The sequence below is a fragment of the Chelon labrosus genome (assembly GCF_963514085.1).
Source record: "Chelon labrosus genome assembly, chromosome: 24".
Taxonomy (NCBI): Eukaryota; Metazoa; Chordata; class Actinopteri; order Mugiliformes; family Mugilidae; genus Chelon; species Chelon labrosus.
The window spans coordinates 9071662-9131024 of NC_140357.1; the positions used below are offsets into that span (position 1 = coordinate 9071662).

Consider the following 59363-nt stretch of genomic DNA (forward strand, 5'->3'; position numbering starts at 1 on the left):
CGAAATTGCAGTTTATCGAATGACCGCTTGGGGGCGTCAATCCAACGTTACAGCAAAAACAAACACGTTACAGCTGCTTTTTTTGTTGTTTTCTTTTTATATAACTAATTAATTTAAATGTTATGAAGATTTAAAGTTATGCACAATCTTTTATTATGCAACACGTCGGTCTAATAAGGTGCTGCTGGAGTCTTGACCTTTCTGCACTTTGTTTTACTCAATGCAATTTTATCAACAGTGCTTGGATGTCTACTTGCACGGCCAGGTTTCCCAGATGCCATCAAGTGCAATGCTTTCTCAGTTGCAAAATCACCGTCCTGTGATCTCAGATCCTCCAGAATAGGTACTTCAGAACTTCTACCAGGTGTGCGAGTCCAAACTTCCACTCTCAGAGAGATTTCCATTTTGAATTGGGCGCCGTTTAAAGTTAATCAGCTTTTGGAGACACCCTACTTACCTAAGACCCCAACCAGTTGCCTGCCTGGTGTGTTGACAAGCTTCTTTAGTGTGTTACAAATAAATCAGTGTCAAACCAAAAAAACAAATCAATATATTAATCAATACTGTAAGCAGTTCAGCCTCAGATCACTCCTCTTCATTGCTCTGGCTGTGAAAAGATTCCTTCCTAATTCCATAACAATGTAAAGTGTGGGGAACAAAATCCCTTTCTGTGCAACAGTGCATTCAGTGGTGCAGCAAAATCTTCAGTCTGGAGTCTGACCAAGCAAGCTGTTAATCCCCAGAGTTGTTTTTTTGGACAAACTTTCCATCATTTGTATAGTTTTTGTGATATTTTCATTTTCAAGTTGAAGAGGAACTTTTAAATACTCAGGTAAAGACATGTAAGGTCGGAATTTTGCATACTCAATGCAAATGACAGCGTTGTTCATTAGAAATATTAGGACGTATACGAATACCCCTCTTAGTCCAACATGTGCAACAAGACCTCTGAAGATGTCCTGTGATATTGCGCCCAAGGGTTAATGGACTGCCAGACCGCAGGGCTTTTCATGGGAGATCCTCCTCAAAGGTCCAGACTTGGGTATGGACAGAAGAAGTGTGCAGACAGTCTGGGACGGTGGAGCAGGTGGAGCGATATTCCCTCTACTTGTGGATAATGGCCCCTCTGGTGCTCACCAGACGTACGGGAGCTTCAACATCCATCAGCAACCGCTGGCGTTGTTACAGTCTCGTTGAGAAGGTCTCGGGAGAGTTCTTCGCCTGGATCTATCGTGAGAAGTTTCTCGTGTGACAGCTTGGTAGAAAATGATTTGTATCCTAGCTTTCAGTGCTGGGTAAGGATTTTTCTAACCTATCAGCATGCACTAACACCAGCCAGATGCACATGTAGGAGGTAGAACTGCCAAGAAAAAGCAGCTGGCACCTTTCCTACCTCTTCTCAGGGTGTTCAACATTTTGTTTTTCTTGTCCTTCCACTTTAGTTGACATACATTTTTATGGACTGTAATGTTTCCGGAGGTTAAAACCAAGGTTTAGCCTGAATCCTATGTAAGTTGCTGCACTGGAACTGTCTATTTCCTTCATTCCTTGTCCCAGTCGATATGCTCTTTGGTAAACTTCAGGTGCATCCACTGTGGCATCCTTCCAAGGACTACAATCTGCATATGGTAAAGTAACGAAGCGGTTGTTAACCAGCTGCAGTGAAGCCTTTAACTGTTGCTCATCTCCATTTATAGGCGGTTTGTGTAACCGTGGGCTGATGAATAGCTGAAGTTTCTCCAACTTTATTCAAATCGGCCATTCTTGAAAGCAACACCTGCTCTTGAAAGTTAGCCGCAGTGCGCACGGCTGAATTAACCCTAATTTGTTCAGAGTCAGGGACTAATTGATGCAGTATAGTTACAGTTTTTCATCTAACCTCAGTTCGGTTCGCGTTCACAGCACTCCCTTCTCACAAGAAGTCTTGTGATTGGTCCCAGTTTTTGGGTTAACAAAAGGGATTTTGAGAAATCGGGGCATACATTTCTGCATATGTGATGAAAAGACGCTGCCAGACACCTTCGTAACAGTTGCCGATCTGGTTTAAGATCTCGAACCAGAGCCGTCAGACTCTTGAACTCGGCGAAACTGACTGGTCTGAACACACGCATTATGCTGCTCACCAGATGACAAAAACAATACCGACGGACTGATCTGCCCAAATTGTTGGTCTGCTCATTCGTCGGCGCCGGTCTCTGTTCTGTGTAGTGTCTATTTATAGGTGCATCGTCTCCTAAGCGTTTTGCATTGTCTGTATTGTATTATTTGTCTTTGCACTGCCTCTCATCCTTGCACCGTTGGCACTGTTGTCTGCACCATTTATGCTGTTTGCATTGTTTCGTATTGTCTGCATAAGCTTGCACACGCGCACTTTATGCTCAGTCCCTTGTATTGCACTCACTCCTATGTCTTCATGTAGCTCCATGGTCCTGGAGGAACGTCCTCTCATCTCACTATGCACTATGCATATGGTTTAAAAGACAATATTTGGCCTAAATGCTCCGGGTTTGGGAGCAACAACCTAGGTGTGAAAGCGCTTACCGACTTCGAAGAGTCCCTGCAAACCCTCGTTGACTCGCAGACAAACGTGCATTTAACCGAACGGCTCAACACCATTGCGGATATTCGAATCTGTTGCAGTCATAACATCCTACGCCGCTGGATGGGCGATTGTCTCGCTTTGTAATTACTCGCCGGGGCGGATAAAACGATTAAAAACACGCAAAATTGCATCCCCTCTGGGTTGTCAATGGAAAGCGTTACCGGGAAAAATAGCCCAATTAAAGGAAAAGACGCCAAACAGCATTTCAGGAACGGAAGCCAGATTATTGCAGCAGCAACAGTTCTCCCCCAACTTAAAGGATCCGTCAGCACAATGTAGCGTGACCCACAAAGAAGTTGTGAAGCCATCACTTTTGTTTTCTGACGCTGAAGTACTGTTTTTATGTTTTATTGTTTTTTCTTTTGTTGGGGGGCAGCTGTAATTAACTCTGCAGTATATTGTCTTTGCAGCCAATTACCCCGCGTGTTCAAGCTGTAACTGAAAAAAAAAAAAAACATCTGTCAGAGGTGACAACAGCCACCTAATGGAAAAATCTGTAACTTCTGCAGCAGGCCTGCTCTATCAGTGAAAATCAATAGGCCTTTCGCCAAAGAGATCTCAGCTGGATTTTGTTATCTAGGTAGGCTATACATCAAAGTAGCCGGCTACACTAAAGGGATACGGCTAAGTACCATTACTGTCCCTGCTTGTGCGTGCACTTAGAGATAACAGAGCCATGTATTGTTGAGTTCGTGAAGCTTTATTTCAACCAAAAGACATTATAGAAATGAAAAAAAAGACACAAAAGAAAAGCAGAAGGCCATTCATTCAAAGAGTTCATTAATATTGCTTTTTTTATTTTCTAATATAGCCCTGTAAAGATCAGTCAAACATTTCCATTTCTCTGCACGCCAGGTGCATTCAATCGGCGTCAAACAAAGCAAGATTTTGAATAAAAGAGTACAAAAACACTAAATTAAATCTGAGCAGTTCATCTCTCCATGGACACGGGTGTGAAAATGTTGTATTGTAAGCGCTGCGTGCGTGTTCGTCGGGTCCGAATTCAAGGGCTGTCGTCGCTGTCGTAGTATCTGTTCCTCTTGATCTGCTCCTCCACCGTCAGGGCTTCGTTGTCCTCCTCCCACAGAAAGGTGCTGCCGCCCCCTTCCTCCTTCCCCCTCGCGTCTTCTTTCGCCTCCATCCCGAAATCCAAAAGGTCGTCCAGCGCCGACGCCCGGGGCTGCTCCCCGGCCGGCTGGCAGAAGATGTCGGATTTGAAATCGGATAGCAGGCTGGAGCTGCTGGTGCTCAGGCCGGCGAAAATGTCCTCGAGGAAGCTGGACGTGCTAATCTTTGGCTCAGTGGCCTCGTCGCTCGGAAGCGAAGTTCCCTCGGCGGTCTCCGGGAAGAAATGCGTCTCCGGGTGGGAGTCTGTGGCTTCGGTACATTTGGCACCCGCTGGCACAAAAGCATCATCCCTCTGTGCCAGCTGCAGCACTTCACTTGGCATCCATTTCGACTCATCCCAGAGATCGACACGGGAGAAATCTGTGGCGCTGGTCTCGTCTGTCAAAGGGAGCGGCTGATTTTTATTTTCCTGCAGCACATCAAGCCCCGGAATGAGGATTTCGCTGTCAAACAATATCTGGCTGCTGCTGTTATTATTATTGTTGGAGTTTGCATTCAGCGCCTGTCCTGCCGTCGTCTCCTCATCTATTAAAGTGACCTTTACTGCCTCCCCATTGTTCATGCTGTCATTATTTCCTTTATCTATCTCCTCCTGCTCTTCCCTCTCAAACGCTGCACTCTCCACCTGCCTGTCGTGTCCATTTACGACCACTTCCTCCACACTTTCTGCACTTTTCTCCTCATTCCTCTCCGGCGCTTTTGTGCCCTCCCCAGCTCCGCCATCGCCGCCCTCGCTTTGTTCTTCCACTTCCACTCGAGGGTGCACTTCAGAGTCCATTTCGGGACTCACTTCTGCCTCAGAGCCACTGTTTGATTCTTTAGTTTCATGGGAAGCCATCGCCGGTTCCTCGGCTGCTTCAGCGGAGGAGGCCAGAGTCTCGGCTTCTGCTGGAGCCATTTCGGGCTTATTGTTATCTTCCTGGGCCCCGTTTTGTTCTGCAGGAACATCAGTTTGCTTTAATGTTGTCTTCTTAGACTGATTTGGATCGTCTTTTTCCTGAACTGAGCCTTCTTTTGGCGGCCATGATGGCTTAACCAACTTCAACTCCTCTTCGACGGTGAAGGATTTCTTCTGAGAATCTCCTTGGGGAGGCCACACCACAGAAATCTTGCTTGCGGGTCTTTTGTTCTCTTCCCCTGATTTGCCTATATCGTTTTCCTGTGTGACTACTGTGCTCGGAGCGGGGGAAGATCTGGGCTCTGCGACTTTCCTCTCGGGCACTGGCGATTTCGGGGCCGAATTCTGTTGGTTCTTGTTACTCCACAGCTCTTTGTGAGGTTTTTGTCCGAATCCCTCGTCATAATTTCCTTTGGACTTGAACAGTTGCTTGTAGTGTGGCGTGCAGTACATTCGTCCATGGAGAGAGGCGTAGTTGCCAATACTGTTTAAGAGAATGAAAAGAGTTAAAAGAGTGCAGAAGTGGATAAACAACAATTCTGACTCTGTGAAGTCACTCCACCTTAGTTTGCCTCTGCAGTGTTCACAGCGGAAGCAGCTCTTATGATAGTTTTGTTTGTCGGCGATCAGCAACTCCATGGGGTACACCCTCTTCCGACACACCTTGCACAGTTCGGACTCGGGAATTCGTATTTTCTGCAAAGGAGAAAGAACGGGACATTTTTAATTTCAAGCGCCGTGTTCATTTCCTGCAGCGAGCCGCGCGATCCGGTGCAAACTGTCAGCAAAAGTAAAGTTCATTAATTCCAGTTGATGAATGCATCGCATAGGGGAAATCACTTAATGTTTTTTTTGTGGAGGGGGTTATTTGAAAGATTTTTATGGGCTTGAAGTAAAACGCCAACAAGGAAAGAATAGATTTTTGTCCATTAGAAGATCACATAATTGCTAAACAATATCTTATAATTAAGAGCAGTATTGACAAGATACGCTCTTTATGGTGTTGTATATCCTACACAGGCTGTCTATCTATCTATCTGATATACTGTATATACGCTGGGAAATTAAGCATTAGAGGGGAACTACTGTTGTTTTTTACAACCTGGACCTTATTTCTGGCATAAAACACAATCGTTTACTCACCCATATAACTTTTGTGTAATTTGTGTTCCTTCGGGAAACAATTAGATCAGCGTATATCCATATAGTGTGAGTGAATGGGGCACCGAAACGCAGCCTCGAAATAACGCATTTTCTGCCGCGAAACTCGCTCATTTCACCAATATTTTGTTTTCGTACGCTGATGCTATTCCCTGTTGTGTCCGGAGTTAGCTGTTATCATCATCCGGGGTCTGTAGCTTGACCTTCAGACCAAGGATGATGTCTTCTGACCTGGATGATGTCTTCTGACCTGGATGATGTCGTCTATGAGCGCCGTACGCCCCGCGACGATTGGCTGGTTTACCTGTAATTTGCTACTGCAACATGGCTGAATATTTTTCCGATTCTGAGGTTGTGGACGAACCATAGCATAGAGGTTACTTTTCGGTGCCCCAGTCACTCCCACTATATGGATATTCGTGATCTAATTATCTCCCGAAGGAATACAAATGACACCAAAGTTATATGGGTGAGTAAACGATCGTATCTTATGCCAGAAATAAGGTCCAGGTTGTAAAAAACAACGGTAGTTCCCCTTTAAATCATGTTACACATTAAAAGTCTTCACTCAGAAGTAACTTCCTGCAGGAAACAGGAAGTAGACTTGCATCTATTTTGATGTTAGATCAAGCAATTCAAAGGGTCCTATTTAGGTCCCTTGTGGGGAAATTTATAAATAATAATAATAATATAATGCTTGTAGACAACATACTTGCAGTATAGAGGCCAAATTATTATTATTAAATTAGCTATATTTATCATTATATTTTTATAATGATACATTTTTATATAAAAATTGTACATAGTACTACCACTAATGCTACTTATAATAATAATATCTGTATATTTTTTTTATATTTTTTTATTATTAACTTATTATTTATTCAAAAAGGGTGCTAAATATATGGAAAATAAAGTTTCCAGTGATAAAATGAAGAATATTTTGCCTCCTTGAACTTCTTGAATCTGCTTAGGCTGCCACCAGCACCAAACAAATGACAACAAACACATTCTTTATTAGTTGTGTTACGACATAAAAGTTGACAAAATCAAACTGCCATGAGTAAGGGTAGAAAAGGGTAGAAAAAGAGGAAAAAATGCACACAATTAAAATGTCCTCCAACCAATCAAAGCAACCGATTATGTGACATTAAGCAAATAAGGCATTCTCAGTAATTGAATTAATTGCTGTTAATTGTTAGAAAACTTATTTCTGATCAACACAATCAGTTCCCAATGGAGGGGTTCCAGACCAATTTTCCACCACATAAAATAGAAGCTGGGGAAGTTTGTCTGGCTTCCAGGCCGTCAACACGGCTCAGTTCCTTCTTTTGAATCGAAGAAAAATGCACCACACTGTAATTAATTTATTAGTTTAAGAACTGCAATTTATTTTCAAAGCAGGGCTGGTGTTTGAAGGACCGAGAGGGACTTTTGTTGCCACTTCAAAAGCCTGGAAAATGGAATTAAACTCACTTTGGAATAAAAGCACAGAAATGTCTCGCTGGAGACAATCCAAGCAGTTTTCGTCTGCCTCGAAGAATAAAAGCACCCCGGTGCCCGGGCATGAGAAATATTAGTTCAATATGTTAGCGACATTGCCAGTTTCACACATCAGCATGAATAAAGAATATAATGTGCGACCTGTGCATATTAAAAGAAACTAAGAAAGTATAACTGCTCCAGGTTTGACGGTTGAACGTTTCAAATAAAAGAAAACACACAAAAAGAGTCGTCAATAGCAGTGTCAAGGCAATGTTAATGACTCTTTTCTTTCCACACGCTGCAGTCGATGCCTTAAATCAATTGTCACACACAAAGCAACACACCGTCACGCCTGTTTAGTGTCCTCATGCTGCACGGCTCGGTTTACCCGTCACAACGGTCTCCTGCTGGTGCGTTACGACCTGCGACGTCCTCTGCTCTGTGACACTGAACCCCAGGTTCTGGAAGACGCCCTGGCTCTCGGCCCACGACTGCTGGAAGTTTCTCAGCAGCTCCTCGGTGGAGGCCTCGGGGGGCACGGTGACCGTCGGCACCGCGCCCCTCACTACGTCGGCGTAGGACGGAGGGTTGCCGCGGGTCAGCGAGCTCTCCGAGTGCACCTCGCTCCTCGTCTCTTTCGTCACGTTTCCGAAGTCGTCAATGCGGCAGAATTGCTCGGTGACCGACGCGGCGGTTTCGCAGTGACCCACCGTCTCGGGCTCTCTTCTTTCTATGTGCTCTCTGAGCTCTCGGGCCGCTTGAGAACTGTGCTCCCCCGTCTCGAACACGTCCTTTATTGCTTTAACGTTGAACGTGGGGATGTCTTCGGTTCTCGGCGTGTGCGGGTCGGCCTCCGCATCCTCCGTGTCACTGCCCAGCCTCTCCGCTATCACGATGGGCTCTTTCCTGGTGTAAACCTTTGGCTGTGCAGCTTCAAACCTGTTCACAAGCTTTGACAAATCAACTCTCGGGAGGTCTTCTTTTAGAATATCTATGGTGACGGCCTCGGCGGTTTCCTCTGCGTCAGCTCCCAAATGTTCGGGGATTTCGATGGGATCCTTGCGAATGTACATCTTGCTCACCTCCGCCTTCTGCGCCTCCTCAAAGAACGACTTCTTGTCCTTAACCGTCATCATTGAATCCCCCATTTCTGTGACGTCCTGCACCTCCTGCTCGCTTCTCTCAATTGGAGTCTCCCTGTCGCTGCACGAGGACGTCCTCTCTCTTTCGGAGACGAAATACTCCGGCACCGGCATGGGAGGCGGTGGAGTCACGTCGCGGGAAGACTTGGAGGTGCTATCCCTCAGTTTCATCAGCTTCTCCGAGCGGCTCAGGGTGGGAGAAGGCGTGGCCCGGCTGAAGGTGGGCGTGTATGACTTGCGAGGAGGAGGCGGGGGCGTCCCGACTAATTTGTAGGGCGGAGGAGAAGGTGTCACTCTGAGGGGCGAGTCCACCCTCCTTGATTCAATGCTAATAAATGTAGGAGACGGAGTGCGGATGCTTGCTAATGGGGAGGACACTCTCTGCTCCGCCGCTTCACTCAGCTCTTGATGCACTTTGCTCTCGTGAAGAGACTTTTTCTCCTCCGTCACTTTCTTTTCAGTCTTGGACGAGCCGATGCTAATCTTTGAGATCTTCGCCGTCGCCGCGCTGAGAACTTTCTTCTCTGGCTTCGGAGGCACCGGCGGCGGTGGCGGCGGCGCTGCTGCTGCAGCTGCTGGCGGTTCCTCTTTCTCCTCCTTCTCCGCCGCTGCCAAGTTTTTCTCCACAAACGAGAGCTTCGCCTGAACGATATTCCTCACATAGGCCATCATCTCTTTCAGCTTCTTCTTGCTTTGCTGCTTAGCGATTTCACTCAAGTTCCGTCTCTCGTCAGAGCCCATCACCCAGTCGGGGACTTCGCCTATAATCATCCTGACGGGGTTGGAGTCTATTTTGCCTGACATGCCCTCCAGCTCTTTTATTTGCACAAGCAGCTGCCGCATTACACTGCACTTCTCTAAATCTGTGATCTCTTCAGGGTGAGCCTCATTCTTCGGAGCCATTTTCCCCGACACCGACACATCCCTCAGCTCCCCTTTCACCTTCCCAGCCTTTATCTGCGTTTTATTACTCTCCGCCGCTTGCAGCTTCATTTGCTGCTTTTGCACCTGGACCGTCTCCTGCTTCTGACGGCTTTGTTGCACCACGCTCTCCGTCACAACCACCTCCTCGTGCTTGTGAACGTGCTCCGTCTTCATGCTCTGCTGGCTGTGGGAGACAGACACATGGCCTTGTCCTTGATGGGCCGCCGCGGATGTTATCTTAGCCATCTTAGGCATTGAAACGCTAACCGACGGTGACAGCTTTACCTCGGTCTCACTTTTTTGCACCTGCTTTCCTTTCCTCGCATGAGCCTCCGCTTCTGTCTCCTTCGCGGCCGGGGTCGCCTGACTCTTCCTCTCTTTCACTGTCACATCCGTTTTTATCTCAACCCTCGCTGACGTCAGCTGGTGGCCTTCCAGGTTTACTTTTGTTTCGCTCCTCTGCGACACATTGCTTTTCTCTTGCTGCGAAAGCGTCTCACTTCTCATCGCTTCCTTTTGTCCCAGACTCTCACATTTCTCCTCTTTCTTCTCTGTCGGCATCTTAAAGGTTTTCACCTTGAAGCTCGGAGTTACTTTTGGGATTTTAGTCGGGAGAGAGGGGCTCATTTTCCCCTCCTGTGACAGAGGCGCATTAATATTCCTCGCGTCCTCGGCTCTCAATGTGACCGCGGCCTGGCTTTGAAGATTTACATTCTCGTGGACGGCGCTCTGTGTGGCGGTGACAGACCTCGCGCTGGATTTCTTAATAAACTGCTGCTGCTCCGTGACTGAAGCGGTGACCACGTTCGAGCGCGACCGGGCTTCGCTCTCCGAGGCCTCGTGACGGGACTGGGAAGCGGCAGCGGCCTGGCTCTGGTGCGCTATTTCAGCCTTTTTAATGACATCAGTTGAGGCGAGGGTTTTTTCTGAGGAGCGCTCGCTGGAAACATTCTTTTTATCCAAGGACACGTTTGAAGATGCGGAGGCAGATTTCTTATTTACCGCCGAGATCAAGGGTTTGCTCAGAGGGATCTGAGAGGGGGTTTTCTTGGCAGGCGAGTCTTGCGCCAGCATTTCTTTTTTGGAAGCCGTCTTAGCTTCTTCTGCTTTCGCCTTTGTCAGTTCCACGGTTTCGCCTTTCTCGGTTTTGTCTGCTGTGAAAAACTCAGCAGTGGCAGCGGAGGATTGCGTGTTAATCGGAGGAGGAGAAGTGGGAGTTGTGACTTGACTCCTCTCTAGTTCCTCTCTCTCTCTTTGCAGGCGGTACCTTTCCTCCGCGAGCATGAGAGGGGTTTTAAATTTGCGAGCGTAGGGCCTAGGCGCCGGAGCTGCCGCAGGGTCAGGGGGTGGAGGGAGTTTAATGGGAGGCACAAACACTTTTTTAGGCTGCTGGGGGTTTTCTTTTTGCGCCGGTTTCACAACGGGCATGCTTGGTATTTTTGTTGGTGACACCGCTGTTGATTCAGTCTGATTAGTTGTTTCTATCTTTTTAGCTGCTTCCTGTTTCACCTCCTGCACTTTGGCTTCTTCTTTATGGACTGTTGACGCCGCTATTGACACATTATCAGGTGGGCGCTGAGGTGGAGGTGGTGGAGGAGGCGTCGGTTGTTTTTTCTGCCACTTAGGTTTGACTTGTATGGGTTTCTTTTCCGGTTCTGGTTGCTTTGGCACTTTGAACAAAGGCTTCCCGATGGGCTTCCCCTGCTTTGCGGAGGGAGGCTGCGGCATCGCGTTGAGCTCTTGCTGCGACGGAGGTGGAGGGAGGAAATCTTGCCCGCCCACAGCGGACGGAGGCGGGGGAGGTGGAGGAGGAGGGAAAAATTCAGTCTCAGACTTTATGAATTCCATAGGAGGAGGAGGGGGAGGAGGAGGGGGCGGGAGGTCGCTGTCCTCCCTCATGATGGAAGGCGTAGACGTCGGGGTCTCCATGACAGGCGACGGCGGCGGAGGGAGGGAGAGCTCAGACTCTGATGGCGGAGGAGGCGAGGAGGGAGGAGGTGGGAAGTGAATCTCCGCCTTCACCTTTTTAATTGCACCTTTCCCTTTCGCCTCGAGCTGGCGGTGATCGGCCTTCAGGTTTTTGAAGTTCTGCTTCTGTGCGAGAGCCTTCGTCCCCGTCTGCGTCTGAGACGCTGACGCTTGCTCGGATACGGTGCTCGTCTGCTTGTGCACGACGGTCTTCTCCGTCACCGTCGTCTGCACCTGTTTGATTGTCTTCGCTTCACACGTTTGCTTGTGTGAAGCAGTCGCCTGTGATGTCTGTTGCACCTCTTTCATCACACTCACGTCAGCGGCTGTAGTCTCCGTTTGATCATTATTACTCTTTTGTTTATTCTTCACTGTAACAGGCTTCGGAGCTTGTATTTTCTGCGGGGGCGGCACTTTCTGCTTCTGTTCTTTCAGGCTCTTCTGCTGAGAGGCCCCGGCGGGATTGTCTGTTTTGGCTACGGTAACAGCGTGGCCCTCTTGGGTTATTACCTGTGTTTTCGACAATTTGCTTTCGTGGTGCCTCTGTGCGAGCTTCTGTGACTCACCGCTCTGAGAGAGGTTTTTCACAGTGGGGGCTGGATTTTCTGCCACACTCTCCCTCTTACCTTCATGTAGACATTCATGCTCCACTTGCTTTACAGTTGATGGATTTTTGATGTGCATTTTTGGTTTCTTGGAAGGGTGCATGTGTTTCTTACAGTACTGTTTTCTTTGCATTAGACACTTTATCGCCCCTTGCACGTCGCCTCTTACAACCTCCTCTTTCTCCAGCTGCGTCATCTCCTGGCCGTCGTAAAGGCATTTTATGGATGTCTTCACGTCTCCTTCGATGCTCCCCCTGCGCTGCATTTTTGGAGACGTATTCGGCTCTAGCAAGAGCTGGATGGTGCCTTTAACATCCCCTTGTTCGCTCACTTGGTGCTGGTAAACCTTTTTATCGCTCGACGCCTCGTGTAAGCTCTGCAGGGCGGTGTGGATGTCTCCTTTGATAATTTCCTCTTTTTCCACCTCTTTCACAACTTGCGTCGCCTCCTCTAGGGACTTCAGGGTCCCTTTTATATCGCCCGGCACTAAATCTTCAACGGTTGCTTCCGCTTTGGTGGATGTAGATTTTTCCAGCGACTCAAGAGCACCTCGAATGTCTCCCCTGACGATTTCAGGCTTTTCCATTTCTTTGGCCTGATGTTGAGCCTCTTCCAGAGACTTCAAAGTAGTGGGTATATCTCCCTTCACCACCTCCTCTTTCTCTATTACCACTTTCTGATTGATGGCTTGGGTCAGCGAATCCAGGGCCGCACTGAGGTCACCTTTAACAATGTCCTTTTTTTCTAGGTTTCTGTAGGTGACAGCAGGCTCAGTCATAAAGACTTTAACACTGCTGTGCACATCACCTGGAACGATATCGTCCTCCGCCACCGTGCGACCAATCTGCTGCTGGTTCTTCCGCAGCAAGATCTTCGTCTCCTCGATGTCGCCACCGATGATGCGCTCCTTATGCACCGTCTCCTGCTCTTCGTCGGCTTCATACTGAAGCTGCTTCAGGTAATCCAAGGCCCCAGACTCGATGCACGTGGAGTAAAAGCTGACGTTGCCCCTCTCCGTTTCGCCGACCCGTATCTTTTTCGAATCTTCTCCTCCCGAGTTGGAGAGGAGGCGATGAAGAGTTTTGTTAACGTTCCCTTGAATGATGTCCTCTTTATCGACGCTCGCTTCCTCCTCTTTATTTAAAAGGGAATATATAGTCATCCTCACGTCTCCTTTCTCGTCCTCTTGAATCAGAATGCCACGCTTAGAGGAGCCCTCGCTTTTGAGTAGGTTGCTCATGGCCTCTTGAATGTCGCCGCGGATAATTTCCTCTTTCTCAACGCCGATTCCCCTTTCCTGGCTGAACAGCTGCTTCACCGTGGTGTTGATGTTCCCGCGTTCCTCCTTGTCAATGGTTATGGCTCTCTCAGTGGTCTCCGTGCGATTGAGAAGGTTCATCATTATGTTGCTTAGATCCCCTCTGATGACTTCCTCTTTTTGGATTTGTGGAGCCTCCTGGTTCATGAGTTTATACTTAGCCATGCGGACATCACCGATCTCATCCGTCTCTATGAGGATACCCTGAGAGTCCACCATTTTCTGACAGTAAAGTTCCTCAAGTGTCTCCTTTATGCTTTTACCTATTATTTCTGTCCTTTCCGTGCTGCTCTCGTTGAACTGGTGAAACGGAGTGGTTTCAAAAAGCCACGTTGTCGACTTCACGTCGCCCTGTGGAATTTCCTCCTTTTTCACAACAAGCTCTGTGCCATCGCTCTCCTTGATACTGTCAAGAGGCTGCTTCTCAAAGAGCCACACCGACTGTTTGACGTCCCCTTTCATTACTTCCTCTTTTGTCACCCTCTCCATGCCGTCATACTCGGCGCCGTCGCCGCGGATCTCATCGATTGTGCGGGTTTCGAACATCCATGTGGCAGACCTGACGTCGCCCTTTTGGATTTCGCTCACGCTAACCGTTCTGATGTACTTTTGAGACATCTCGTCGGCCTCAAACCGCTGCTTGTTCGTCTTCACGTCGCCCCCTTGGATATCTGCGACCGTCTTCGACCGCACTTTCATTTCCTCTGCAATTTCATCCAGAGGCTGCGTTTCAAACCTCCACCTGGCGGAGCTGACGTCCCCTTTGTTGATGCCTTCCTCAGTCACGGCTTTAATAACGTAGACCTCCTCTGAATCTCTGATTGAATCCAAAGGCTTTGTCTCAAACAGCCACCTGGCCCCTACCACATCTCCTCTCATGACTTCTTCTTTAGTAACAGTTGTAACTTCGTGATAATGCCCCTCTTTGTCACGGATGGCATACAGAGGCTGAGTTTCAAACATCATGGTGTAATTTTTCACATCTCCCTTTTCTATTTCTCCTCTAAAGATACTAGTGAGTTTTGAAATATCCGTCTCAGAGGACTCCTCTTTAATTTGATCCAGAGAGTATGTTTCAAAAATGAAGCGGCCTTTGTCAACGTCGCCCCCTTGAACGTCCGTCACAGTTCGACTCTCCCTCACGTCCGTGGTTTCTTCTCGAATGGCATCGATCGGCTGGTTCTCAAACTTCCAGGTACAGTTGACAACGTTTCCCCTCTGGATGTCTTCGGCCTGCTGCGTCTTCAGCCTCTGCATTGTCTCCTCGGAGGTGGAGCTCACAATGTCGGAGGAGCGGTTCTCGAAGATGTACTTCATCCTGGAAACGTCACCGGACTGGATGTCGATCTCGGTGACCCTCCTGAAGGAGCTGCTGTCCTCGCCCGTGATGTTTTCCAGATTCTCCGTTTCGAACAAGAAGCGAGCCAGCCGCACGTCCTTTCCTTGAATGTCCTCTTGCTTCATCGTGCAGGTTTTCAGAATCGTCTCAGACTCCGACTCCGAGTGGTCGCGGATGTTGTCAAGCGTCTGGGTCTCAAAGAGCCAAGTGCATGTTTTCACGTCACCTTTCTGCACTTCTTCGACGTCTGTCTCGCTTTTTTCCACCTTTTCATATAGAACGTCCATCGGTTGAGTCTCAAACAGCCACCTGCAGGTCTTTACATCCCCTTTCTCAATTTCAATACCTTCCTTAGTTTTATGTTCTTCTTCCTCAGTATTATTGAAAAATTTAATGGTGTCGAGTGCCTGAGTTTCAAACAGCCACTTGGCCGTTTTGACATCCCCTGACTCAACCTCCTGTTTGGATATTCCTTTTATCAACTGAAACTTATTGATGCTCTCATCAAATTCGTCAATAGGACGCGTCTCAAACATCCATCTGCAGCTGCGCACGTCTCCCTTCACAATCTCCTCACGCCTCACCGTCTTCACCTCATGGTAATGGCCGGAGCTGTCTTGCATGGCGTACATCGGAGTGGATTCAAAGAGAACTCTGTTGGATTGGACAGATCCGCTTGAGACACCTTCCACTTGAATTTTTTGCGCTCCCTCGCATTTGCTTAAATCCATGCTTTCAAACCTTTCCTTGTAGTTTGACACGTCTCCTTTGTCAAGCGCCTCGATGTTAACCGTTCTCGTGATCTCCTTCTTCTCCTCCCTTATATTCTCGAGCGGCTGGCTCTCAAAGACCCACTTTTGATGCCTCACGTCACCCTTTTCTTCCTCAGACGTAACCGTTTTCTTGAGTTTTCCCACTTCGAGCAGCTCTTTCAGGTTTTCCATGGGTACAGTCTCAAACAGGTGCTTGGCTGATCGAACGTCACCTCCTACAATCTCCTCGGAGTGTAAAGGTCGAGCGTTGGCGTTGTCTTTCAGAGTATCCATTGGCTGAGTTTCAAAAACGAGACATTGCTTCCTTACGTCGGCTCCAATTACTTCTTCCCTTTGCTTTCTGACGCTTTCCCATTCCTCATCCTTAATGCTGTCAAGAGTCTTTGTCTCAAACAGCCATCTACCTTTGTTCACACCACCTTGAGCATTGTCCTCCATGGAAATACCACATATCAGCTTTACTTTCGCAGGATCTTTGTTGATCATATCTAGAGGCTGAGTTTCAAACATCCAGCGAGACGTCTTCACATCTCCTTTCTCGGTCTCCTCCCTGCGGATGGTGGTGATTTCCAGCATCTCTCCTGAATCCCCTCGGATGACGCACATGGGCTGCGTCTCAAACATACGGGTGGTTGTCGTCACGTCCCCCTTAATCTCCTCCAGCTCAGACTTCAGGTTCAGGAAGTGGCTCTCCTCGATGGTTTCTGTTTTACCCAGGCAATCCAGGTGCTGCGTCTCAAAGAGATACCTGGCAGTTTTGACGTCTCCGCCGGTAATGTCTTTGGTTGTTTCCCCATCCATCTCCTGCTCGTCTTCTTGGTAGATCTTATTCAGATAGTCGAGCGGTTGAGTTTCAAAAAGCCAAGTTGCGGTGCGGACGTCTCCTCTTGCAAGATCCTTCTGCTTTTGTGTCTGCTCCGTTGTGTCAGGAGTCTCTGTCCCCAGAGCATCAATGGGCTGAGTCTCAAACATCCAAGCTGTGTATCTAACATCTTTGCCAGCGATTATTTCTTGCTGGGCGATATTCTTCGCCTCGCTCTCATTTGGTGTATCGTCTTTAATCGCATCAAGCGGCTTGTTCTCAAACTTCCAGCGCATGGACTGCACTTCACCCCTGAGGATCTCATCCCAGTCCATGTACTCTCCGTCGGGGCTTGAACACTGACACGAGCAGTTGCCATCATTTTCAAACATATAGCACGCCTGCTGGACATCACCCACCACTTCCTTGCTTTCCAAGTCTGCCCTTTCGGCTTCGGTGAGCTGATACAAGAAGTCTGCCTCGAGGTTCTTGCGCACCTCCGGATTTATGTGCTTGTAGAGGCGCTTTAGTTCAGCCATGCTCTTGTGTTTAAAGTACTGCTCCTTACTGACGGTGTACTTGTGTTGGGAGGCTTGCTCCTGAGGCTCCGAGGAAATTTCTTGTGATACCTGCACCAGGTTTGAAGGCGGGGGAGGGAAATCGTCTGTCACCTCATAAGCCACCGACGAGGCGGACGCTACAGATGAAGCAGTCTTCACAGTGGAGGAAGTGTCGTAGCTTTTGACAGTTGAAGTTTTTGAGGACTGGTTCACTGGTGCCCATTGAAACTGGTTGAAATCCACATCAACCTATGTTTTATAAGCAGTGTTAGTTAGAGAGAGAGACAGTGAGGGATCAGAGATATAGTTGGAAAATTTGACTCATTTTGGGTCATAGAAAGCAGAGAAAATGTCAAGTTTGAAGTTGAGAGTAATTAATGAAAATAATTATTGGAAACATTTGGAAGTGAAAGCAGCAAATAAGACCCCGAATTTGGATGTAAATGCACAAATACAGACACTTCTGTCAAACCTTTTCTGTTATGCATGTTCCTAATTACTGACTTGATTGAAATATTCATTGAACTGCAGACAGTAATGCGAGTTCTTGAGTTAGACAAGGGTTTCCTTTTAACACAGTTTCAGACTCTGGCTGTGTAATGACATGAGGTCTTTCATCCGGTCCTGTTTGCTCTACGTCAACTTGTGGCATCCGCAATTTCCTTTTGATGATTTCATGATGTCTCTTCTTCAAACTGATGGAAAATATCTAAAAAAAACCTACCGTCCATTTAGATAAACAGACAGCATCATTACCTTAATTTCCTTGGCGGGTGCGGCTTCCTCAATCGTTTTTTCATACTGCTGCTTCAAAGCCTGAGTGGAAACCTTTGGTAGGTCCTCTCCTCCGACAAGCGTAACTGAATTAGACACAAGAAGAAGGCTGCCTCATTAAGTCATTCACAGTGAGGGAGCTCAGGGGGATTGGGAAGAGAAATAAATCATTTCATTAAAAACCTGAGTAGTTTTCATTTTCTGAAACCATGCAGCGGTGATTGCCCAATTTCCACTTCCCAATATTTTACCTTCCTGACTTTGCCCTGATTAGATTTGCCGCTATGCACTGAATGGAAAATCAACTGCGCTCAGACTCATTTTCATAGCTCATCCCTTATTCGGGCTCGTAACGGGTTCGATGATTAATACACAGGACGCAAGCAGCGCTGCAATAAAAACTTGCAAATTACAATATAAAAGGCATGAGTGGAATCACCTGTTTCATTGTAATGGTTCCCGTAACTGGCGGCCACATTGTTATGCTGCACTCTTTGATCGTGGATTACCTGTGAAACGATGGGGACAAATTATTAGCAGCCTGCAATGAGGAGTAAAAGGCAAATAATGTGCATTATTGGTAATATGCAGCCATACAGCTGGTGTCAGTACCTCTTGTTTAGAGAGCGTTGCTGTTGGGACGATCTCTCTGGCACTGCTTCTCACCGTCACCTCTGAGGAGCTCGACATCTCCTGTGAAACGCAGAAAAATGTGGACGCTCATACACAAGTGCAAAACTACAGACACGCTTTCATCACTTGTGACTGCGAGCTAGAGCGTAAGTCATTTTTATATTGTGTAAAAGTTTAATAAAAACCCCTCAGTAACCAGTGTTTTTCCATTACTGCGCTTCCTCCCAGGGATTGTGTTTGAATTCCGGGAGAAAAGGGCTAAAGATTACAAAAACCGCACAGAACTGCATCATCCATTTCCTCCGCTGAGATTCATGCAATTTGAAAGAGATGAAAGAGGAATGTGATATCTGAGCTTGTATCCTCCACTGTTAACATGAAAGATACATGGAGGGCGGGTGCGCTCTGTACTTCTAATTCCACTTATGCCGGCGTAGTAATATCATTGCTGATGTAAAACAGAGGTTTTGCCATTGCACCTGTGCAAAGAAACTCGACGGATAAGAAGTGTTGCTGCAAAGAAGCACTAACTCGATAAAACATTTCCCCACTCATGAACACCCTATGTAAAATTTAGCATTCAGCAAGGCCCTCGTTCGCTCGCAGAATCCACTCAGCTTCCCCGCCTGAATGAGCAGATGGGGAGAGTGCATGGAGGGGTGGAATTGACCTTACTTCGCCGAGATCCGGCCCCCCCGTCCTCCCTTCTCTGGCTGCTGCTAACGCGTTCTGGCATTTTCCTCACGCAGTGGATGACAGAACCACAGAGACAAGCAAAGTTCAAGGTGCCCTCTTTGATTTGACCTGCTGGAACGCCTCCACCGTGCCAGCCAAGTTTTTCCACTAAAGAGCTACAGTAGAATCTAAATCATTCAGTGGCTTTCATACGTTTCTCGCACGGAGAGCAGCACCGCCTGCCAAGGTATGTGGACTCTTAAGAGGAGGATGAGAAATGTCCCTTTCATGGACCATTGTCTTATAACTCAATACCTGGTGATATTATCACATATGTAGACAGTTGTTTAGTATATGTGCACAAAGGAAGTGAACAGATGAATTACATTTTTGGAAGGGTCAAGATTCTTTGCAAACCTTCCAAGCTACTTTGCCTGAAATGCTCAGAGCTAGCATATGTACTTACATGTACATTCGCAGCAACATGTAGTTTAGCCTTAAGCACTACGTGGCTGGGAGATCTTCACCTCTTGAAAGGGAATCTGGCTATAAAATAGTGTTGATTCTCACGACAGGAGGAAATGCACACACAATTCAAGATTTGACCATTTTAATTAGCCTGTACATAATTAAATTCTACCAAAGTGCACATTATAAAATCCATAAAAATATCGATATTTCCTTCATGTGACCGTTCACGTGTTTAACTCAGGAAAATGAGTCAGGATGCAAAACTACATTTTTGTTTTGTGTTTATTGTCTGTAGTACCACCGTTAACCCACTAGATGGAGGAAAAGGGCCATCTATGACACTGAGGCACAGATTTTTTAGATTCTGTCAGGCAAGCTACCATGCGGTGCATAGTTGATGGTGACTCATGTGGATAGGCTCAAAAGGACCACAAAATTTAATAAAACAATGTCAGTTAAATTTCTTGTCAATTGTCTTTGAGGATATGATGAAATATGGAGATGTACCAATGAATTCTGACCTGCTGACTGCGAAATTTGACGTTTTGGCTGTGTGTTTGCTCTGTTGGCTGAGGCTCGGTTGTTAGCTTCAGCTTCCAGCACTTTAAATATCATTAATTCATGTTATGCTTGCTTTATACCACAATTTTATTCCTGGTCACGTTTTTCTTTTTCTTAATTAAACGAATAAGATATGTGTTAGCATGCATTGGTCTTTATGCTAAGCTAACCTACTGGCTTTGCCTTTGTATTTAATAGAATGGTATGGCACTGATATTCTTTTAATATAAATATTTTGTAAGTTTGGACAAGACAGCAGATAATTGATTTTAATGAAGCCAATAAACTTAAAGGTAATGATAAAATGCTAATATATAAATATATACAATGTTAAATACATATATGATATCATTGCAGAAGACTTAAAAAAAAACTTTGTTCATGATTATAGTCTTACCTGGACTGTTCTCTGCTGGAAATGGAACTGGGTGACGCTGGACTGGGAGGATGACGAGGTGAACTCCTGATTTTCAAACTGTTTCTTCACACTGGCCAGACCACCGGGCAGCGAACATGCTTCTGACTCATCCATCACCTATCAGCATAAAACAGATGACATACTGAATAAACCCCTGGGAACCCATCACCCATCACATGTATTATAAATTAAACACGCTATGATCCCACAGTTTATGTGGGATTTACAAGATTGGATTTGAACTTGGTGAACATATCTCTGCTCTCATTGTCGGTGTTATGATGATAGACTATATTTGTATTATACTGATACAGAAGCAAATGCAAAGACATTATGCTAACGCTTATAGAAACCTCAGCAGCGTTGGCGTCCTTTTAAGCAAGGCATGAATGCCTTCCTTTAGTATTCTCGAGGGTGTGTAGGTATCGCCTTACATAATACTGAGACAAATGCGTGACCCAACTAAGTCAGGCTACATCTTTACAAATCATTTTCCGTGGGAAATCGCAAGTACAGGAAAGATGCCCAGTTTTATTGGAAGCACAGTTTCCATATCTATCCCACAACAGAGAATAAAAACATCAGTAGAGAAATTCAGAGTCTTCAGTTTAATGGAACAAATTTGCTTTTCAATATTTTATATCGAGCTACGTAAGGAATTACAAGAGCACACGAGCCTGATTTCTTTGGAAGGCAAGAAGAAGAGTAAGAGAGAAGAATTTCTAAAAGGCATCAGTATGGAGGAGGCAGCCCTCGCCCTATGAGATCTGGGCGAGAATGCACTCTGACTATTTGATACAATAATCTCCTTCTGGGATTGTCAATTACAATCCTAATAAAACATTTATATGTAGCCTTCTGCATATATAGCATCCGGGAAACTGCAATATATATGAGAATATCTACTTTTGCTACTGCTCTGTGTGTGTGTGTGTATGTGTCAAACAGATAACACTCGCGTTGTGGGGACCTACATATTATCACACGTTATGGGGACATGCCTTTATAATGGGGACAAATCCTCTAATATACATTTAAGTGAAGACATGTTTTATATTTAGGGTTAAGCAAGTAATAGGTATGGTTAAGGTTGGAGTATGTTTCAAGGAAATGAACTGAAGGCAGTGTAATTTCCTCTGAAGTCATGGATACACGCCTGAGCAATTTGCAAGTTATTGCACAGCAGTTTAGGTCAGCGACATTTTATGGCAGGGCACCACGGTATCAATATTTTACTACCTCAGGGTACAAAAGCTTCGTTAATAATGAGTGTCATCCACATAATGTCTATATGAGCACGCTTAGAGGCACATTCAAATACTCAGCCTCCTTTCCATTCATATATTATTCGTGCAATCTCATATCTTGGCCTTATTTTGATTCAATGCAGAAAGAAGTTTGTTTCCCATGGTACTGTAGGTTTGTATTTGTGGAAGTATGCTTATGGGTGGGAATGGTTAGCTTAGATTGACAGGAAAACTGGAAGTAAGAGCTAACAAACTCACCTCATAGAATTTTTAAAACTCACTAATGTTATATTTTCTTTTTGGAGAACGCTCCAGGGAAAGACTTTGATTAAATCTTAATAAAGAAACCCGTGTCCCTTCTTGTCAGTTGCCGGTACAAGGCTCTCCTTTAGCAAGACACTGAACCCAGAGTCGCTCCTAGCATGTGGATGTGTGCACGAATGGACCGAGTGTCACTGTGACTCAAGCGCTTTGAGTACAAATCTGCAGGTTTTACGAATGCAAAACCATTTAATAATCTTATTTAGACTTGGCAGCATTATTATATCCTCCTTTCATCTGCGAGAGATGTGTTCACGGTGGTGTCTCATTTCCTACACATCTTGTTTGCTGTTGCCTGCTATAATGCACGGTAATCCACAGACGACAGACGAACGCTGAATGATGAGTAAATGTCATCAATCAAGGATTCTGCTATATTTAAGCACGTTGTCGCTTGCACGCGGACTCGTAGAGAACAGCTGCGAAAGGTAAAGAGAAAACAACCCCTCCCGCCACCCATCCCCCCCTCCTCCTCCTGCACACAGACAGACAGACAGACACATCCACATTCAGCTGTCAGTAGCCGCCACATGAGGCTTGACAACGAGGATGAACCGAGGTTGCATCGCTGTCACGCTGGCAGTCACTGAAGTGAAGTGCATAATGATCACCCAGTGAGTCCTGCTGGAAGAGCTTACGTATTGGTATTATTAAGAGAATATAGAAGATTTACCGAATTCGCAGGGTTATTGAAGGGATAATTATGTTTTGCAGTGACTTGTTGCTGTGCAGGCGTGTCATCACCACGGAGCGTCAGCGGTGTAAAAAGTGACATTTTCTTTCTGAAAATATATTTTAATTCCAAATGAATTCACACAGGCTATGAATATATGTCATCATCTTTTCTGTTAAGGGAAAGGTGTAGTTAGCATGCAGCAGATGTGTCTCACACTAGTTTAGCCCGATGAATTCTGCACATTGATTATTTATCACGTAACAGAACAACAGATTCAAGCAGACACTGACGCCTTCATCCCTCCACTCTTATAAATGGTCTTGTATTTATTTATAGCGCTTTACTGTCTATTTGAAGTCAATTTACTGTCTTGCTCAAGGACACTTACATCCCGCTCTACCTCCTGAGCCACGGTTGAATGCTAGTAAGCGACGTTAGATTGTTTTGTGCTGCTTTCGTAGAGCACAGTTTATGAGGAAAGAACCGTTTCTCAGTAGGTTAAGCTTTGTTTTAAAAACTGAATAGACTTACTGTAATAGCCCTGGCTGACAAACTCACACGGTTGAATTACTGGGTTTACAAAGTGCATGAAAGTGCATGCAGGCTCTTCAAAGAGCTTTTTTTTTTTTTTTTTGGTTCTCAGTGATGACTAATAACTGGAGGATATTTGGATTATTTTTATTTTTTTTTAGCAGGTTTAATTAAAGGAGGAATAATGTGTGAAGTCCCGGCCGATGATGATGGTTTTGTCTTCTACCACGCTGTAGAAACATACGCACGAGCTGCAACTTCTTTATTAAAAATTCACATGTAACACCCTCATGTTTCATTCTCTGACATGTTAGGAAATTACACCGTTGTTAGGAACCTTTCCCTGAGACAAATGTACTGGGGTACGCTGCTAGTGAGAATTGAACCGGCTCGAATTTGTGGATGCTTCCTGATTCATGACAATCAAGCTGAAGGAGCCCCGTGTTTAATTTTCACTCTCCCATTCACTTGCTAGAGGGGTTGTCATGTCTCTTCAAACTGACAAATAATTTTCAAATCCCTCCAGAGGCCTGTGCCAACCCGCAGAGCACAAGTGGGACAGTGGGTTTCACATAGGCGACCGTCTGCCGTCTCTCCGGGCCGCCAGCACATCCTCCCCTCCGTCTCTTATTACATGCATGTGGAAGTATCGTCTTACCGCAGCAGAGGAGGAACTGCTGCTTTCCTTCTTGGACACGGCAGCCTGATACATCGCCAGCCGCTCTTTCACCGACACCGGCTCGGCCTCCTCGTCGTTGTCCTCGGGGCGTCCCGGCTTGGATCTGCCGCCGCCGCTGCTGCTGCCGCCTGCAGCTGCAAAACACATTGACGTCGCCTGTTAAGCTTCTGCATGCAAACTGGAGTCCGTGCACAGTAATTGTTAGGTATGCCTCCTCAAGAGATCAGCTGGTATTTGCCACCTACTCATTACTCTTTCAGCACATAAATGAAAGCTGCGACAGAGCTTGCCATTTAGTAATTGGACTTAAGGGACGGCATTGTACATGAGGTTTCTGGTATAATAATGGGACAGGATAAATCAGTAAATAATTTTATTTAACTGTTTCACATCGCGCAGCATCCTCACTTAAATATTACCAAATCATATATTAAATGAAAGATTCTCACACTACATTCAGCCTAACCCTAACCCTAACCCTAACTTATGACCACCCTTAGTGCAATACATGCATCGGCATAATTTGAAGATTTGATCGGAATCTGAGGCGAACACTCGTCCATCATTAAGCACTACACCTCGATTCTCCATATATCCCGGCGCATCCCCACGGACGGCCAATTAGAAGAGGCCATTGATTTCACGTTTGACTTTTCAGCGCTACAAAGCGTCATTAGGCAACGGAGGATGCTCCGACGAGGCTCACCACACACCCACACTGGACCTCTTGGTTCTTGGCATGTTTTTCTCTCTCCCCAGGCAACAAAACCGTAGGATGAAAGAAGACCCTAAATAGAAATTATTCTCCCTCATTATGTGCTCGCGCTGCAACCTTTTGACATTTTGAAATCCTCCTCCACGTAGGCTGCTACTGTTTTTCTTTTCTTTCAGCAGGTGCTTGTGCATTTTCTCCACATGTGTGTGCGCCGGCATAAATTTGGCTCAAAGTACAGGTCAGCGAGTTCTGCTTCTGAACTGACTGAAGCCTTGTAGCGGCGTAAATGCATCAGATGAAGGTCCCCTTGGTGCTGTAGTAGCACAGAGATCAGGCCCTCAGTGTAGTACATACCATTCAGTCTTAGCTGTGCAGAACAAGCGCCTTAATCCCCACTTATCGTATATCTGTGGCTTGATATAGCTTCACTAGATATTTGTATCTGGTGGGTGATACCTCATATAACTGCAGTCTCCTTGTCCAGTCATGCTTCCCGTAAATATTATTTCCAAATGAATTCATTCAGCCTGGATAAGTGGATTTGATCAAGCAAAGTAAATATGTGCCAATTTCTACCTCTCCATTGTTGCGTAAAACCCAAGACTCTGTTTTATTTTATAACGTGTAACCACCACTTTTAATTAGTTCATCAGAAAACGTGTTTCGTTCATCGCTTTGGCCAACAAGTGCCACATTTACGCAGAAGAAGGTCGTGAATCGGTGCAGTACACAATTTAATTTAAAGCACTACTCTTTCAAATGTCATATATTATATACATTGGATATGATGACTGGAAAAACCCCTATATATGTGTGAAGAGCTTGATTCTGCCTGTTTTTTGGCACCCAAAGTGTGATTCCTGACAAATTCTGGGTGATCCCCTGAATTTTTCTCAAGCGAGGACGCAATTGTAGTCCCAAATCCAATTATTAAAGCGGTAAACCAGCGATTGCGTCCAGTGATTAAGGTGTTCTCGACAAACGCCTTAATCGCAATTAATTGTCGGTAACCCTAGCCCTAACCCTCCTCCATGGCACTCAGATGACGAGTATGACTATGTCGTTGCTACGTCTTCTATCCATCACCACATAAAGCAACTTTTTTGCCACAAAAAACTTTAGGTAGGAAACCTTGGTCTGTCTCCTGGGCTGCCTACATTTAGCTCATGCTCATCAAATTGTTTTTGCAAGAAACACAACTAGGATCTCCAATTGTCGCCTAACATTGTCTAGCACCTCTAGAGCAAGTAGTGCTGAATGCACTGATGTTTTTGGGGATGGAAAGCTTTTAGGGTCAGACATGGAGGGGGCTATCATTACTTCTTTGTTGACAGTTATAATCGAAAGGCACAAAAACACTTTTTAAATAAGCTGCGTGAACATATTTTCCCATAATCCATTGAGCTAACAAGCTTGCTAAGTGTTTGCATCTACACCACCAAGCCTCCAGAGGCAACAATTCTGCCACATGGTGGTATAACCAGGCCTTGAACCAGACGCCGTGTGACAAAAGCATGCTCTCCTCATCCCACTAATTTTAGCTTTCTGCTACGTCTGGCATGCTAGTGTAACCAAGAACCCATCAAGGGAGGGGGGGAGAGTCAGCAACGGGACAGCAGCATCTGAAAATAAACAGGGTTTTTACCCTCTGCATCCTATAAATATGGGTCAGAAATCCTACACCTGAGGCTCGGGTGTTACCCAACACCGTCCCGATGACAGAGGCGCAAGGATAATACTCTCGTTCATCACCCGAGATAAATGTTCACGTCATCGTCAGGAGCTGACAGAGAGGCTGAGAGACGAGGGGATTCTATGCTTTTGAGCGGTGACAACAGCGCTTTGGACATCTCCGGCATCTTGAGAAGGGTATGCTCTATGTTGAAGCTGCCATAGCGTGGAGGTGAGGTAACCAGGCTCGGGAAAGAGGCGAGGCTGACTGGAGGGCGAAAAATAAAAAATAAACCGGGCCTTTTTATAAACCGGGTCTGTCTGCAGCGTCATGTTCCTCCGTAACAGGGAGATTTATGGGCTGGAAATGTGTGTCGGGGGCGTCCAATGCAGTGAGTGAGTCAACTCTAAACTGAAGAAGTTTTCAAAGATTTGAAGGGTGTTATCCCACTAATTTATGATTCTTCTTCTAATCGTGTAACCCTAACCCTCTCGGAATATTAGCTTCATATCAATAAGTGATGAACGTCAATGCCGTAGTAACAGCACAAGTGATGGCACTGACCGGGTTAATAGAAGTCAACAGGGGAGGCCACGCTGCTGCCCGGAAGCACGACTCACTGGCTATATTGAGCCGAGCCAGGGGCCACTGAACTCCCTGTCGATGCCTCATTGCCACTGCCCGCTCCAAAGCAACCAAAGCTGAGGTGAGGCCGGCCAGAGGCAAGGAGGTGAAGGGCGGCGAGGTGGGGTGGGGTATTACGGGAGGAAACAAGAGCAGGTGGGTTTAAGTGTGAAAACGTGGTTTCATGCTCAAAGCAAAATCAAGGATCGTATATCTGTGCCAGGAAGAGGCTGTCCCCTAATCACAGAATTGTCACCCCTTTTTTTGCCCTCCTTCTCGCAACAAAAGCTTGAATTTTCCTCTCAGTACTCACTGGGCAAAACTTTTTTTAATTTTTTTTTTGCCTGGTGAGGTTTGACAGGAGAGCCCAAAACGAGCTACATTAATTGAAATGTCAGCCATGGACGAGAATTTCTTCCTTACCAAAGAAAGCAAAACAGGCACAATAATTAAGCTGTCAAGGCTATCAATGCAACTTCTTTACAAGGAGACCGCGTTGCCCTCAAGCACCTCCTTATGCTAGGCTAAGCACTTTGCCTCTGATTCGCCATGCTTTCAGAATATTCCAGATCAAGCTGCTGCTGGTTTATGTCTGGCGGGAGGAAACAGGAAGGGCCCATGCGTGTTTTACGACACCGCAGCAATCCCAGTGGAATTATGGAAATAACGACACTGTGAAGCTCCAACCACCTAAACACAATACAGCCTCCTCCACTATATCTTATTTCTAATTTTATACCAAAGATGTCTGTGCAGCCACATCATTATCAGCTAAAATGTCGAATACATTTTCAAATCTTCCAGTTCGGCTCAGACAAATAGTCACTTTAAAAGATCTGTGCTGACACAGTTGATGAAAGAGTCAGCCTTGACATGCTGATTGTCCACATTCGCCACTTACCTTCTGCGTAGGTCGCCTTTTTGAGTAAAACGACAATAAAATCCAACAGAATAGAAAAGAGCCTTGGAACTTCCAGCTAATAATTATTATTTTTTTTGTCGATCCGGCGTTAACCCAACAGAAGAAGACAATCCTGGGCAGAGAGACGGACAGCGAGGCTTGGAGACCAGCTCCAGCAGTGCACTCCACAGCTCAGTGGGGCCCAGGCGTCTGGTGACAGCTGATTTTATTTTAGAAGTCCCCCTTCGTAAAAAATAGGATGGACTTAGGGGAGAGGGTAAGTGGATGTACGCTGGCTTTTTTTAGCAGCAAGTATCGAGGTACCTAACATGCCCTTAACCTTATGTCACAGTATGGATACAGACGTCCCACATTGAGAAGCTGGAGAACGCACTTCCTTTATTTATTTTATGCGCAAGAGAGCAGGGAGACACTTGGCATTTTCTTATTGGCAGGCTAAATATTATGGCATTTTATGACTCAGCACACCCAGCAAAGACATAGACGTACATGTTAACACATATGTAGTTTAAAATTCTTTTTAAGGATAAATCAAAATTGTTTTCTTTCAAGGTCAGATGAGAAGATCAATGCCACTCTTGTAACATACATGACTCCGCCCCCTTTTGGGGTAAACAAATTACACTTGCATGTAAAACAGCTGATTTAAATTTGGTTATAAATGACACAAAGACACTGTGTCAAGCGACTGGTACCACTTTGCCTGCCGCACACAAGATGCATTGAGAGAGCTTAGTTAGATTCACCAGATTCATTTCGTCACCTCTACGTCTAAGCTATAAAGATGGCTGCAATAACTGCACTCCAACATCTATTTTAACCTGAGTTAGACAAACTAGCAGTGAACTATTTTACATTCGAGACCTTCACTATAAATAGTGTGCTAGCTAGAATTAGCACTGTGCTCTGACAACTGAACTAGCTTATTTTAACTTATACGTTAGCACGGTCTGTTAAACCTGAGCCGAACCACTACTATAAGCTTACAAAGAACCATGCCTTCACTAATACATATTTTTTTATACAGGTTATGATTTTTTTTTTTGGGGCAGTTATTAGCTACTTTGATTTTGAAAAATAGGCTTTCTGCCACTGTTCTGTTTTTGCAATATGTGCTACTGTCAAATATGATATGGGCGAGAAACAGGAAGTGATTAGTATAGCTCGGTTTACAGGCTTCGTCCAAAGAAGTACAGCTAAATCTCACAAATTAAACATGCCTAACTCTGTGTGCTCTGATTTTTAACATCACAGACATTGTAAAACTTCACCAACACTTTCACTAACCATAAATGGTCCTGGTTGGTGTATTCCTGTGACCTTTCGAATGAGCAAGGAAAGCAGTTTGCCCCAACTTATAACACAGTAGCATGTGAGCCAGTCCGAACCTCCACCATCCACAAACTTTTTGTGGGGGAAAGTTGAATGGGAGTCACTCTGTTGGTAGCTGATTATGCTCTGGCAAAGATCTGCCCAACCAATCAAATCGTTTAGTCTAGGCCTTATGTGATGATGAAAAGTAACAACGGCATTAAGTTAACGAGATCAGTTAAATCTGTTTACACCAAACGGGCTGAAAACTGCTTGGTTAAAGGGTGAATTTGCCATTCGTGAAGGGTAAACTAAAGATTAATAATGCTGAATCCCACTCTGCAGTTGTTCTGCATGTGTGCTGTGTGTTACCAGACTCCTATTTTGATAAGAATTGAGCCTGACTTTACCCCGCTGTTAGACAGCGACTGTCCTTGAACCAATACAACATAATACATTCTCCTAACATAACTCTGTGCCTCTGTGTGCATCATTTAATTATTGACTTGCATACTGAGCTTTGCTTAGTGCTAGGGGTTATTATAGATACATGTTTCCTCAGCTATGTTTACTGTGTTGTGTAGGTCTAAGATACATCCTCTTGATGTCCCCAGTTGACAAAATCTGCCCAACCATGAATGTTTTCAGTGTGGTGAATGATTGATGAACATTCAGTCGTGATGTAACATTCACTCTAACTACTGATCTTGTACGCTCCATCTTCTGCGTGTATCTTGGAAGCTCTACAGCCAAAGTCATGGTCAGTGTCAGGGCATTCAGTGCGTTGGCTGCTGTGCACAGGCCCAAGAGGACTGAGCAAGAAATCTACAATCACCAAGTCACATGCAGGTAATTGGTGGACTATAGAAGGATTCCTTTCATTTCTTCCTTTGCTTGTTTTTTTTTCAACCAGTGGCCTCCTGTTTGGGTCAGATCAGCCCCGAGGCTTTCCATTCAGTCTTTTTCAATCCAACATAAAAGAATCTAACCCATACAACCCCGCACACATCACTCCATGGCCATTATGACTGTATTATTAGCCGCGATCATGACCGTTTTTCCCAACCTCATATATGAAACACAGGGTGTTCTACGGGGGCCCACCCCATGAGGTTCCGTTGGCAGCACATTGACGAGAAAAGTGTGGTTATCAGGCTTGTGGAGAAGCTGCACTCTGCTGATAATCCCACTGAAATTGCACATGGATTTCCTGTTCCTAAAGTGGTAAATAAACATGCTCCAGCAGAATACCTAATGATGTGGCACCGTGAATATCCACCGAATTGAAGTCCAGAGTGCATCCGCACTCAAAATTGGGTTTTAAACTGAAATAAATAAAGCTGAATGAGATTGGACTGTCTAATTTGCCATTAGATAGATTTACTGTTCCAACTGTGATGTTAATTAAATATATCTGGGTTGGGAAGGGTGGTGCTGATCAATGCCAATGACCTTAGGGGTATTTCATCTGGTATTTTGGTCTGTGAGAACACAATGTCAATAAATTCTCAACCTTTCACAATTTCATTTATAGCTCATCCGAGTTGGAAGATGGTGCTGCAAATGATTAGGGCAACAAAGCATTTTGTTAAGCGCCACTTCAAGTTTCTCCTTTGATATTTAATCTTCAGCAACAAAGCTGCTCATTCTGCTCACTTTTAAAAGTGGAAAAGTTAAGACAAAAAATGTTCTGGATATTATATTTAACAATACATGTATACACAACAAAATATATACAGTTTAGGGTGAGTGCTGTTTCCTCTAGAATGAAACAATTCTTTACTAATATGTGGTGTTATGGCTTGTTTCTATCCTAAAGCTGCATTTAAAACCCATTGGTTACAGTTTAAACAACACTTAACCTTTAAGTAGACCAGGAAATTACATTGGGGAAAAAAAATCCTTCAGGTCTTCTCTCAAAGAGACTCCCCCAGATGGATGTGAATGTGTGCTAAATAACTTCCCCCTAAAAATGATTAACTTATTCAACACTTTTGGATAGATTCAACCCATACAGCATGTTAATTAGTGAGCTTTTGTTTCTCCCTTTTTGTTATTTTTATTCCAGTGAATAGAGAATAGAGGTTAGCTATTTTTTCCCGGTGACATAGTTATAGAGCCACAAAGTCCTTACTGGGTGGAGTTCGGGGTGGATGAGTGGGCTTTAGCATGTGAGACATGTCTTCAACGTAATGTTGCTCTATAACTAGAAGGGAATGTTTTGGGTGGTTGTGGAGTATTGCGAATGGACTGCAAGGCCAAAGGACCACAAAACCACAACATGCATGCTTCATTTCCACTTTAAGAGGGTTTACGGTTGTAATTGCAAAAATATGCCAAAGGGTAGCCACCTGGGTGCCCCCTCTCTAAATTTTTCACCAAACAATTATTTGCCAACCCTGAATATAACAGTCTTAAAAGAGAACAAACCATCTTTGTTATGTCAGCAGACAGCTACAAAGCAGCGAGTTAGGCAACTAAAACCTTGGTAAGTTTATCTGACAATACGCTGCGTCTTAGTCATACCAGAACAACTGAGGTCAAACCAACAAAAAACCTGGTTACTGAGCAAAGTTGAGTTTTATTCCCCTTTTCATTTCTGAGAACAATATCGCACTTCATCTTCCACGAATCTGGTGGCATTGCTTAAAAGGTAAAAATGCAAAAGAGGCACGACAGGTTGAAAGAAAAACTAATTGCTTGGTTAAAAGGCGAATAGTTAAATGGTTAAATGGCATTAGTGTCAGGTAAACCAAAGATTAATAATGCTGAATCATACTCTGATTGCAGAAACATTCAGTTTAAATGTCAGCGATTCCAAAAAAACAACTAATTACACATTTCTTGGCATAGCTGTCAGTTCTATAAGTGTTTAGATACACTACCCAGAGGAACCATGAAGCAGGCTCACATCGACACACAATGTAGACAAAGCTTTTGGAGGCATTTTCCAGACATCATTGGTGTCTTAAGTGATAATTTGCATCCTATAATAATAATTAAGAGGATCAAATCGAATGCAGTTGACAAGGAGAAAATCTTCCTCAGGATGATGTGATAAAGACATTGTTATTTGGCAGGGGAATCTGGGAAGAGATTGGTAAATATACCTCCAACTGGCAGGATTTGTAGACTTTGAAATATTGTCTTGGGCAAAGCCAGTATGACAAGATTAATCAGCATGTATATATGGTATAGAGTAAAAAGAATTCAGCTGTGTGTAACAAAACCAGCCACAGTCTCGTGGTAGTGACTCCGGTGTAACACGAGAGGCCGTGGGTTTAGAAAGAGCAGCAGCATGGAGATTTAGAGGTGAGCTTTGCATCCGTTTAAAGCGCAGTTACTCCGCCGCCGTGCTTTATTTAAACACTGCGGCTCCACAGGAAGCCGCCCCTGCCCTCCGCCGACACTGTCAGTCATTTGACCTGGCAGACTGCGCGATGCTGTCACCGTCGGCTTGTCAGCCAAGACAAAAAAGCTGTCGCTCAGTCAGGACAACATCAACAAGCTCCAATTTTAGACACGGCGCAGAGTTTTGGGGACATGCGGGGCGACAGAAAATCCTGACTGATCTCAGGTAGGAAATCAGTGCTTGTGGATATGTTGAGTGTCAGTACGCACGGCTGAATTTATGAGCGTGTGCATGCACCTTGATAAAATATTGAACCTGTCAACACATCCGTCACCTTAGATTCCCACTCTCGACAAACATGCTTTATTCAGTTTCCATTTCTAAAGTGGTGATAATGTTTATTTCAGAAGATAGCCTTAAAGCATAAAAACTTTTTTATAATCTACGTATCACTCTGCTTCTTGTATGTGATGAAAGCTCTGGCAAATTAATCTCATTTAAGTTTCATGCAACCTTTTTTGTCTATCAGCTTGTTTTCGGATTTACAGCTTGTCGGTGATGGTAGAGACCAAAACAGAGCTAAAAGAGCATAAATTTGAGGCTTAACAGGTGGAAAAAAAATCTATTTCAAGGTAATGTTGCTCTATAACAAAGAGATATGCAAATTAAATGAAAAGTTTGTCTGTGTCGTGTTCACAGCTTGTTTCTGGCGCCACCAAGAGGCCAAAAAAATTGCAATTATTAACTTCCCAAACTTAACCAAAAAGTTTGTGGGAGGGGCTTCATAAGGCTGGTTTCCAGGCTAATCGTGAGGTGGATTTTTGAAGATTTGTACGTGAAACGTCTCAAAACCTGCAGATTTTTTTTCATTCCTGTTCATTTCACGAGGAAATTTTAATATTACCTGCACAGGTCAGCTCATATGAGTCATTTTCCTAGCGCTCCCTAGTCATAATTATAGCCCAAATTACTTCCTGTTTTCGGCGAACATGCCACTCATCCTCTAATTTAGATCCAGTCCAGGAAATGTGAATCTCTGAGTTTTTTTTTTTTTTTTTTTCTGCAGGAAGACCTTTGTATCTCCAGCATTTTTCATCTCAGTGTGAAATATGGCTTTTGAGTGAAAATGGAGGACGTCAAAAATGTACTGCCTATCAACCACATTAATGAGCTGCTGTAATGTCTGCTCTGGAGAGGTACTACTTTTGCTTTTGTGCATCGGTTTTAACCAATATTTCTTTACAGTGCCTCTATGCCACACATGTGCACAAAAACAATCTCACCCTCAGCATCCTGTGATACCAGAGAGGCCAATGTGATTGAACTCTCTCCCTTTACCTTGCTTGTGATCCTCACACAGTTAATAAAAAAATAAATAAATGGACCGTACCGCGCACTGTAAGCTCCATCTGTGTGTTCACCACTATCAGCGTCGTTTGTGGAAAACAAACTGGAGGTAGCCGCCACGGCGTTGCTATCACAGTAATGGAAGCGCGGTATCTAGCCAGCCCCCAGCTTCCTATTAAAAAAAGAAAAAGCTGCCAAGGAGGGAGCCTTATCTGAAAATGAACAATCTAGTTTTGAAAAGCTGCTCTCTGCCAAATGTTTATCTCGTAGAACAAATGGGACAAAACATTGCATTAACCATCCCGCAGCTTCGGCTGTTTGCCTGACGAGTAGTGTAACCATGATGCAATCACAAAGCCAGACCTCCTGTCATACTTCATAACACATGTGAAACTGCATCAAAGCCTTCTGAAAAGAAATAACTTTCAAAGTTCTGCTTTTACGCGAACAATTCCCAAATGAAAAACAATGAGATACTCACAAAGGGTGGCGTCGTGAGGTGAGGCCATGGTGTGATCCTTTGGCCAGTCGGCCGGAGCGTGTCTACTGGATGTCACTCTTTTGGACGGGGAGGTGTGGACGTTTGCAGCTTCCTGGTCAGGAGAGAGACAGGGTTATCAGAGGAAACACCTGTGCGTTTTCCAACGGGGAGAGGGAGAGGTGACGCTGCAGGTCATCAACATCAGCTGACTGTGCACGAATCACATGGCAGCCAGACACACAAACTATAATTTCTTCCCTTTAAAGGATTTCCAGTTGCCCCAACCGTAGCCATATCAACCAATTGCACAAATTAAAACCTTTACCCTAAAACCAGCAGTTCCTACAAGGTTAGTATTTCGCAAGTGTCTGCATACACAAAACAGAGTACATGTACCTTAAGTCGGACAAATCCTACACCAAAGCAGCATTTGAGCTCCAGATTTTAGTGAAACCTCCTATCTGCATATACAATACACGTACACACACGACTACACACATCTGAGTGTAACAAGAGCCGACCTTGAACGCAATGTGAACAGAAGGCATTGACTGGAAAGTTAGTGTAAACAGCACTTGGTTGAATTTTAATAGAGCCACACTGGCTGTGACTAAAGGTGCTTTCGCAGGCTTGTATTGATAAAAAGGCGCAGTGCTGGTAAATGGCATGTCCTTGGTGCACACACGCTTGGTTTTCTCCTGGAAGCATTTTGTCAAAACTCAGAAGTCAGCCAGTGCAACTATTCAGCTGCGAATCATTCCCCGTGGGGAACAAACACACCTGTGTCTGTGTGTGTGTCTTTGCAAATGTGCATATGTGTGTGTGTGGGTTTTTTTTTTCTTCATTTGCAAATCAAATGCTTCCCCCGTAGCTCTCTCTCAACGACTTGTAGCCGCGCATCACCACAGCGACAACAACAAACACAGCACAGCCCTGCACACGGCAACACCACGTGGAAACACACACACACACACACACGTATGCAAAACTGATCCTGTCTAACTCTGCGTCCTTCTCTCTGCTCAAGGTGTCAGCCGTAAATTCAGAAACTCAGCAAAGGACAAAACATTCTCCACAAAAATCCCGTTTAGTTAATCCCTGAAAGACATGCATGGTCATTTGCATACTTTCCTACAGTAGCTCTCTCTCTCACACACACACACACACATACACACACCATGGCGAAAAAGGGATGTAAACATAATCTCCCCCTTTCTGTCACAACCATTTTCTCTCTCTTGCTGAAGTAGCACTCACATTTCAGTGAAACTGAGAACACGGCTCCCCAGTGCTTTGTGCTGAACTGCTGATATTAAACCGAGTATTTTATCTACAGTGGGGTGGTATTTTGCTCAGTGGATAATTAATTGCACGGGCGATAGAGACGTTTTAAAGGCCAGTGTATGAAAAATATCTGAGCGCGTATTTGCTGGTGGAGGGAGTTTATCATAGCTGGTTATGAGAATGAATGTCACCGAATGAGCCGTTAAAAAGGATTCAAACATTTACCCCTCTTTGGCTGCGTGATGGGTTTGTTTACCACTAAATGTGTAATGAATTATAAATGCATTGTGATGAGTGGATGCAAGCACATTTCAAATACATGGAATCACGTCATAGCAAGTATTGTATTTTGTGACTAGACGTGACAATCCGTGCCTACAACTTTAAATCTGGGTTGGTGGTACAATCCACATGCTGAAGTGCCCTTGGGCAAGGCACTGAACCTGAAATCACTCCCAATGGCAGGCGTGCAACTTGCAGGGCAACCACTGGAGTGCAGTTGAGAATTGGTAAATGAGAAATATTGTAAAGCGCTTTTAGCACCACTATGGTAGATAAGTGCTGTATAATGTAAGTGCAGAGCATTTACCAAATCAATTTACTATTAAATTATTCTAATTTAAAAAATAACCTGACACTTATTGTACTAATTACCGTGGGTCCAAACAATAGTAAAATTAAAAGTTGACACAGAAAGAAAAAAATCATAATATCATTAGAAATCTCAATTTGCTGGTATCAGAAGTATAATAATCAAGGCTATAGCAGAGGCAAGCTCATTATGGACAAATCAGTTCTATAAAATTGTGTGTCGTCTCCACATCTGCTTTACTTTTGGACAGGTTATCCAAAAGTAAATAAAAAATAAAAATTAAGATGACCCAGGACAGAACCCTGGGGCACACCACAAAAACATGTGCTCACCTAAGCTTAATCTCTTCTTAATAATCCAATTTTACATTCAGATTTTAATTGCCTGTATAAAATGTAGCATTAAGCTCAAAAAGTGCTTTTTTTTCACACATCTGGCAATAAGTCAAAACTGAAGTTAGAGACTGAAGTTAGAAACTGAAGTTAGAAACTGAAGTTTAAACCAGTTAAATGTGAGCGCTGGCAGTAAACAAATGCTTCAGCAGTTAAAAAATAGCTTTGAATTATCCTTGTAACTAGTATAATGCTGTTGCTTTATTCATTTTAGAAGAGGTCACACAAAGACATTTTATATATTTTTTTTATTTCAAAGCAGTCGGCCTGTAAAAGGAGATATTTGTAATGTGCAGTCATTCTGTTGACAAAAACCAATACCTTTTTAACAAGATGATCAAGGACACAGAGATGACTTCAGTAAACACTTTAAGAAACAGGGTACATAACTTTTAAGAAGGGCAGTGTATTCATTTTCAAATTAATTTCCTAAACACAGTACGTACATATTCTGGAGTAGAAAGTTCTAAAACATAACATAACTTAAAGACGGTTCATCCAAAAATTAAAAAAAGGTGAAGACCCAGGACAGAACCCTGGGGGATGCCGCAAAACATGCACTCATAGGGCCTAATAACGTCTCAATTAAAATTTGAATGTAAAATCTTATTATTGTCTGTAGAAAATGTAACAGCATTGACCTCAAAATGTGCTAAAAAATAATAAAAACTGAAGTTAAAATTTGGAGTTGGCAGTAAACGTGAGCTACACATAAAATACATCCAGTTAAAAAATGGCCTTGAGTGTTCCATGTACCAGAGATAACAGGGTGCAGAACTTTTAAGCAGGACAGTGCATTCATTTCCAAAAGAATTTCATAAATACACAGTGCTTTGAAAATCCGAGAAGAACTGACTTTTTGATTCGATTTTTAAGAACAGGACAAATCTGCAAAGTGTATGATATTGGATTTTGTGACTCTGCCAATCAGAAACCAAGGACCGCAGTTATCCACTTCATGAAATATAATCACAGAATGAACAGCAGTTGTTCCATAGCACAATGTCACATGCTATCTAGCTTTGAGCCTCTGCCATATGTTCGCATTGGCGCAGGCTGCCGCGGAAGAAAGAAGAAGAGGGAATGGGGGGGTACTAGTGGTGGGTGGGTGGGTGGGTGCGATGGTTTTTGCCTGTGCGTATCTCCAACAGAGTGACAGAGTTAATAAGGGACAGTGCTTGGTGAAATCTGTCTAAACGTTGCTGGCTGGCCTGTCGCAAGAGATAATCCTCTGTGAAAAAAAAATAAAAAATTCTCAAAAGAAGCTTAATGAAATCAATGCCGGCCATCTGGGACCATTTCATGTGTGACAGAAGCCTACAGAGGGAACAGTTGGCCCTGTGATGGTGAAACCATGGTAACAGGAAACAGCAATATACACATTGCTAGACAGAGGAGGTGACACCGTGACACACACCACCTTCACATCGGCGCCTATTAGAGGAAGACATCACCAGAGCGTGGACTGAGACGGGAAACTGTGCGCTTGCCATCGCCACGTGTAGGGACTTTTTACATTTCACTCCAATTGTCTCATATCAGCCGCTGACATTTAAGTCCTCTTAACAAGCCGTGTTCCTACTAGCAAGACTTTAATGTCGCACAGAGGGTCTCCGCGGAGAGCTGTCCGCCTCGTCGCTTCTTTGCAGTTTAAAAAATGTCACTTTTAAAAGTCAATTAGTCGAGGATTGAGTCCAGAGTTTTTTTTTATATATATATTTTTCACAACCCAAGTGAGGCTGAATGCCTCTGGGATAAGATAACATCATCTGGAAGGATGTAACAGTTATCTAGGATGGAGGGGTAACATCTTAACCTGAATCAGATGGGTTTACCTGTTTCCTCAAAAGGTCACCCCCGGACTTCACTTTGAATTTCACCAAGGTATTGAGCATACCCTCTCCCCAACATCCGCTACACATAGGGCTACTGTTTTTCTAACTTTTTTTTAACAAATGGACACCTATTCCACCTTCATGCACCCATTAGTCAGGTGTGTTTAAGTGTCAGGGTAATGTCATTCTACTAATAGTCATTCTTCACACAACTACTAATGCCAGTTTCAGTATGTAGAACTGACTGTTAAAGGGGAACTACTGTTTTTTACAAAATGGACCTTATTTCTGGCATAAAATACAATTGTTTACTCACCCATATTACTTTTGTGTCATTTGTAATATGTCAGAATATGTAGTCAGATTTCTTGCTCTGCGTATATCCATATAATGGGAGTGAATGGGGCACCGAAACACAGCCTCTAAATAACTCATTATCTGCTGCGAAACTCGTTCATTTCACCAATATTTTGTTATTGTACACTAGTGCTATTCCCCGTTGAGTCCGGAGTTACCTGTTATCATCATCCATGGTCTGTAGATTGACCTACAGACCCCAGATATTAGGCGCGTTCGACTTCATGCAGATCTGTGCAGATCTGACTTGACGTGATGCATGCTGGGTTGTCATGCTTATAGATCTCGAATATGATTGGTTAAAATGAACTTGTTCTACCCAGCATGCATCACGTCAAGTCAGATCTGCTCAGATCTGCCTAATGTCTTCTGACCTGGATGATGTCATCTCTGAGCGCCACGCACACCCGTGACGGTCGGCTTGTTTACCTGTAATTTGCTACTGCTATGGTTCGTCCACAACCTCAGAGTGGGAAAAATATTCAGCCATGTTGCAAAAAACTAGCAGTTTAACTAAAAGACAGTTAATCCTAAAGCCCTCGCCCTGCAAAAAGAGTTCTTGATCACTGTAAAGTTAGGTCTGAGGGATCAAAACTCAAAATTTTAGTCAGATGAATCTCTGAGGACCAAACCGTTGTCCAAACAATTGAAAAAGTTGCAGCGATAGGTTCCTGGTCAGTGAATTTAAAGGTGTCCAGACGTCCTGCAGGCACAAATAAGACCAAGTGAAAGCCAAACACCTTCGTTTTGACTCCCACAGAGATATGTGTGTGAACTTGAACTGTAGGTTTCAAGAAAACCCACCCTTTGTTGCGGCCGTTGGCTACGGCCATTTTCAGCTTTTCACTACTTCTACTGTTCTTCAACAACCAGGCCAAAGATAAAACGACTGCCAGCATTTTCAGAAAAGCGCTAGACACAACCGAGAAGACCGGGACGTAAGATGCATTTGCATTGCATGCATGAAGAACAAATCGACCATGTTATTCTGATCACAGATGAACAGATTATTCACGGTGTGACTACTCACTTTTTTACTGTATGATGATACCGTGTGAGTCACAACTCGTGAGCGGGCAGATGATTGCGACGATTGCTGTGAGTTTGAATACAAGTCGCCACTTTGCCAGATCCGCTTTCCGTCTCCTCTGCACCTGGACTCAAATAGCTCAGAAATTGCTCCGAGTGATTTTCCAGGAGTTGGTGAAGCTGCAGCAGTTCAAATCGATGAGGTTCGCTTGTTTCAAAATCAGATGTGACTTTTCGGGGGAGAGAGGTCGCCCACCTCGACTTGATGTACTGCTTAAACACTTTTTAGATCTTATTTTTGGATGGCTTGCTGCTCCTTTCCTCCGTCTTGCATCGCCTTTGCTGTTTCATTTTCCAAAGTTGCTTTCCTTATCCTTCTACTGAGTTATTTTCTCTTTCTTTCTTAGTCTTTTGATGCTTATCTGGACTGATTGAGGCTGTCTGCAGCATGCTTGTTATCCTAACTGTCTGGTAGCTGGATTATGTGCCATCACATCTGTGACAAATGCAACCAGAACCTATACAAGCTTCCATTTTAAGGCGACTCCCTCTACGCCGCCGTGCACCCCATGTTCTCTTGGTATTTTGCAAATAAAATAGTTTAAACCCTTCAAACCCTTCAAGGAAGCTAATGTCTGTAGCTCTGCAGCACGTTTATGGAGAGTGACTTAAAGGGCCTGCCAAGAAAGGAAGCCAGTCACACATGACTCAATGTTTGGGTACTTCATTTTAAATTACAAGATGCCTTTGTCAGCAAACGGTGCACACTCACACACGAGTGGATTTGTGCGCGAGGACACATGCACTGTATTTACACATGCAATTATGCCACTTCCACACTCCCTCCAACACTCTTGCATTGAATGCTTCTGGCTGTGAAAGCTGCCTTATGGGTCTGCTGGCATCACATACAAGTGGCTGCTCTCGAACATGACTCACTAGGCTCGGCAACAGAAAACAAATCGCTGGCTCGGACGGAGTTTGGATTTAACACGCCTGACCTTCAAAGTCATAGCAGCAAAAGTCTCAGAAGTCATTTAAGACTCATTTTGTGCAGGAGGTTCTTTACACATTTTGTCCTAAAATGTCTGAAGGTGATGCTTTGAATCTTGAACTCTGGGTTTAGTTTGCAGTAGCCTTTGTGTCAAAGCAAGTTCACCATGAAGAGAGGGAGCGGCGTTAGCAGCAAAATAACAGGGATAGAATACACATAGAGGGCAGCCTATCTGCAGATAAAACACTTAAAGAGGGTCACAATTAATTATTAACTGGGACTATTTTGTTTTTTTAGGAGTCCATACATAAGGAAAATCCTGCACAGTATTGCGTGACAACATGCGGTATAACCAGTAAATGGCATTCAGTGAAGTAAAATATTTATCCTTACAAGATGAGATAGTGAGAAGAGGTGGGCATCAATGATTCACATAAAGTGTAATCTTTGTACACACAAATCATGCAGCGGTTATTCATTGATTAATTTAGGCAAATACACAATATTCAGTCCAGCCATTCATGACTCTCTTCACAGCACTGCAGTAGACCCAAATACGACACTATAACTCTTTTTTTTTTTTTTTCTCTTTTTTGCTACCCACTCTCGCCATCAGTGCCAAAGATCCCTCCTCCATCTCAGTTCACTCTTAGTTGTTAAGTTCCTGGAGTGGAAAAGCCCTGAGAGACAAAGTCAAAGTCAAAGTCATGCTGTTTTCGCTGCCAAAGAAGAGAGGACAACCAGGTTCTGTGCAAAACAGCCCTCGAGAAAAAAGAAGAATCCTGATTAAGTCATACTGCCCAGCATGTTACATTTATGAGCAACTGTTCTTACTGGTTGAGTGGGATTTTCTCAATGAAAGTACAACAATAAATGGGCAGTTGCATGTGGATATATGGAAGGATAATGGGAAATATTCAGCTAGATAGCAGTCTCCTGTGTTAAAGTTCAGTGTTTTACTGACCCATCCATCCACCCCCATCTCCCCATCACCTACAGTGTGTGGCTCTGTATTATCCAACTTCCTCACCGGCTCTTGTCATTAATTGCTATAACCACTAGGGGGCATCATTTTTGAATGGCATTGTAAAACCATGAATCCAGAAGTATACATTATTATTATTATCATTTTTTATAACTTTAGTACAAAATAACTTCAGTTTAGAGACAGATTTGGGTTAAAAGAGGACAAGGCTGTGGAACAGTTGGTTCAAAACAGGAAGTGAACAGCAGCCTCCTAGTCTGTTTTGACAGCCTATCCATCCCGACCGCATCCCTATGGGCGTTTAAATGTTGTTTTTTCTTGTATTTCCCATTTTTATTTTGTAAGCTTTATCCATTGGTGTGCGTGTCGTCTTGCTCTACTTCCTGTGACGATACCCAGTTGGTCTCGCTGTTGAGTCCCTCGTGCTCCCTCACGTTCCTGTAATCTCATCTTGGTTTTGGAGTTGTAGTTTTTTGATACCCTGGCTTTCCTGCAGCACCATTTGTTCCCAAATTTGTACATTTGTTGTAAGCCATTTTGTGTCACAGTTCTACATCCCTTCACATCCTGGATTTGGATCCTACTCCACCATAAACTGAACAACTTGATCGAGAAAAAAGGGAAAGGCAGGGCCTATATATACTCTCTCAAGGGCTGATGGAGTAATCAGAGACAGGTGAGACCAATGAGGGGAGGAGCATGCAGAGAAAAGAGACAAGGCGAGACAGGTGAGTGGAATCAAAGACAGGCAGGAAGTGCAACTTGATTACAAAATAAAACAGCTAGCACAAGGACAACCAAACAGGGTAACAGTCGAAAGACATTATGTGGACGGCTTTGTGACACCAATTGGAGGTCATACTGGGACGCAACTATGGGTTGTAATATACTTCCAATAGCTGTTTCTGTTTTCAACTTACACTTCAGCTTCCACATGCATGCGCTTGATTGTTTTATGGTGGTAGAAGACCCACGTCAGGGGCTAAAAGTCGGGGTATCTTTCCCTGTGCTGCATCCCTGGTTGAAGCTTTCAGGAATAAATGCACTCAGTGATAGCTGGCTGTCGTATCTGGAGTGCCTCAACCTCTGGGGCTGAATCATTCAAGCTGTGTGAATAACTAGTGAATGAATACATGGGCGCCTGAGTGAGAGGCCTTGTTAATTATGTGGGGTAATTGTCATCTTGAAAGAAAGCGCTATCACAAAGAGAGATTGATTTGCACAAGAAGATCTAATAGGATTCATCTGCGGGGTGAGGCCCATTCATTTTCATTTGGTAGCAGTTCACGCTCAACCAGCCATGTGTTTGCCAATGTAATTATTTAAAAAGACATTTACTCGTTGGGCTTGCACTGATGTTAAGCATAAAACCGCGCGCTCCGGTACGTTTACCATACAAGCAAAAGATAAAAAATGCATTTCTTAATTGCCACTTTTGAAAAATTTCCTGTTCCTTTTGTAATTTCCTGTGTGAAAATTTCTGTTTCATCTGCCTAGTACCAGGTGGCCGATGCAGAGGATAAAGAAAACACTCAATTTAAAACTAACGAAATTATAAAAGTTTTATAAGAGGAAACTTTGAACAAATTTAATTAACATTCTTTGGGGTTTTATCACTGTGACAGTAATTTTAAGTGTAAACCAGAGCCTCAGAGCTCCAATTAATGTACAAAGTTGTTAAATTAAAGAGAGAATTTTCTACGTCCCGTCAGTGGAAAGTTGTCAGTTAGTCGATAACGGTTGTTAGGTGCTTCTCTCTGCTGGGATTAAACAGTTATGCAGCATCCGAGTACTGGACTGCCCTTTTCCTCACACTGCCTTTGGCGACTATTATTTGATGGTGCATGTCAGTTTTGCACATCATTATGCACACTACCTGTGGCCATCCAATTTCAACCATACAGCAACTGAAAACAAAAATCTGGGGCGTGTTTCAAGCATAGACTGTATATAAATATGGACAATGTGTCACCACTTCCTTGTATTGGCCAAAGTGAAGCTATTTTCCTGGGGAAATGGGCGGCGCCATGTTGCGACTTTGGCGCCAGAGTCTTATTATACACTATACACTGTACTTGTTTTTATTTTATGGAGTGATTGCCGTGGCAACTGGTAGTCGCCATTATGTCACATCCTGTTTCTACAGTGTCAAATAACTGAAACAAAACTTATCCAAAAAATTGTCACTTGAACATGAATCAACATTATACTAACTACTTAAAATGACTGAAACCATCCTTGAAAAAAATGTATTTGACGTGTATTTCAGTGTTTAACATGGAGGGGGTGGAGCTTATATGAACTATACTGCAGCCAGCCACCAGGTGGAGCTCTAGTTGCTTTGGCTTCACTTTAGAGGAGCAGTTCAGCCATCCATATTTATACTGACCATGGTTTCAACCCATAAAAACAACCAATCAGAGCCAGAGCATCCTTCCACCACGAAACATTTGTGGGTGGGGAGGTTCAGGCTTGCTTTTGGGGTGATGAATGTCCACTTGTGATGACATTAAATGAAGTTATCTAGGAGTAAGTATGTTAGATAGCGGACAAAGAACAGCAATTTGAATATATCTAAAGCTGAACTGAACATCTCTGGACTACTTATATCTGCACAGTTCATTTTATGCAACTTCAAGATACTCAAGTTTCTTTGGTCATGTTCTACATCGGGTGTTGCTCTGGCAACCCCTGCTTTTGGATCCATTGTCCAGTCATGGATGCACGAACGTCCTCGAACATTTTGACTCAGATGAAGAGTCAGATGCTTCCAGTATTAAAGGAAGAAAATTATTATGGCATTTTCTGCCCTTGATCAGAAACATGAAAAAGAAGAAGAAGAATTCTGCTATGTTTGGTGCACGTAGTTATGCAACCCTGCGCATTGTTCATTTGAAGGTCATTCCAGCTTTCATGCCATTCTCGCCTCCATTCTCTCATCTCTCCGTCTTCTCTCTGGCAGCCGCTTTCTAAACGTGTCTTTTAATGCTCCGGGGTGTTGTAACCGTTTCATTTTGCGATCCAGATGAAGTCTAAAAACTATTTATTTTGTTTTCAACCCTTTATGGACTGAACTCATTATGACTAAGCAGAGGCGCCGTGAGAAACGCCCACATCAATATTTCGGGGGGGGGGGGGGGGGGGATTCAGAAACACAAAGGGAGAAGAGAAAGACTAAGCAGAGGCGCCGTGAGAAACGCCCACATCAATATTTCGGGGGGGGGGGGGGGATTCAGAAACACAAAGGGAGAAGAGAAAGGGGCAAATCAAAAAGCCAAAAAGTCAATGCAGAGAGGGGAAAAATGTGATGACGAGGGCGGAGAAAAAGCCAAATGTCTGAGCCTGGTTTGTAATACTGATTGGAGTTTTTCTACTCTGGCCAGTTGGGACAGCATGGATTAACTGAAAGCCAAACACCCAGACACAGTCACAGTGAAAAGTCAAGAGGCAGGAAACAGCAAAATAGAAAGATTTTGAGACACCCAGAGGAATTGAAGCAGCACTCCATCGCCAAAACCCTGTCTGTATGCAGGATATGAGCAAGGGACATACATGTGTTGCTGCTGCAGTCACAACTTTAACTTAGCAGTTTTTTTGACACATTAAACTTTTTTTTTTTCCGGATACGTGATGCAACATTTAGTCAGTCTTTTCCCTCGGTGTTGGTTTTTACGGTTCTGTGCTGTCAAAAAATTCCTCCTTCCCCCGCACCTGCCTGACATATATATGAATTATTTTCCGTCACAAAGCTCCTCCACTCTGGACAATTGACGCCGGGACAGGTGCTGTCAGAAAGCCAGGTCAAACCAGAAACTGCTGCGGCAAAATTAATCTGCACTTCATTAACTACTAATCTACCAGCGCTACAGTCATAAATAAATCTGTTTTATTTACTCTGATTGCGGTTTGCAACCTCTGGCATTTAATCAGAAGCACTATTCACACAGTTTCACCTGGGGACGTGATGAGATTTAGAAATCTTGTGCAGGAAGATGAAATCTTTCTGGTGATCTTTTATAATAAGAGCTGTTGGGTGTTTTTTCACCCCTGCTGAGTCTGACGTCTTTTCATCACGTGTCCACACTGCCAAAGGAATGCAGGTCAGAACGTGGTCTAAGATCGAATCACTCGAATGCATCCTCGGCGCGTCCTGGCTGAGTTCACACCTGTGCCTTCAGCTCGCCGGGTCAGATGTTAACGCAAGGTCTGAACGGGGGGCCAGCGGCAAAAGCCTTTCACACCTGGGGTCCACCAAGTGTAGCCGTCTACTGCTGGTCACTGAGCAGCTTCACTGGAGCTTATGATTGAACCTGGTGCTATTTTTAGCTCATCAACATCACGGGCCAGATTTTCTCCTGGAAAGCCAAGGGGATTGTTCCAGCACTGAAATTTGGCAATTATTTCCAAATTTCAATGAGGATTTTGTTTTTATACCAAATGGAAAATGGATATACTGATTTATCTGGCAGAAGATCTCTTGGGAAATCGAATTCAAATGGCAGTAAAATGGCTCGGGTAGCATCAGCTGCTTCCCTGCAGGATCTTCTCACTCCAGGAGAAGCTCCACAATCAGAGGACGGGTGCATTAAAACAGTTGGCAATAAACCCATGCAATTGTTTTCCCCCTTTGACTTGCAAGGCACATTGACCACCACATTCATATTGTTGGAAAGCTGTCGTGACAGTGCTGACCTTTGAGGAAGATAGAGCCAAAATGCAAGGCGCCACCATTATTAGCTTATTAGCTTATTAGCCTTGCATCTGTCATCCAAACGGTTTGCAGAAAGTTGACACTTGTTATCGACTGAGCTAATGAGGCTCAACTTTTTGATAAATCTTCGAAATATGCATGAAAAAATAATAATATTTCCCGAGAATGAAATACCACAGGGAAGTAAACAGTGCAGCACTAGAGCGTAAAAAAACAGAGAATAGCTTGCGGGGGCTGACGTGATTGATTAGCAGTAGCACGGCCTGGCCGCTGGTGGGGGCAGGCTTCCACAATCAAATATGAATCGCAGATTAATCCCACTGCACCGCTTGCCATTCAGACTGACCATGCGCGACGTGCTCGTCAAGTGCTGTAACGTGCAGTCATAAGCCGGCATTTTTTAGCACTTTAGCTTGTTTTTCCTGCGGGGTGAAGTGCACTGCTGCGGGATGCTCCGGAGTCGAAGCAGTGAAAGGAGAGGGGAGAGATTTAGTTTGCCTAAATGAGCCCATTTGCAAATGACAAATTTGACCCAGATTTTGTGCGCGGCAGATGAAATTAAGGCCCGACAGACGTCTGCTGACTGTGAGTTGCTGAAACTCCCTGTCCGGCGGAGTTCTCTGCAAATAAATGTATCAACCAATGTAAAGGAATAATTCAGAGAGAGGCTGTTGCAGGTAATTTACATCAAATGATTCATTATGATAATATACTGCAGGATAAATGACATAATCACATAAAAAAAAAAATTATATCTGGTCACTGAATGTAGGATCCCGTTTCCGTTCCACTTTGGTTTATAAGTAAGTGGCCGGGGGCAGAGCTCTTCATTCTGTCTCCCTTGATTGTAAAGTGCTCTCAGCTCTGGATCCTGACAGACATCCGCTCACATCCGGGGAGATAAAGTTACGGGGAAAGAAAAAATGGCTGTCGGTGATTGTGCAGCCGTGAAGTGGCGCCTGATGAAGCTAATCATTACTGAAACATGAATATAATTTGTTAATCAGGCTCTGACCTGCTTCACCTACCAAAGGATGAACTCGCTTCTCCTTTTGGTTCTTTTTAACCCCCAACCTCCTCCTCTTCCTCCTCACCGATTCACTCTAAATCCTTTTCTCTCCCTATCCATCTTCATCTACCTCCGTCCTCTCTTTCACGATATGATGCTATGCTCGCTGAATGCAAATCATGTTTCAGTCTCTTTCATCAGGCTCTCTAAATGTTCTCCAACATCACCCGGCGCCGCTATTTATACGACTCTAAAAGTTGCTCGGGCTCTGTTTTCAGCTTCTCCAAATACACGCCGAACCGCGGAACTGACATCAGGTGACGAGCAGCGTGCCTGCTTCACATTTCTGGGGGATTTCAGTCTATAATTGCGCGAGTACATGCTCATGCAGGTGAAACTAGGACCCTGGACTAATCCTGAGTCAGTGTGAAATTTGGGTTTAGTGCAGAATGTCCTTGTCCACCTCATCGCTGGCCTTCCTGCAATTTTGGTAGGTTTTAAAATCCTTTCTGGGACAATGATTTAAATTACCGGGGACCTCAGGGACATTGTTAATCCTGTATGAATGGGGGGGCTCTCAAATGCTTATTGGCTAAGCTAGTGGCGTGGCTCTAGGGATGGAAATGCGCGTTGGAAGATTCGTCTAACAGCTTGGTAGGGAAGCTTTTCGATTGTTTGCCATGAAAAATCAGTACGGACATTCCCAGTTCCCAGAGGATTCTGATTGGTTTGTCATTGACGTTAGGGCAGGTCCATATTTCTTCCAATAACATCCTATTTCATAATATATGTGGGAAAGTGGAGATTCTTGCATTTAGCTTGCGTGCAGCGCAAATTGTGGGGTTGCAGATGAGATTGCAGACGTACAAACTGCACAGCAACTCACGTGAAGATGAAGGGTGAGTTGCGGAATCACAAAAACATTCATCAGGCGCGAATCAGGAACAAACCAAATAATTTTAAAGTCAGTAATTTACTGGCATCAGCTCCCTGAGATTTCAACAATTCACACAGACACTGGCAAACTGACTTCTTCCAAGTATTTCTAGCAACTGTAGCTGATCACGGAGGACTGCGGTTGAGTTTCCGTCGGCAAAGCAGAGCAACGTCCCAAATGTATAGAGCATAGCTGAAGATGGACATGCATGTTGTGGGGAATGTTGGTTCCAAATTGGCTGTTTCGCACATGCAAGCGTGAAAGATGGCCCGTCTTTCTGCTAGGCCTGGGATGGACCGGCTGCACCTCTCGTGACCCTCTGCAGCAGAGGTGTCAAACATGCGGCTCGGGGGCCAAAACCGGCCCGCAATACTCTCCAATCTGGCCGGATAATTGTGCAAAGTGCAAAAACAACACAGCATGGCAATTTTTAAATAAAAGTAACTGCTATTCCTAATTTGTCCACCAGGGGTCACACTGTTTTAGTAAGAGTGTGCCTTTAACGCTCAGAACTAAACAGCAGATGGCAGCAATGTACGGAAAGTTGCTAAAGGTTGCTCATAAAATGTTTATTTAGAGGTTATCATGCTGTTATGTTACTGGTCCGTGCCCCATCAGATCAAATGTGTATTCGCGCCCTCATAACTGGACAGTTTCCATACGCTTCATGAGTGGAAAAGTACACTATCTGCAGAAATGTTCACCTTGGTTGCTCCCAGATGCAAACAGTCTCCTTGCAGCAGAGCTCTCGCAATTTATGGACCACTTGAACGCGGACCAATTTGTGCACACACAACTTCCAGTGTCGCAACCACGAGCTCACGGGTTCCAAGTACGCAAAGCCGTAGCCTCCCCCTCTGTATTTTCACATCTCTACAGGCAGAGGATTTGCAGCGTGCACCTTTTCTCAAGAGCAATTTCCTGCTATGGCAACAATGAATGGCGGGCGAGGGATGGTGCAGCGGTGCCCTCGCGATGACATAACACCGCGGTGAATGAATGAAAGGAGGTTTAGCCTTCGGGGATGCGGGCTAATTGTTGAACATGTGTGCTCATGTGGGGCTGTGGGTGTGAAGCTGCATTAGAGGGAAAAAGAAAAACCATTCACAAATAAAGCCTGGGAGATATGCATTCATTACCCAGCATTATCCACGGGAACGGATTATGATAGTGGATATGCACATGTTGCAAGCGCTGAACGAACAGATTTTGGGTACAGTTTGACAGATTTATTGAAGCGAGATGAAGAAGTTCAAGAGGCCCGCTGTCGTCCGGTTGCGCAACAGATCCGAGGAGGCGAGCAACAAGTCGCCGTCGCACACACGGCCCCCATTAAAAGATCCCAATCTGGGAAAAGGAGACGAAAGCCATGCCTGCTCGCAGCTAATGGAATTTTTACGAGCTCAATGGGCTCGATGATTACGCCCGCGCCCCCGTCAAGTCTGGATCAATTTCTTGCCGACACATTGTGACGTTTAGTTTATTTAACATTTAATTAAGTGCGTTTAGGTACGGAGCTGCATATTGATTGATCTATTTCTTTTGAATTAAAAGAAGAAAGCTGACTCATATTTATCTCCCGGCGTGTCAATTAAAGGGAGATTTTTCAACATGCAAGAGTGACAACCCCCCTCCCCCCGTCCCCGCCTAAAAAGGTGACTTTGAAAAGCCATGGAAGTGAACTTCACGGGAAGCCTAATGCATCGCTCTGTTTACTGCCTTTTAGATCGCATGCCTTTTTAAAAGCAAGCCATCTGTTGAGTGCACATCATGACAGCTCTGCAGAGGAAAACATTTGCAGCCATCTCTTCGGTCCATTCAAAAGTTAGTGAGTCAAGTTATGAAAATAAACCGGGGGAACATTTTTAGACGTGGGCACCTTAGTCACAGTCAGAAACCCCCCTCTGTCTATTTCTAACCGCGCGATTGGCATTATACTGGAGTATAAAATCCTTTTCAAATCTCTTATGTTTTGTCAAATTTGACCAAATACGTCAGAATCAGACTTCTCTCCGATTATGTAAATCCTGACAGCCTCGTCCATACATTAAAAGGACATTTTGAGAAAAGCTTCGGGCGTTAAAAATCCGCTTCAATGCACTTAGATGATTAACCGGCTCGCTGTGATAAACTGTTCATTAAGAGCATATCATTTTTCTTCATGCAGTTTGGTTTGTGCAGTGTCGTCAACTCGATTCACACAATCCAGAAGATGCTACACTGCCACCCACTGGAGAAAAGCAGCCATTACAATTATGTGCAAGCACAAGTGTGCGTATAAAAGAGCAGACTTTCTTGGTTACTGTTTTCTATGTGCTTTGCAAGCCTCGTGCATGATAAAAGAAGTTCCAGCTCGTCCGTCTCAGGCCCGTGCTTCAGCATGCATGCGTCATGAGTCGTGACCAGAAGGTCAGACAGATGTTGTAAACACAATCCGACGCTCCCCCCTCAAGGATGAGCTGACCTCGCGCTCTTTGCACTCAAGATAAACTGTTGCCTCACTTCGCAGCAGCAGTTGATGCTCCCCCCCCCCCCAACACACACACGGAGGATTTTGGCCACAGCTGAGCGACCAGCTGGGAATCCATCAGTCATCATTACGGCTGTCCGTCCGGTGACGTTGCTTCATTTAGATAAATGGAACGGGACACGGGCAGAAAAATACAATTATTAAAGCTCACTGTTATAGATGAGCTGGAGACAAGGTCGGGTTTCATAAGAAGCCGCCTCCAGAGAGCTAGCCCTTTCCCTTTCCTCTGTCTGGGAACACTGCCCACATGCCCCACTGACAATGACTACAGGCTGCATTCAAGGGAAAAATAGGAAGAGACTGGGCAACTCATGACGCAGTTCCAAGATCCAGCATGTGTTCCAGCGCCAGCTTGTGACACGCCGACATTTTGACCAGCTGCACGGCTTGTTATTCTAGAGAGAATACAAACAAATGATGTATTTCTTTCCACCGAGTCAAAAGCAAAGACGAGAGGAAGTGAATCTGATGGGACTATTAACAGAGATGAAGAGAAGTGGTGAAGGAACAGGCTGGAACAAGGATTCAGATCTGTTACCGATAAAGTGACAATATCGCACTGTAAAAAATTATATGGTTAGAAGTAGTTGATGAAAAGTCCTACGTTAAAAATACCACTTAAGAAAAGGTACTGCATGTAACAAATACTTATAACCCTAATAGTTTTACACCATTATGTATGTGCGAGTAACCCGATATTTTTTACAGTGTACATATACTTTGTACTAGTGTGTTGAGATATATATACGGATGACAAATGCCTATTTTACCCAAGTTCAAGTGACAAAGCCCTCTAACTGAGTAATCGTTTTACAGAAAACAATTACTCACTGGAGCTTTAAATAGCGCTAATAAAATAGCTGAGGCTTAACCACAATGCTAACGCTGTAAAAACAAAGGGTGGAGAAAGGGAAACTGCAAAGTAATGATTTGTGGTTTTGTTACTTCAGTAACCGTTCCCACATGACAATCGCAGACATTTGATTTATTGCACAAATAAAAATATGTGCTTTAATGAGTCACTCACTATAAACAAGCCAACCTTTGTATATAAAAGAGCTGGGAAAGTTTCACGCATATCTGAGAGTCAGTGGAATGTAGCAGCCAAAATAAAAAAAAAACACAAAGCAGAGCAGAGCTCTTATCTCCTGAGACTGTTACGGGTCATGTCACTGTAGACCAAACATGTCTGATAAGAAGAAAAAGAAGGACACGGCGAATTAGCTGGAGTGGAAAGAGCTAAAGCGAACCTTTAAAGATGCTTTGGTTAGATCTTGGCCTTAGCGACGTGGCTCATTAACCAAAGTAATCTGTAAAAACATTTCTCGTCTGAGCGGCCAGATGGGATTCTGATAGATCCACGTCTGCCTCTGCTTGGTCTCTGGTGCGGCAGCTTCCAGCAGCAGCAGCAGCAGCAGCCGACATACCAATTACCGGGTTATTTTTAAAATCCTGCTTAACCATAAAGCCCCCCAAAATAGGTCTTAAATAACAGGGTGTCCAATATCAGCAACCCAATGCATCCCTGCCGCCAGTAGTCACTGGCAAATACTTCGAACTACGCTCCCCATGATTCACAGGCTCTTTTGCTGGCTTTTAATGGAAGAGGTTGGATACTATGAGGCAAGAGTTTTCCCATACCAGCATCAGTGAGTATTGGAACATTTGAAGGGGGTTCGATTTGATGTCACAACCACACGGCAAGAAAAAGTAGGTCATCTAGGCCTTTTTTTTCTTTTTCTTTGCCTCCTCGTCAGACACTGGGAAATTAGAACAGACTTTCCGCTCAGAGAAGCCAGCTGGGATGGAAAACTAAAGCTGGAGAGAGAAAGGAGAACCTCGTCCTCCGCGAAGGGGAAGAATTGCTCGCAAGTTGAGCAAACGGAGCGACAAACAGCATCTCCTTTGGTCTTCAGCTGTTGCCGTTGCATCCAAAAATAAGACGGCCGGTAAGGTGAGCCGCGGTGTTCCTCGACAGTCGTTGCATAAAGGAGAAAATTGGAGTTTGCAAAAGTGAAATTGGCGAGAGGTGAAACCGTACACGCTAATCTAGATCTGCTGCTGCTGCTTCTGGGGGCACGACACAACTGCTGACTTGACCCTTAACCATCTACTGGACACGTTTAGGTAAAAGGCAGAAGATGTTCAAAAAAAAAAAAAGTGGAATACTTACAGTATCTGCTGTAGCGGGCTTCTCAAACATCCTCTTCAGGCTGTCTAGCGGGATGTCAAACCTCTCAATCGTCTTAGCAGCCTCCAGGTCCTCTCTGAGCACCTCCACCTGCGGCCCGGTGGCACCACGGGAAACGAAGCCCGAGGTCGCGCTCGCCACCTCCTCTCCATTTCCTGATTGAATTTCCATTGTTGTAAAGAAACCGTACACCACCTCCTCCCCCCAGCCTCCCTCCTCTCTTTCCCCTTCAGGTTGCTGGCCCCGGAAGGGAAGTCTATTGTGCGAAGGTGAATCAGGAAAAGCGAGGGAGCGGAGGGTAGTTTTAAGAGGGTCCGGGAAGAGAGGTGGAAATGTTACTGGGGTCCTAATCTGTCTGGAGTTCTCTGGCTTGCGCGAGCAGCACCAAGAGGAAAGAGGAGGAGGAGGAGGAGAAAGGAAAAAGTTCTGGGAGTTATTTTTTTTCCCCCCCTCTCTCTCCTCTGCCCTGTAATTACTCATACATGCAGAAGCTTATGTAAACTCATGTAGGCTTAGAAAAGCAAGAGATACGAGGCGAAGGGATGACGACACCGAAGAGCAGAGAGGGAGTGAGGCTGGAGAGAGAGAGGCTCACCCTGATGTTAGAATCCCATTAACACGGATCAGGCACAACATTATGACCACAGACAGGAGACATGAATAACATTTAAACCATCTTGTGACGGTTCAGTGTTCTGCTGGGAAACTTTTGGACCTGGGATTCATTCATGTGGATGTCACTTAGACATGTAGCACCCACCTAGGCCAGACCAGGCACCCCCGCCCCATGGTGGGGGTGCCTGGTCTGGTCTAGGTTGTGGACAACTGAAAAAACAGCACAAGGTGTTGACCTGGCCTCCAAATTCACTAGATCCCAAACTGATCAAGTATCTATGGGATGATCCACAGAGGACTCTCCCCTCAACCCACAGGACCCAAAGGCAAACGTGTCCTGGGTGTGTTCACACCTGTACATGATCGGATCAGTCTGACCCGGGCTCCAACACCAAAAGTCTGACCCCCTGCAGAATCCAACTCCAATTCATTACACACCAATAAACACGAACTCTTAGAGGCTTGTAAATTCTCTCTTTTGGGCTGTGATTTTTATAAGCTCTATTTCTTTTTTTAATGAAGTCGGGATTTATGAGGTCTGAACCTGGAAGCATGTAACTCATATCAAAGTGAGAGAGCTGGCAATCATCATATACATTCACTCCCATCTGAAACTCTTCCACTTTGCAGCATTCAGATGCAGTCGGATTTTTGTAGCATGCAAACGTGGGAAAAGAAAGCTTTACTCATGTAACAGTGCACCATCTGCATCCTCCCTTTAACACCAGGTTTGGGCTGTTCAGGAAAGCTTATTATTCCTGAACAAATCTGGGAAGGCCTTTGCAGCTAACCCCCTCGACCTGCTGCTGCTGTCATGACGGGGGGTGGGGGTATCGTTCATTTTTCAGCAGCCACGCCAGCTCTTCCTGAGGAGTGTTTTCCTGCACAGGCGGAGAAGGGAGAAATGAACACTTCCTCTCATTTCCTCTACATTTCAGCAGCGCAATTTCAAACCATACAGCTCCGCGTTTCCTCTCTCGATAACGAGGCGGCCCTCGCCCTGTCGCCGCCGTGCGAGCAAGGGGTCAAATGGCGGAGAGGGAGAGGGGGAGCCGAGGGAGATTGGCAGGATCGGCGCGAGCGCGTCACAGCCACAATAGAAACATCAGTACGCCGGGATGAAGGGAGAGGGAGAGAGAAAGAAAGGGGGTTGAGAGGGAGTCCAGATAATCCAATTTTAATGAATGGGCAGTCACGATATATGCATCTGATAGTCCTTTGGAGGACACAGTATCACTCCGTTTGTACCGGCGGCAGATGCATTATTCAGGCCAGAGGAATGTGTGTCACTCACTTTCAGATGGATCCTGTGTCCGCTGAGGCCGCTCCGCTTACAGCGCTTAAAATAATAACGCAAGTGCACTTTTACGTCTGATAATGTGAATTTTTATTAACTTTTATTTCAGTTTGGCAGCTGAGGAAGGTCAGTTCAGACAGAGAAAAAGGCCGCCAAGCTAATTAAAGCTTTTCTGTGCTGCTCATTTTGATTTGTTGCATCGGGAAAAGCAGAGGCACACACAAAGCAGGACGACTTTCCAGCTTTCCGGTGAAGAGCCGCCCAGGTAAAACCCGCCGGCGCCCATTAAATAATAAGATGTTGCAGGATCTCTGCGCGCTTGACTCCAGGGTGAAACATGATCCCCGTGATCAGATAAGAAGATGAAAACATCAATCCTCGTCTCAGTCCGGTGCCACACAGCGTGCACAGATTTCTAAATTTTCCCAGTGAATCATTTAAAGCCGCTGTTGCTTAAGATACAGTAGTTCAGCTGGGTATGCGCCGGAGCCAAAAGGTCCTCCTGGTTCCCAAGAAATAGTCTGGAAACGTGGAGAACATATAACAACATCCCGCAAGTCCTGATTCCTGCCAGGAAAATATCAGCTCACTGCACATTATTCATACTTGTTGCTTTTTTTTTTTTGTATTTTAAGGAACGCTAAAAGCTAAAAAAATTCTGACTGTGACAGCCCTTTTTTAGGCCTGCACAGAGAAGCTCCCTTTTGCTTTCTTCAGCATTTTAGCATCTTTAAACTAATTTATTATTAATTATATTTGTATAGTGTTTTGGTTCTGTCATAGCTTTCAGGAAACTTGTTTCTGATCAGCAGGACAGACATCTGACGATGCCCCTGCGTGCTACCTGCCCTGTACCAAAAGCTGCAGCATGCCACACTTTGCAAAAGAAAGTGCTTTGCAACTTTCTGCAGCTGCAACTCGACAAGCTTATTGCAGAGCACTTCCACCAGCCTGTGCTGCACCATCCTTTTACCACAAGGGGGAGACGTTTGCCATTTTATTTTATTTTTTTTGAGCAGCTGCAAAGCTTAAATGTCACCATTTGTTTGCTCAAATGGAGAAGTTGAAGTCAAAACCTCATTAAAAGTGTCTGCACTCAAAGTTAAATCGCAACCTTGGTTATGACGAGTGGACAGGTGCAGATCAGCTCGTGATAACAGGCCAGAGGAGAGTGGCCTGAAACGGCCTCTTGGCAAATCTCCCGCGCATTCCAGGTGAGATTGCTGCAGATGGAGGCTCATCTCATCTCATGTTTATCTTTCAGCTCTTATCTTCGGCTTGTAAACTCACTTGCGCTGACGTTCGTTCAGCAGCCGCGGAAGATAAACGCAAACATCCTGCTGCTCTGCTTTTCTCACCAAGCGGGGAAGTAACTAGCGATTAACGTTCGGTATCAATAATGCGGGATGCGCAACAACATGCCGACAGCAGCCTTTTATGTGCAATGTTGATTCCACGCTTTCGTCAGCGCATATCAAGAAGCAGCAGACTCATTTGCACAAATATCAAAATGCATCTGCTCTAATCTCTTTCACTCTCCATATATGTATATGTGACACTTTTACATGTTCTCATCGCCTACTTTTTCTTTCTGTATCTCTCTGCAGACAGCTATGGATGGGGATCTGCACGACTCTGATCTCCAGTGACCTTACCACCACGTCAATAGTTTTCTTTGAGTAATCTGGGCCGGTTTGTTCAGGACAGTGGCTCCACCTCCTGTTCAAACCGAGTAGTACAACACAGTCAAGCTCAGTTTCCACGCATGGGCCATTTGCAATTATATTTTTACTAGAAAGGAGTTGGGACACTCCTGTCTCGGGCAATGTTATTAAGAAACACTGCATACACATCTGTTTATTCAATGGATATGTTGCTTTCGGACTACTGTAAGGAACCTGGGGGTTATGTTTAACCAGGATGTGTCGTTCGTTGACATTATACTGTCAACATTAGGTGCAGCCTGTGTCAAAGTGATGCTGAAAAACTTGTTCATGCAACAGGTACGTCGAGACTATTGCTCATTATTATTGAAAATAATTAGCAGAAGAGATCCTTTTTCTCCAGTTCGAGCTTCTCCCTGTAAAATCCAGTGAATAGAATTTAACCACTTAACCCCGAGGTCCCTTTCTCGGACCCCTGCTCAAAAATGTCAGGCGCAAAATAAATGTCACTGTATACACGCCACCAGTCAAAAGTTTGGACACACCCTCTCAACATCTTTATGTTCATTTGAGGAATTTCTTGCCTTCTTAATGGGGTTGGGACCATCAGTTGTGTTGTGCAGAAGTCAGGTTGGTGCACAGCTGACAGCCCTATTTGATGGTTAGAATCCATATTATGGCAAGAACCAATCAGCTAAGTAAAGAGAAACAACAGTCCGTCATTACTTTAAGAACTGAAGGTCAGTCAGTCCGGAAAATTGCAAAAACTTTGAATGTGTCCCCGAGTGCAGTTGCAAAAACCATCAAGCGCTGCGACGAAACTGGCTCACATGAGGACCGCCCCAGGAAAGGAAGACCAAGAGTCACCTCTGCTGCCGAGATAAGTTCATCCAAGTCACTCAGCTGCCGATACAATGCCACTCAGACTACTAGCAGCAGACACATCAACTGTTCAGAGGAGACTGCGCCAATCAGGCCTTTGTGGTCAAATAGCTGCTAGAAAGGAAAAGCAACAAGCAGAAGAGATTTGTTTGGGCCAAGAAACACATGGAATGGACATTAGACCAGTGGGAATCTGTGCTTTGGTCTGAAGAGTCCAAATTTGAGGTCTTTGGTTGTCAAAGGTGAACGGATGATATGTGTGATGGTGTATATATTTTTTAATTAAAAATAACAATAATCTGACGGTTGCCAGAAGGGTTCTGTTGCCCACAAAGTTTGAATAATTTAGTTTTTTCAGACACATTCCTCTTTTGATTGCTTCTTGCATGCTTCGGAACCAGCCTGTTCATGCTTTGGTAAAGATTTTATCTGCTGGAGATAATGGAGATGTTTACCTATCATGCAAATACAGAGTGAAATTGGCAGAAATTAAAAGTTGTGGATTACATTCTTCTGCAAGTGGTTGCTGGTTCAGATTTTCCTTGCGTGTATCTAAGGTTGTTTGGGAGTGTTTTAACTCTGTTTGTAGATGTAGCAACAAACTGTGTTAACTGACAACGGTTTTCTGAACAGAGCCCACCTGGTAGCATCCTTCACAGAATTTCGTTTTTGAATGCAGTGAGGGATCAAGATCAAAGGTCACGGGTATTTAACGTTGGTTTTCAGCTTTGCCGCTTAGGTGCAGAGATTTCTGATGATATTATGGACTGTAAATGACAATTGACCTGCAGTTGTACGCTCAGAAACGTTGTTTTGAAACTCTCATAAACCTCACCCCATCCTTTCTTTCAGGGGAGGCTCCATTCATACTCAGTCACGACCCTCACCTGCTTCCACTTAACCCGTTCACCTGTGGACTGTTCCAACTTCAATGGAATAGGGTTTGTGTATTATGCAACAAGCAGTGAAGTCTTTCCCACACGCATTAAGTTATGATTTATGTATTGATCTCCACCCTGATATCAGTTATTCTAGAAACCTGCTATTTGAAGACCTAACATACGTGCAGTTCTTCAAATAGCACTCCATGGACCAGAACCAGGCTGATTCAGGAAGTCATTCTTCTGAGCTGCAGTATCGATCACCACAAGGGAAATCTCACTGGCCAGGGTGTTGAAGTTGCTGCAAATGTCCCATTCACACCCACAGGACACCCTCAGAACCCCCATGTCCATTCTCTGATGAGTCACAACTGATTTGGAGGCACAAAGGAGACCTACACAATATTAAGAAGGTGGTCATGCAGAGCAGATATTCACCATGACCCCTTTACCCTGGACTCTGCTGTAAATGAGTCATATTTCCGAATTGCCACTTACAATACCGCTATGTGTGAACTACATATTTTAGCTGGCTTCAAGTTCTCCCCTATGCTATATCACAAAACCAGGCAGTGCAGTTCCCCTGAAAAGGAATGCGGTTAGTTGTCTGTTATAGTGATGACATTTAATGCATGACAAGTACAGACAGGACCTCGTGTCATCACAAGACATCTCAGCAAAACACGAAGAGCAGATCCCAAGCTGATCAAGTATCTGTGGGGTGATCCACAGATACTTGATCCATCCACTCAACCCATAGGACCCAAAGGCCCAAGGTGCATGTAGCTGCTAGTGTCTGATGTCAGCTTGCAGCCGGCTTCCATTGAAAAATCTAAAGCTAGTTCACACCAGCCCTAAGAGAATGAGGCAGGCTGGGATAATTGCACCTTATCACTGCGGTCTGCCCTCTGGACTCATGAACAAATCCCATCCCCCTCCCCTACCCTCCTCCGCCACCACCAACACCACACACACAGAAACAGGCTATTCTGCATCCCCACAAGTCAATACGCGTTATATTTACATGACAACACAGACAACAGGTGTAATTAAAACACTTTCT

The 59363-nt window shown here is 44.5% G+C and overlaps 1 protein-coding gene across 1 annotated transcript; it reads right to left on the reverse strand.

Moving 5' to 3' along the window:
* Positions 1 to 4972: 4972 nt before the first annotated feature.
* On the reverse strand, positions 4973 to 53298 carry xirp2a (xin actin binding repeat containing 2a). The gene is made up of 10 exons (XM_084574261.1): positions 52944 to 53298; positions 34116 to 34227; positions 23671 to 23825; positions 20217 to 20354; positions 18092 to 18172; positions 17919 to 17988; positions 17462 to 17565; positions 7663 to 16954; positions 5191 to 5324; positions 4973 to 5112 (listed from the first exon to the last, which is right to left on the reverse strand). Exons 1-9 carry the CDS (start codon positions 53130 to 53132, stop codon positions 5230 to 5232), a joined length of 10236 nt encoding a protein of 3411 aa, XP_084430387.1. The 5' UTR covers positions 53133 to 53298; the 3' UTR covers positions 4973 to 5112; positions 5191 to 5229.
* Positions 53299 to 59363: the final 6065 nt, after the last annotated feature.

What these genes read in the sequence shown, in the direction of transcription:
- xirp2a (XM_084574261.1), bottom strand. Translation starts at nt 53,132, where the DNA reads ATGGAAATTCAATCAGGAAATGGAGAGGAGGTGGCGAGCGCGACCTCG. An exon ending in GCAGTTCCTCCTCTGCTGCG is followed by an intron (nt 20,355 to 23,670) that starts GTAAGACGATAC and finishes TTATGCTGATAG; the next exon opens with GTGATGGATGAGTCAGAAGC. An exon ending in TCCAGCAGAGAACAGTCCAG is followed by an intron (nt 18,173 to 20,216) that starts GTAAGACTATAA and finishes TGCGTTTCACAG; the next exon opens with GAGATGTCGAGCTCCTCAGA.